This window comes from Choloepus didactylus, chromosome 6 (genome assembly GCF_015220235.1).
Source record: "Choloepus didactylus isolate mChoDid1 chromosome 6, mChoDid1.pri, whole genome shotgun sequence".
Classification (NCBI taxonomy): domain Eukaryota; kingdom Metazoa; phylum Chordata; class Mammalia; order Pilosa; family Megalonychidae; genus Choloepus; species Choloepus didactylus.
The window spans coordinates 120,684,941-120,745,888 of record NC_051312.1 but is presented as its reverse complement, the minus strand read 5'-3'; the positions used below and the strand labels follow the sequence as shown (position 1 = coordinate 120,745,888).

The following is a 60,948-nucleotide window of genomic DNA, read 5'->3' as shown; positions in this document are numbered from 1 at the left end:
CTGAGAGGTCAGAAGGAGATGAGAAGATGGGAGAGAGGGAGCTGCGGGGGCAACACAGGGAGAAAAACAAAAGGAGGAAAACACACAGAGTGCCAACTTGCAGGACAATGCTTTTTTTTACTCTCTTCCTTCCACCCCCCCAACTCCCCACCCCCACCAAGGAAGAAACTAGAAGCCAGAACTGGGGAGGCAATTAGCTGACTACAAGGTTGTTTCCTGGCAATGAAGCTAGAAGTACTGGGCAGCAGTTTCACAATCTATGGTTATTTCCCCCCACCCCCTGTAAGAAGGAAATGCTCGGTTACTTTCATTTTGGAGCCTGTTGATGTCGTCAGGGCAGTAGGAGGGGACGGAGGCTATTATCCATGGCAGGTGAGTCGGGGTCCTTTTCTAACTAGGGGCCAGGACTTGGGTCTTAGAAAACACCTTATTTATTGCCCTGTGATACAGAAATAACAAAAAGGAAGCGAGCTAACAGTTTGCAAGCTGGATTCTTTCTTTATTAGCTTTGGATAACTTGAATCTGGGAGTCAATGCCTTAGCGACACTGGAGTAGAATACGTTCACCAAATAAGTCAGAGCCAAGAAGAAGTTTTTCCTTTCTTTCAGCTTCTGGTAAGCAAAGAGAGAAAGAATAAGGACAAACTGAGTAAGTTATATTCCTGTGAGACACCACTGAACATTTCTAAATGGACTCTAAAATCTTCTCTCCTCCCCCTTGAGTACAGATTTTGGTCACAGGATCAAATCTGAGAGTCTTTAAATCCCCACTCCCTTTGCCTGTCCTAAATTGAATTACACTCTGGCCTTTTTAAACTAACTCAATTTTTTCCCTTTTCACTCTAGCCTTGTTGCTAACTAGCCTAGCTGCATATTTGTGGGATTGCTATCACAGACTTTTACCTGGTTTTTCTGTCTCCAATATTTAACCCTCTCAATCAGGTTACGCTTTCTTACACACAGAAACTGTAAAAGCAAAGGACATAGAGTTATTAGCATTTTATGGGTTAGTATTTAAGCATGTCATCACTGCTTTGGCTACACTCTCCTCACTTGAAAAGGAAGTTTTCACTGCATCAGTGATTCTTAAGCTTGGAGTTTATCTGATTTATCTGTAGTACTTTTGTCAAAAAGACAAATCAGAATTGAGTTTGCAGATTACAGCATTTTATTGGGGACACCAAAAGTTTTGCTGTAGCATGGAAGTCTGATCACATATAAGAACGGAAATAGCTTCAGTCTTCTAGGGATGGCAAATGACTTTTATAGCCATATAAAGGAATTTTATGTTTGACTCCTATTGATTGAACAGGAGTGTGTCCATCTTAAGGGGTGGGTTTAGGACAGGTTGGCTTTATTTTGTATTGGGTCACATGTAATGAACTAGGGACTTGATTGGCTATCTGTGTTGGCCACCTTGGTGAGGATTTCAAATTTTAAAAGACATCTAAAGGAAACTCAACAGGGAGTTCAAAGAAGAAATAGGGCACAGACATTTTGTCTCTTAAGTGTCCCCAGGGCTTTCTATATACAATTTTATCACTTTAAAAAAGATTTAGATTACTCCCTCCTCGTCTGATCTGGAGTTGCACAATTGTGAGTAGACTGTAGGTTTACATACATTTTTAAAGTTCTGGAGATAATTCCAATGCAGCTGTCCTGATATAAGGTTGTCTGCAGATCAACATTACAGGGAAAGATGGTCAGTTAGTTATGTTACAGTTCTCACATTCTAGGTATCTATTAATGTAATTTTCTCACTCAGGAACATGCAATGGCTCCCTGTTACCTTTTATAATTTAATTGTTTTTATATGCTAGAGCAGTTGTAGGTTTATAGAAAGATCATGTAGAAGGTTCAGTTCCCATACAGCCACCCCGCATTCCCAGTTTTCCTTACTATTAACATTTTGTGCTAGTGTGATAACTTTGGACTGTCAGGAGAGACACCTAAAGAGATGTCAACCCACTCCAATACAGGTGTTGGGGTTGTCAGCAAAAGTGTGACTCACCCGGGGCTCTGATGGAAAGACGTTTCGCTCACATACAGAAGAGACAGAGCAACGTCAGTTTACCAGTGGGCATCGGTTTCCCCTAGCTAGGGGGTCTGAATCCATGGCCTTGGCAGGAAGGTCTTCTGTGAAGCACCCCTCTCTTGTGTTTGTGTGCTGCTGAGCCCTGCTCCCTCCGGGCCAGGGAGAGGCCAGGGACAGCCATACCCACAGAACTGGACGCCATACCCACCAGGGTCAGACTGTCTCCAGTGAACATTTACATATGCTCAGGGCAATACGGGAAGAATGTATCAGCAGCCCCCTCATCGGCTAGGGGTTTGTGTTTTATCCCGCCAGACTGACACACCTGTCCTGCACACAGGATGTATTTGTGGGTCCCAGGGAAAGGTGACAAGTTTTGCTAGGATTGCCCACAAGGACAGTTACAACTGACAGATCACTATTATTAATTATAGTCCATAGTTTGCATTAGGATTCACTCTTTGTGTTGTACTGTTCTATGTTGCTGTTTGTTTGTTTCTGGTAATATATATACAACCTAAAATTTCCGATTTTAACAGCTTTCAAATATGCAATTTGGTGATGCTAATAACACACATTCACAATATTGTGCTGTCACCTTTTGAAAAAATTGTCTGAAAGTTTTAGACAGACTTTCCTACCTTACAAAGTGTGTTTACCCATTTATCTATTAATCCTTATAAAGCATAATTTCAGCTTCATATATAAATTTTTATTTATAGTATTTTCCCATTTGTTCTTCCTTGCTATTGTGTTGTTTCTTTATTCCGTTGATTCTCCCTGTAGTATAATTATTTTCAGGATTTATGTCCCGTTTCCTGACATTTATTTTATGCTTCTACAATGCAAGGATTGATGTGTTTTTTTTTTTTTTTTCTTGTCATCTCTGTAGTACTAAAACAACATTCTGCTGGGGAGTGGTAGGTTAAATTTACACCAATGGCTGCCTCTTTAGCCAAGCCAGCTGACCTCGCTGGTTATTGGGTTAGAATCAGAGGCTCATCAAATAACCGATTTCATAAATTTAAAGACAGGACAAAGACAAATAAAATTGCTCAATAAGTATAAGCAACTGAGTTGAGCTGGCCATTGTTAACCAAGGCTCCTCGGGAATAATATCCTAGAATGTTGTTAAATTATATATAAACTAGGGAAATAGTAACTATCCCATTGGATTGTTGTGACGGCCATGTCCTTTTTTTTTTTAATTCAGTTTTATTGAGATACATTCAGATACCATACAATCATCCATGGTGTACAATCAACTGTTCACAGCACCATCATATAGTTGTGCATTCATCACCCCAATCTATTTTTGAACATTTTCCTTATACCAGAAAGAATCAGAATATGAACAAAAAATTAAAATGAAAAAGAACACCCAAATCATCCCCCCCATCCCACCCTATTTTTCATTTAGTTTTTGTCCCCATTTTTCTACTCATCCATCCATACACTGGATAAAGGCAGTCTGATCCACAAGGTTTTCACAATCACACTGTCACCCCTTGTAATCTACACTGTTACACAATTGTCTTCAAGAGTCAAGGCTACTGGGTTGGAGTTTGGTAGTTGGGCCATGTCCTTTTGTAAAGTCTTGCAGATAATAATAATGATGGTGGTGGGGAACATCGCTTTATATGTATTTCATTTTTGATTAAGACAAATGTATAGGAGGGGTTAGCTATTATTAAGTTAATTGATATTAAGTTTGTTCATGTTTTTAATGCCCATATATCTTTCTCATACTAATTGTACAATAAACATTTACTGAAACAGTAATTGAAGAGAGCATGAACAATGAAGCTGGTGCTTCTAGGCCAAAGTTCTTTCTCAATGTCCTGGCACATTTTCTTTAGAAAACATCATTTTTTGTCAAAGCTATCCACACACCTAGATGGACCAATAACTACCTTTATAGAGTTAATTAAGAATTTATGAGATACCCTCTCTTCCCATACACCTCTTGCCCAAATCATATCTGTAGCCTTAAGAGGAAAGAATTATTACTTTGGCTTACATATTCCCCTATAAAATTCGCATTATCCTTGGAAGTAATACATTAACCTGGTGTCAGATTAATCTATCATATTGGAAGATTACTCATCAGTTTATTTTCATTCTGAGCATTGATTGAGAACATAATCTTAAAGGATTAGAATGCCCATGGGTATTCATTATATCATTCATTCATATATCCCACAAATATTAAGTACATCAACCATTTTAAGCACAAAGAAATAAGTATTGGATGTGGATACAACAAAACAGGTTCAAACACATAGTGCTTTTACCAAGGAAATGAAATACAAATGTGAGGAAAGATCTCACAGTCTAGTGGGAGAGGAATTTACATTCTAGGTAAGGGGGTCACTTTGCCTCAGATCACACATTCCAGGTGTGGGGCATCGATACTGTGGGCTGTGGGCAGAAGAAAACCAAATGATAATAGTGGATGAGTGGGTGGTGAGTATTAGTCCCAACGCCATGGAGGGGAGATGAAAGGCTACCAAAGAAAGTCTTCACTAGTGATAAATCATTAAACACAACCAAGAATCAACATGATGGGGCAAGGGCCTCTGCAGCTACAATGAACGAGGTATATAATTTACAGGGGAGATGGTGAAATAATCAGAAGGTTTTTTTTTTTCCAAAAGTATTTTACATTATAGGGAGCTGTCTTTAAAGAAGAAACAAAACTCCTTAAGCTGTGACCACAGTTGAAGGAATCTTTGCATTTCTGACAGAAAACAACCAGAATGAAAATCCACTTAAGGCTTTGGAACACATGGGAAAACAACTCGTTACTGGCCTTGTTGAAGAGTTGATGAAAAAAAAGTATCTGAAATTGGAGAAAGAAGAGGAAAAAAAATTTTATGATGCCAAACCTGAAGACAAGGCTCGGGTCTTTGTGGATTCTGTCCGAAAGAGAGGCCGTGAGACAGGAAAAAAGTTGGTCCAATCCTTCCTTAATAGAGAAAATGAGTCTAGCGATTCAGAAGGTAAGACTGGATTCACTCACATGAGTTGCGTATTTTCCATCAACTTCAGGCTGCCTTAAGTGTTCTCCATGATCCTCCCATCCTTCTACTACCAAAGCGTCCTTTTCACTAAACCTATCATGCCCTTTTAGAGGCCACCTTGTCTTTTGTGAGAGATGTTCATATTTCAGATTACCTAAGAAGTCAAGTCCTTGTGTTCATAGCAAGAACTAATTGAGACAGTTTGCAGCGAGGGATCTTTAAACCTGATTCAAGGTTCTCTTATGTTGGAAATGACATGACTTTGTGTATGTTTCTTAACCTCCTCAGCATCTGTGACATGGGGACAAATGCCAGTACCTTCCTCATAAGGCTTTTTAAGACTTGGAGGCACACACTGACTACTACCCCCGCCCCGCTCCACAAGATTTAACTCTAATCCACAACTCTCCTCTGAGCTCCAAGCTCACTTAGTTTTAGCTGCTTATTCAACATTTCTACTTGAATGTCGACTGGCACCATGAAATGAACATTTTTAACATTAAACAAAAATTTGATTTCCCACATCAAATCTGTTCCACTTCTATCCTTTTTCTATCTTAGTAAACAGGGCTATCATCTACTACATTTCTCAAACCAAGAGCACAACTGTTTTCTTCATCAGTGAATTATAGCTTTTAGCAGGGTCCCAGGCACATAGCAGGTACTTAATCAGTACAGGATGAATAGACAAATGAAGAAAATGCATGCAATAAATATTAGCTATCATAATTATGGTGTGGGTACTAAGATTCCTGTGCTTATCCATTTCTGTGAGCTACAAAAAATACGATAACAAAAACTCCTATAAAGTATAAAAATTTTTATTATCCTTTAAAACTTTTGGCCCAGATTGAATTATGAACATTACTAGCACCTAAATGTTCTAAGGCCCAAGTTCACCAGTGACAGACTCGATTTGCTACAAAGTTGAACCTGAAATCCTTGGCCCTGTAATACTAGAGTATATCATTAATAATGATAGTGAGCACAAGGCAACATGAACTGCAGAGACCTCACTATATCGAATAAGCTATTTCAATAGTGTTTCCCCATGAAGGGGGGACATTCCCACATTAGGAAGCATCTTCTAGTCTGACTGACATCCAAGACTGTGAACAAGTCTGCGTTCTTTTTGATATTTAAACTGGTCCTTTTGCAGGTTTATTGCCTGCACCTAAATACTGGGATGGGTTAGCAACAATCTGGATTAAAAAAAAAAAAATCAGTGATAATACTGGAAATAGGGAAGAAAACTGAAGTAATGAAGCCTTCAGAATGATGTTAGCAACCCCAGGAATTACAGTTAGCACCAAACTCTAAGCTGAAATAACCTAGTCAGGCAGGAGGCAGGTGTGTCTTCTCAGGAGAGCTCCAGTGGCTCCTTGGTTCTATCTGCACTAGGGGCCTGTGAACCCCGTGGGTATCCTAGCCCAGCATGCCAGGAAGCTGGGTGGGCCTGGGCTATTAGAACACAGAAAGGCCCAGGACAGACCTTGGGACACAGATGCAATTCTGAGGACTCCTAACATAGCACTGAGGGAATGGAGTAGGGGACAGGAAGATTCCAAGCTATTTCTTTGTTTTATTTAACAAACTTGTATATACACACACTAAGCATCAGACACTCTTGTCATTTAGAGAGAGAGCCATCCAGTTCCTACCTGCCAAGAGAGAGGGCTCAGTCCAATCCTGTGCCAGTTCTTTCCTGATTTTATCAGTTTAAATGGTTTCCTGAGCATTTCATGAGCTACCACGGGGACTCGGAAATTAACTTTTTTATCCGAACTTCCTAATTTCCTCATTTGTTTCTGCTGCACTGCCAGGGTAATGGGGATTCCCTTTGGGCAGCGGTCTGTACTTTAGAATTGACTGTGCTGTAATGAAGGGATCATGTTTCATGTTAATTTTTCTATTAGGTGTAAGATAGAAACCCTGCCACATCTGTGTCTATGCCTGGGCACCTAATGGCCATTAAGAATATGATGTTTGTTAATATGGAGAGTTCTCCAAACCTGTAAATAAACCAGAAACCGAGAAGAACTTTGATGAGGAAACATGCTCTCTGACCGGGGAACATTCCAGGACCAGGCAGAATTCCTACTGGCAGAATCTTCTGGATTGGGAAGGGAAAGCATGTGCAACTGTTTAATCTATACAAAGTTAGAAATGATCTGAAATTTTGGTGGCCTTGAAGACTCCTATAACTTGCTGTCTCTCCAGAGCTTGGGCCCATACTTTATCTAAAAACATTATTAAAAAACTAATGGCAAAGAAAAAGAGTGAAATATTTGAAATGAGAAAAAAATATGTAAGATCAAACCAGAGAATTTCCTTGTTGGCTCGTGTAACTGAACATGAAAGTTTATTCTTTTCCTGGGCAGAAAGCTCATGATATCACAGTGTGGTAAACTTCTCTTCTAATTTCTGATCATGAGTTCCTCTTCCTTCCTTCTCCAGGGCAGGCTCTGGACTTGCCCAGTTTCTTGCACAATCTCAGTCAAATGGGGCCAAGCAGTGTGTGATAATATTGTTTCTTGAAGGGATAGGTCAGGATGACTCAGAACCAAACTTCTTCAACAGGGCTGAGCTATTTCTTCACATTCTCAAACATGGGTTGAAAAATTTACTTTCTTATTCAGCACATAGGATGCAAGGATATCCAGAAGGAGTCAGAATCTCTAGCAAAACAGTAAAATAAAAGTGTCCCTTTGACCCTGGGTATAGCACCGTGGCTACCATACATGATTTCTCCTTTAAATTTGGTGAGGAATAATCGAAGCTCAGTTCTTTTGGAAAGGTTAACAATTCAGACTGAGATTTTTGAAAAGAATAATACCTGATGGTACAGGATTCAGGATTCCAGGAAGTATTGGTGTTATTGGTGAGTGTGAGGGTCTCTGTGTGTTGTCTGGGTTGGCAGGGGACTCCCACTCCCTATGGGATGTTGCGCTATTCAACTTGTGGCTACCAGATGCTGAAATGATAACATTAAATATAATCATCTGTTTCTTTTTACTTTTCATAATGCAGATATTAGAAACTTTAAAATTGCATATTTGCTCAGATTATATTTCTAATGAACAGCCTTCTGAGAAATACTTCCTCAACATAGTCTTGCTCAGAAACGTACAAAGTCCACATGAATTAGTGCAAACCCTTGAGTGAGACCACAATAAAATCATACTGTGTTTGCTGAATAGGGAAAGACAAACCTGGTCACAGTTAATCCCAAATCATCCAGGTGTTTTTGCCAGAATTATCAGAACTATTATTGCATTTTGGGGGCGGATCACCTTTCTCTACCAAGGACTTTTGTTTTCTTCCCTAAGCCACAATACATGTCTTCTGACTAGAGGTTAGATACAGTTGTAAACCCTCATGTTAAAAATCTTCTTCCCAGTATTTCCTTTCTCTTTCAATCATGTTAGGTGATAATTGGGCCACAGAGACAGATGTCACAATTTATATGATGTGATATATCCTGTGGTTCTTCCAGAAATCGAGGCTGGACCAGCTGAGTCAGAAGAATCCACAGATACCCTCAAGCCTTGTCCTCCTGAAGAATTCCTGAGAGTGTGCAAAGAAAGGGCTGGAGAGGTACTGAGCTCTGCGCATGAAATAAAGAGAAAAACAATTGTTTTAACTAAACACAAACTTTCTTGAAGCATTAGTTGGGGGTGGGGGTGGAGGTGGTAACCATCTTCAGAGATGCTTTAAGAGAAGGAGGCGATCACATGGCCTCACCCATAGTCCAATGCTCTTTCAACCCCATGATAAAATGCAGATACCCCACTCTGTTCATTTATTTGTTCTCGTATCAGTTTGGGATTTATGACAATTTTAGTTGTAGTCATGGAACCAAATTTTTATTAGATGCCATGGCAGACTAATAAATTGTTTGTGTTCTAGTTAAAAAGAAGGCTAGATATGAAAATTTTTAACCATAATTTAAGCATGCAAAATTTCATAAATTGATATGTTAAAAGGATTGTGCCAAGAAGATGGTGGAGCAAGGACAGGCAGAATTTACTCCTCCGCCAAATGCACCTAGAGAAAGGGCAGGAATTATCCAAAGCAGTAGTTCTGGGGCTCTGGAGACCAGGGAAGGACGATTGCAGCATATAAGGAAGGGCTGGACAAAAAACAGGGAAACTATGACTGAGAAATTGTGGTGAGTGATCTCAGCCACGGCACCTGGTGCCCCTCCTCCCTCCTGAGTCCCACAGCAGCTGTGGGACAGCTTGGGTCTCTCCAGCTGGTGAGACTCAGCTCAGTCTTACTCCAGTTGAGGGTCAGCAAAATTAACCCTCTTGGTCCCACAGCCTAGAGCCTTTTCATGCAGGAGCTGAGAAGCTTGTGGCTCCATCAGTTCTACAAACTGAGAGACTGCAGCGAAGGTCTAATCTCTATTGTGGTTCCCAATACCCATCCTCCACCCCTGAGGCCAGCAGATGGGTGAAGTCCTAGGCAGCAAAGTTAACCCTCTCAATATCACAGCCCAGAGTCTTTCCACACAGAAACTCAAGAGCCCTCAGCTCAAATGGTTGCACAAACTGAGAGACTGTGGCGAGGAACTGATTTGCCACAGGGTGCCAAGCACCAGTCCCCCACTCCCAAAGCTGGCAGGTCCAGGTGTATCTGGCTCTTATCTGACTGGCTGCAGCAGGCTGAGAGAGAGGGAGGCCCTCCCCTCAGGAAAAATGTGTGTGTGTGTGTGTGTGTGTGTGTGTGTGTGTGTGTGTGTGTGTGACTGCCTGTTCCAGCTGCCAGCTGGAGGGGGTGACCCTCTGGGTCTCGCAGTTTTGAACCTTTCTACACGGGAGCCCAGGGCACTCGTACCCCCATTATCTCCACAAACAGAGAAGCTGCAGGGAATGACTGCGCTCCAAGGCAGCCCCCAGCACCCTTCCCCCACCCCTGAGTCGACAGCGCTGAGCACATCTTGGTCTTGCCTGCTGGTTGCAGTGGTCTGGGAGAGACAGGGTGGTCCTTCCCTTGGGAAAAGAGGGGGACATGGAAGAGTTTTGACCCAACTGTTGGCTGGTGAAATAAGACAGCAGGGGCCCACAGCCATGGTCCTTTCTGGACAGGTGCCCACAACACCATGTGGCCTTTAGCCCCACTCACTGTAGAAACAGAGGGGTCAGAGAGGTTTAAAAAATAATTTAACCTTGTAGGGCTGTAGGGAATAGGTCACCAAAGAGTGCAATCTATTGGCAAGCCTGGGAAAGTGCAGTCTGAGATGCTACTTTCCTGACCCCTTCTCTAGGGCCCCTTTGTAAGGGTCTGCACCCCCTGCATGGGATGGTGGCCCTGGTTTGGACGTGAAATCTGGTGATCCAAGTGCCAGTGGAAACTGTTGTGCCAAACGCAAACCAAATCAACAACAAAATCTTAGATGAGAGGGAAACCAACTTTTAGAATAATCTTATCAAAATAATCAGATGCCCAGAACCCAGCAAAAAATTACAAGGCATGTTAAGAAACCAGAAGATATGGCCAAACCAAATGAACAAATTAAAAAGTCTGAGGAAATACAGAATTTGGAACAACTAATCAAAGATGGTCAAACAAATCTCCTAAATAATTTCAATGATATGGTTAAAGACATAAAGGATATTAAGAAGACATTAAGAGAGTGTAAAGAATTTGAAAGATTATGTAGAAAAACAGAAGATCTTATGAAATGAAATATACTGTACATGAAATTAAAAATATGCTAGAGAAACCCTAATACCAAAACCTGCTAAAGATACTACTCAAAAAGAAAACTACAGAACAATCTCTCTATTGAACATAGAGAAATATAAAATATTATAAAAATATAATAGTTCATATTTTTACATTTACAATAGCAGCTAAAAGAATTAATATCTAGAATAAACTTAACTAAGGATGTAAAGAACCTATATGCAAAAAACTACAAAACGTTGTTAAAAGAAATCAAAGACCTAAATAAATGGAAAGACAACCCTTGTTCATGGATTGATAGGCTAAATGTTTTAAGATGTTAATTATATTCAAATGAATCGACAGATTCAGTAAATCAACAGATTTCAAAATTCCAACAGCCTATCTGCAGAAATGGAAAAGCTAAATATCAAATTTATTTGGAAGGTTAATGGGCCTTTAGCAGCCAAAAACATCTTGAAAAAGAAGAATGAGGTAGGAGGACTCATGCTTCTGGATTTAAAGTATATTATAAAGCCAAAGTGGTCAAAATAGCATGGTACTTGCATAAAGATAGATGAATTGATCAATGGAATAAAATTGAGAGTTCAGAAATAGACCCTTAGATGTATGATCAATTGGTTTTTGACAAGGCTCCCAAATCCACTCAATTGGGACAGGACAGTCTCTTCAATAATGGTGTTGGGAGAACTGGATATCCATATTCAAAAGAATGAAAGAGGACCCCTACCTCACACCCTATACAAAAATTAATTCAAAATGGATCAAAGACCTGAATACAAGAGCCTGTACCGTAAAATTCCTAGAAGAAAATACAGGGAAACGTCTTCAAGATCCAGTGATAGGAGGTAGTTTCCTAAACCTTACACCCAAAGCACAAGAAATGAAAGATAAAATAGATAAATGGAACTTTCTCAAAATTGAATACTTTTTTGTGCTTCAAAGGACTTTGTCAAAAAGGTAAAAAGGCTATTAGGGAAATGCAAGTCAAAACCATAATGAGATGTCATTTCACATCTAGTAGAATGGCAGCTATTTAAAAAACAAACAAACAGAAAACTGCAAGTGTTGGAGAGGATGTGGAGAAATAGGAACACTTATTCTCTGCTGGTGGGAGTGTAAAATGGTACAGGCACTGTGGAGGACGGTTTGGCAGTTCCTCAGGAAGCTAGGTATAGAGATGCCTTCACAACCCACCTGGTAATCTCACTATTCAGGATAAACCCAGAAGATTTGAAAGCAGGGACACAAACAGACATTTGCACACCAGTGTTCACAGTGGCATTATTTACAATTGCCAAAAGATGGAAACAACCCAAGTGTCCATCAGCAGATGAACGGATAAACAAAATGTGGTATATACGTATGATGGAATGTTATTAAACAGTAAGAAGCAAGGAAGTTGTGAAGCATGTGACAACACTGATGAATCTTGAAGACATTATGTCGAGTGAAATAAGTCAGACACAAAAGGACAAATATTATATGATGCCACTAATGTGAACTATTTACTATATGTAAACTCATAGACATAAAATCTGGAATATAGGTTACCAGTGGATAGAATGATGCTAGAGAATGGGGAGCAGTAGCTTAAGATGTGCAGAATGTTTAACTAGGTTGAACTTAAACCTTTGGAAATGGATAGAGGGGGCGGTAGCACATTATTGTGAGTATAATTAATAGTGCTGAATTCTGAGTGAATGTGGTTGAAGGAGGGAGTTTAGAGTCATGTCTGTCACTGGAAGGAAAGCCAGAGGTGAAAACATGGGAATGTATAACACGGTGAATCTTCTTGGGGACGATGATGTGATTAACAGTACAAACATAAAACAAGTCTTCTTATGAACTAGAACAAATGTATGACACTACTACAAAGAGTTAATCATGGAGGGGTATTTGGGAGTAAATGTACCTACTGCAAACTAAGGACTATAATTAACAGTAATATCTTAATATTCTCTCATCAACAGAAACAAATGTACCACATTAATTCTACAGATCAACAATTGGGGGGGGAGAGATATGGGATATTTTGGGTTTTCTTTTATATTTTTATTTTATCTTCTTATTTTTAGAGTAATGAAAATGTTCTAAAATTTATTGTGGTGATGATTGCACAACCACGTGATGATACTGTGAGCCATTGATGACTTGCAGACTTTGGATGGATTATATGGTGTGTGAATATAGCTCACTAAATGGTCTTTAAAAAAAGTAGTGCCAAAATAGTGATGTATTCATTTTTGGCTGGTGTAAATGGGGAATGTCTCTAGTTAATTTTTATAAAATTTGCTCTGACCCTTGAATTCCAAGAATATCTGACTAGGTGGAGAAAAGGTAGAGAAGGGGATGAAAGGAATTATTTTAGCTCCACTAGATCTCTGAGTAACCACCCCAGATATCTCCTGATTCCTGCTCCAGGATTTGAAAAATATTTCCTTTCCCATTCCCACTTCTTTCTATTGTCAACTCCATCCATTACAAAGAGAGAGGAAGGTAGTGTCTTCTGGTAGAGGTTTGGGGAGTGGAAACAATATGAGCTCTTAATAAAGCAACATTGATTAGTTGGTGGAAGTTTTAAAGAGTCTCGGAAAAGTCCAACTCACTGCATGTGCATTTCCTGCAGATCTATCCAATAAAGGAGAGGAAGGACCGCACTCGCCTGGCTCTCATCATATGTAATACAGAGTTTGACCACCTCTCTCTGAGAAATGGAGCTGACCGTGACATCACTGGGATGAAGGAGCTGCTTGAGGGCCTGGGCTACAGTGTGGATGTGGAAGAAAAACTCACAGCCAGGGTAAAGTCTCCAAACACACCCACACATTCATTACTCATAGTCCTAAAAACAAGCAGGTTTATACTTTCAGGCAAACACTAAAGTGTTTGTTAAAACAACCACAAGTCACATGTGTGTGTGTGTGTGTGTGTGTTTATAAAATGAAGGTATTCGAAAGTTGAAATCTAGAGTTTCTTTTGAAGTCCAAATATCGTTAAGTCCATGAAATTGGGCAGAAAGTGATTATCATATGAACTCACACAATTCTTAGTTAGTTCTGGAGTGGGATGACTAAGATTGAGCCCCGAGCAGATAATTCTAGAGTAATGAATGTTTAGCAGGAGAGCATCCATCAAATACTGAGTCCCAACTGTACCAAGAGCTATTCCTGGCACTGGGGGTAGGTTCCTAAATGAGGTAGGAAGTTCCCGGCTCATATTGATCAGATGTTCTAGTGGGGAAGAAAATCAATCAAAATATACATGAAACAGATAACTTCAAAGAGGGTTAAGTTAGAAGGAAACCTGAAAGGAAAGAAATGGGAAAAAGGAAAAGTAATAATAAACACAGGAGAGAATTGGTGAGTAAAAGGTGACATTTGATTGGGTGCTCAAGAAAGGCTTCTTTGAGGAGATAACATATTAGCTGAGACTTGACTGTCAACAAAGAGGCAGCTATGGAACGATATGAATGAAGTATGTTCCAAGCTGGAGAACTAACTGCAAGCGAAATACCTGAACTGAGTATGAATCTTACACGAGAGGCACATAGAGAGGTCCAGTGTGACTACAGAAGGAGCATGGTGAAAGTAGGGAGGACAGATAAGCTAGAAGTTTGGATTTTATTCTAGCATAGTGAGAATGGCTTCAGAAGGAAAGTGGTTTGATGCATTTATGATGCCATGTTTTAGTGAGGTAATGAGATAAAAAATATGTGTTAAGAGGACAGCAGGAGCAGAAAATTGGAACCCACTGCCCTGTTATAGAAATAGAAACAGAACAACTATCATCATTAAGTAACTGTAAGGTGAAGGCACTGGTCTAGGAACTTTGCACGTATTTTTGTATTGCTCATGGTAAATCCAGAGGGTTAGATGAATTTTACTGTGTTTGCTATTAAAGTAGGCCACTGTGGTCTTTTAAGGACATGGAGTCAGTGCTGCGGGCATTTGCTGCCCGTCCTGAGCACAGGACCTCGGACAGCACGTTCTTGGTGCTCATGTCTCATGGCACCCTGGAGGGAATCTGCGGGACCATGCACAGTGATGACAATCCAGATGTGCTAACTTACGACACCATCTACCAGATATTCAATAACCGCAACTGCCTCAGTCTAAAGGACAAACCCAAGGTCATCATTGTCCAGGCCTGCAGAGGTGGTGAGTTTTGAGGTGGAAAATCCACAGGTCACAAAGGTGTTTGCAGATTACAAAGGGTGTTCTATATCTAGGGGAAAAAATCTTCAGAGCAAATTAATGAAATTGAATTGTTAGGAATCTCCATGAAGAGGACTGGCATCATGACAATGTATCTGCTCAGTTGAAAAGTCTCTACACAGCTTAATATATGGTAAGGGGTGAAGGAAAACACCCAAATCCCTAAATCAAAGTTAATAAAAAAGAGTAAAATATTGGAGAGGAGTTATTTTAACAAAACCTTTTAACTGTAAATGTTTTACAGATGTTTTGATATTCTCTGGCTAGAGAAGACTTTCAATTGAAAGTGGGGCCGTTATGTAATAGTAGAGTTCTTTTTTTTCTCATATGTTATTGAAAGGGAAATAAGTAGGGTGATAAGAGAAGTTGAGGGAATTGCAGTCAAAATTTTCTGTTTTTTGTTTGTTTGCTTACTTGCTTGTTTTTGTCTTCCAAGTGCCTCCTGGCTATTAGAAATTATTTTTGCCAAAAAAAAAAAAAACAGGCAGAAATAATATAGTTACACACTATTAACTGTGTGGTAACTATGCTATAAAATTATGCAGATAAGTTTTACCCCTTTACTTTTCTTGGGAAGTGGGTTGTTCCAGTTTTGCAATACTGTCACATTTATCGACACATTGCTCAATGACACTGGACGAGGAGGCAGGGTGGTGTGTGTGCAGGGTAGGTTTGTTTGTGTGAAATTAGTTAGAATAACTGTTAGAAAAGAATGAGGTGGACAACTGTGAAAGTGATCTAGAAACACAGCAATGTACAGAAAGTTGATGTCTCTACAGCAAACCGCGGGGAATTGTGGGTCAGAGACTCTCCAGCAGCCTCAGCAGACAGCGTTTCACGGTTATCTGAGAATGTGGAGGAAGATGCTGTTTACAAGACTCATGTGGAGAAGGACTTCATTACTTTTTGCTCCTCCACCCCACGTACGTGTCTTTCAATGATGGAGTTTTGTAGGCCTGAGGCCACTGCAGAATATTCTAGAAAATCAAGATAGTTCCCATGCAGGAATGATCTGAGAGAAATTTTGACTGTTGTCAATATATTTTATATTTCCTTACTTGTGCTGTGAGGACAGAACTTCTTAAATGGATCTATTTGGCTATTCTGCCTTATTATATTGTGAAAAGCAGCGTGGTGTAATTTGTAAACAACCTTGTAGGCAGCCTCCAGTTTTTTCTCAAGCCTCTTTTAGAAGGCAAGTGAATGAATTAAAGGCATATAAAAGAAAGTCAGCCCCAAGAATCACAGTGCAATCGCCTGCAATTGACAAGCACCTCCTGTAGCTCAACCTCTGCCAGCTAATGTTTTCCTGTCTGTCTGTGAGAAAATAAGTTAATATTGGGTTATAAAAATTTCCCATAAACATGTCAAGAGAATTCCTAAGTTATTCTGGAAAAAAAAATATATATATAAGGGAAAAGAAGGCCACAGCCCAAAGCTTACCACTCTATATCTTCATAGATAACATGTCCTGGAGAGACATAACAAAGGGTTCTCTCTTCATCACGCAACTCATCACGTGCTTTCAAAAATATTCTTGGCGGTGTCACCTAGAGGAGGTATTTCGGAAGGTAAGCTTCTCTTTCCTTTTCTACTCATTCATTTATTATTCAGGAAGATTATATATATATATATTTTTGAACTTTCAAGAGAGAATGCCAGTCTTTGTCAGGCAAACAAAAATAGAGTGGTGCCTGCTTGTGTCATCTGGGTGTTTAAGATCTGGGTTAGAAAAAAAAGACATCAACAAACCACAGCTGGAGATAGAACAAAATAACACAAAATAAAAGTTGGCGTGCTTTGGGCAATGAGTTCTTAAAATTCAGAGAAGGAAGAGAGCATTTTGAAGCAATTTTTGTTGCTTAATGTATGAAATAAATATGTTGAGTGGCTTCCTGGGCAACAGTCTCCCTCCTGGTGACTCAGGTGTAAACAAGATAGAAGTGAGATAGGCTACCTGGGGCTTTCACTCTTGTGAGGGGAAAAGGACACTAAAGTAGGCTGACATACAGATCTGCAATTGCACATTGTACTAGGATTCTTGAAGGAAAAAACCTAGGACATGCGAGAGGCAATAGAGGAGGAGACATTCTGTGAATGGAATGGTCCTGAAGGGAAGACTTGATAGTTCATCCTCACCTTGGGATTCTCCTTATTTCCCTGCCTCCCTGATTCACTTTTCTCCATAGCTCTTAACACCACCCACTCAGTATATGTTATTTCTTTGTGTGTTCCTTTTTTACCTGTATTTATTCATTAGAATGCAAGCTTCATGAAGGCAGGGATTTCCTCAACACCTTGATGTGCCTGGTGCATAGCAGACATTCAGTTAATAATCGTCGAGTATGTAAATGCATGACTGAGTGAATACATATCCTTCTCCCTTCCCGCCTTCCTTATAGAAAGAAAGTGATTGATATTAAGAACACAGGAAAGTGTGGTTGCTTTTAAGTTCAAATCTGTAGAGAACAGTTTTACTCCTGTGAGTGAGACAGATAGATTGACTCTAGTGGGGTTGGAGAAGATTTCATCATAACAGTCAGGTTTTCTGTGAATAGGAAGCTGAGGATTAAGTCCTGCTGCATGAATAGGAATTAAACTTTTCTTTCAACAGAATACCTGAGAAAAGACTAGAAATGGTAGATCTGAGCTAATTGGATCTCACTGCTCAGCACATGGCAGAGGACTTCAGAGTTCCGCTTGGTGGCATGGGGCTGATGGAGGATGTGAAACTTGCTTAGTGCTCGGGCCTAAAAGGGTGAAATCCTGGGATCTGAGCCTCAGAGGACTGAGATGTCAGACCTGGTGGGGTTTGAAGGCACGAGGTCTCCAAGATCCCGTTCTCATGCATAGATCCCAAGGAATAATTAGTCATCAGAATCTATAGATCAAAAGCAGAAGATAAGGGAAACGGGGTTGAAAGGCCTTGGATCCTGCCATGAGGTGTTTAATTTGAGGTGAAGATCACAGACTGACATGGGATATCTCTTCTAAGAGGCAGGGCAGCCATGGCAGGGAGTTAGAACGTCCATGGGCATGGTTCAGTCAACCCTAGGACACCCTCCATTCCCAGCACTTTCTGGCTTATGGTGCAAAATGTTTTCTGTCAGTGCATAAGAGGCATGTCCCTTTCTTTGTTTCCTAGGTGCAAAAATCATTCGAAAACCCAAGTGTTAAAGCCCAGATGCCTACCATTGAACGACAATCCATGTCTAGATATTTCTACCTCTTTCCTGGCAATTAAAAATTGTAAGTATCAACAATTATTGTTGATTGGTGAAATAAATAGGAGTGTAATATGATGATAAGGTCCAATAACCAACAATAACTGATGGCTTGGATGGTCAACTTCTTGATACAGCTTGGTGATTGTTTGCTACTTTTTTAATGTTCATTATACTTTTGTGCCTTCTAATTCTCCCACTCCCATCTCCACAATCAGTCAATCAATCATTCAGGAAGTAAGCAAAACTAGGCAGCCAGGGATAAACAATAAAGGACACATAGTAGCAATCATTAAAATAGAAATGTACTTCCACTATTACATTCTCGTCAGACCCTGAAAACACAGAAGAGCTGACTGTGCAGAAATCAGAACTCTGACCCTCGCAGTATACAGGTAACAAATTGCTGTCATTGAGCCAACATTACCAGACATTTTAAAATATATAAATATATCCTGGTTTGTGTTGGTGCAGGCTCTGGTTGTCAGCCTGTTCTCACAGTGTAGATCACAGACCATTCAGAGCCTCCTCTCAGACATTAAATTCTTTTCAGGAATTCCTTCAAGCACCCATGGTAACATTTAAAGAATTTGTTTTTGTCAAAATTCTTTAGAATTAGTATATTGACTTTAGAATTAACAATTCTTTTATTCACTCATAACAGTTTTATATCACACTGTATTATAAGAATAATATTAATCTCTCTCAGAAACATACTTAAAATTATATTCTATAGTAAAGTTTACCTCAGTATTGCAAATATTTACCCACACCTTTACTTTCCCCTGATTTTTGACACCTCAGTTGCACAGCTGCATAGGTAATTCAGCAGAACAGCTTTTGGTGCCTAATTAGTCCAATAGGAACACATTTGGATGGTGAATTCTTTAATTGTCTAGTATTTGTTAAGTACTTATTGCATGCCATTTTTTGTTCCAGGCATTTAGAATATTCTCCTGAACAAAGCAAATGGAGTCTTTGCTCTCAGAAAGCTTGTTCTCTAGTGAATGGAGACTTCTTTTATATACATAAACAAGTAAATATGGTATATGTTAGAAAGTGAGAAGAGCTACAAAGAGAAATGAAGGAAAAAGAAACCCAAATTTATGGATCTTGCATTTCTATAGATAGATATTCAGGAAACGTGTTTTTAAAATGGCAAAATTAGAACAAAAACTTTGATGAAGTGAGAGAGTGAACCTTGTGGTTCTCTGCAGGAGAGGTATTCTAGCACAGGGAATGGCAAGCACAAATGTCCTGAGGCTGAAATGCGTTTGGCATGTTTAGAGAACAAGAAGGAAACCGTATGAGTGGAGGAGAATGAGCGTGGGGAGAGTGGCAGGAGACAATTCTGAAAAGGGCCTTGGTGATCACTTGGTAAATCTTTAAAAATTTGTATTCTCAGTGAGATAGGAAATCACCAGAATGCTTTTGACAGAGAAGTGACATAATCTAACTTAGAGTTTACAGAGATTACCCTGAGTACAATTTGGTGTATAGGCTTTAGGAGTCATGGGTGGAAGCGGGAAAATCAGGGAAGTGGCAAAAGTGCACAGAAGAGAATGGAAGAAGAATCACAATGAGGGGATGGGTTTAAGGCTGCACAGGAGAACTATCTTGACCTGCTGTTCTCTCTCTCTTCTGCAGGAAATCACAGGCGGTCCAGCCCCCCTTCTTTTTTAATCAACTTCAAGAAGAACCTTTGCTGAGATAGCATGCTTATTTAAATTTTTTTATTTCAATAAAAAATGAAAAGAAATTAACTGTATTTTGGGTTCTCTAATCAATAACAGAATATCAGTTGAAGTGGAGGTTGCCTGGAAATGAGGTAGAAGAAGCTAACAGAATTTTCCAGCTTTGTGCCTCATACAATATCTGCACTTTACTGAGTGAAGACAAGCAGCCATGACTCCATCCCAGCAACAGGGGAGAAAAGACGGTGCCCATTCGGAGACTGGAACCCTAAATTGGTTACCTGTTTGTATACTCATCAAATTCTGGGTTTGAGATGGTCCAGAATTTATTACTTAACCTATGTCCTAAGCTGAACTCATTTTTTCTTCACTAATCTCTCATGATATTAGCAATTTATTTCCATTTTTCTTTCTTCCTACCATAAGTTAATTTATTTTCTTATAGATAATGATTTTCTCTCCAGATTTCTGTACAATTCCACACTTCAGGAAAATTTTATTCTTTAGCAATCACTTGGATATTATCTAAAGTAAACTGGATTTCTGGTTCAAGTTGGTGTTACCACACTCTGTTTGTAAGGAAAATGAAAATGTAATTAGGCAAAGGGCAGCAAAGAGGATGGGGAGTGTCAGCAATGGAAGAGAGAAAAATTTAAATTTCAGAAAAAGTGAATGGGAATTTTGGCAAGATAGTCATCTGAGCTACTGTGTAAAGAGATGTTCTGGTACACAAACATTGAATGAGGAATAAATATTTTAGTGCATAGCTTAACTGGATTAAAAAATTAAGAAGGCCTGTCCTGATCAAGATGGCAGAGAGTGATGCTTCAATTCTCCATCCTCCCAAAGAAGCTTTGAATAATGAGCAAGAGCTGGAATATCACAGAGAACCATCTACAAAACAGGCCTGAGTTTTCTTTTCCTCAGTCAGCTGATTGTAGGGAACTCTCCAGATTGCCATAGGCATGGCCCGTGAGAGACAGGGTAATGTGGCAGAAGTGGGAAACTGGGCAACTACTTCAATTAACTTACTTATGCCTTCAGGGCCTGCTTGAGCCCAATTTTGTATCTAGCACTTCCATTTGATGGAGGAGTGTGTCTGTGCATGACTAAATTTATGGTTTGATGAGTCAGATAACACTGAGTTTATGATGGACAACTCAGGTATCATGGTAACTTGGTGGCCCATAGTTAAGTGATCTGTCACTACCAAGGCCCAGTAGTGGGCCAAAAGCTGCTTCTCAAAAGGGGAGTATTTATCCTATGCAAAGATGCAGAGCTTGTCTCCAAAATCCTGAGTCTGCACTGTGATTCACCTACAGGGGCCTGTCAAGAGCTCCAAACACTGTCTCTGTCTTCCAATGCATCTCTATTTTCAAGCACCATTGGATCTGCTGGATCATATGGCCCAAGTGGCAGATCAGCTTGTGTTGTACCCTGGACATGTTGCAGAACCTTCTCTTGCTTTGGCCGCCACTCAAAACCATCAGCTTTTCCAGTCACTCAGTGAATGGGCTGGAGTAGCACTCCCAAAGGAGGTATATGCTGCCTGCAAAATCCAAAGAGCTCCTACAAGGCATCGTGCCGCTTTTTTGATTATAGGAGGGACCAGATTCACGTTAGAAGGGATACATTGACATGCCCCAAACCACCAGATGCCTAGAAATTTTGCAGAGGTTGAGGACCCCAAATTTTTGTTGTATTTATTTTCCACCCTCTGAAATACAAATATCTTACCAATAAGAAAAGTGTAGTTGCTTCTTTTTGCTCATTAGTTTCAGCATAATGTTATTAACATAATGGACCAGTGTGATGTTTTGTAGAATAGAAAATTGATCAAGGTCCCTTCAGACTCGATTATGACATAGGGTTGGAGAGTTGATATAACCCTGATGAAGGACAGTGAATGTGTATTACAGGACTAGCCAGCTGTAAGCAAATTCTTTCTGGTGTTCTTTAGCAGGTATTCTTTCCAGATAAATAGCTGGATACCAGCTACTAGGGGAGGTGTTAATTTGCTCAAGCAATTATACCGTATCTGGAACAGCAGCTGCAATTGGAGTCACCACTTGGTTAAGTTTACAATAATCCACTGTCGTTCTTCAAGATCCACCTGTTTTTTTATACAGGACAAATAAGTAAGTTGGATAAGGATGAGGTGAGAACCACCGCCTCTGCTACCTTCAAATCCTTAATTGTGGCACTAAACTTTGCACTTCTTCCAGGAATGTAGTATTATTTCTGGTTTATTTTGTTTTCCAAGTAGAGGCAGCTCTAATGTCTTCCATTTGGCCTTTTACCATATTAGTCCTCATTCTACAGTAAAGAGAACCAACAAGGTGATTCTCCCAGTATATCTATTTCAATTATGCATTCTGGAATGGGGAAAACCACAGGATTGGTTCAGGGACCTACTGAACCCACTGACAGATGGACCTGACTAAAACTTCATTGCTCCCCTGATCTCCATAAGCCCCTACTCTCCACTATTGTGACTGGTGCACCACAGTGACATTTTGGATCTCCTGGATCTAGCATCAGTTTAGAGCTAGTGTCCACTAATTCCCCCAATGCCTTTTTATTGCCTTTTCCCCCGCACACAGTCACCCTGTGAAAAGGCCATAGGTTGTTTTGGAGAAGACTAGGAGAAAAATTAACAGTATACATTTCTGGTAGAATAGTGGGGGTCCTTCTTCAAGGGGACCCAGCCTCCCCTACATTCAAGGGTTTCTGGGTCTGTAAACTGTACTAAGTCTGAGAATTTGAAGCCCTCACCTCATACTTTTCTTCCTCTATTTGCTCCAGTGTATTTAGGAGCAACCACTTGCACAATACTTGTAAGTTTGACCCAAACAGTCAAATGTTTAAAAAACATGGTCACTCTGAACTTTGCACAAATATTTGATTAGAAGTATCCGGTGGTGTTATTTTGCAGAGTTCTATTGCCACATCACACCATGGACTCTAAGTCCCTTTTTTACCACTGGAAATAGTGTCATTAATGCTTTTAAATAGAATCAAGTCAAGGAACCAATTCCCCAAACCCCAGAGCTATGTTTAGGATTCTGTTCCTCTAGAATCACTTCTGGTCCCAAAATGTGTTTTAGTTAGGGTTCTCCAGAGAAACAGAACAAACAGGATTTTGCCTCTCTATGTATTTGTAGAGACAAACCTCATTTTACTGCTGCATTTCATTGTGCTTCAGAGATACTGCATTTTTTACAAATTGAAGGTTTGTAGCAACCCTGTCGCAAACAAGTCTATTGGCAACATTTTTTCCAACAACATGAGCTCACTGGGTCTGTCTGTCACAATTTGGTAATTCTCACAATATTATCATGCTTGTTATGGTGATCTGTGATCAGTGATCTTTAATGTTATTATTGTAATTGTTTTGGGGGTGCCACAAACCACTCACATATAAGAAGGCAAACTTAATAAATGTTGAGTGTATGCTGACTGCCCCACTGACCGACGATTCCCCCATCTCTCTCCCTCTCCTCGGGCCTCCCTCTTCCCTGATACACAATAGTACTGAAATTATGCAATTTAATAACCCTATAATGGCCTCTAAATGTTCAACAGAAAGGAAGAATCACATGTCTCTCACTTTAAATCGAAAGCTAGAAATGATTAAGCTTAGTGAGGAAGGCATGTCGAAAGCCAAGACAGGCTGAAAGCTAGGCTTCTTGCACAAAACAGCCAACTTGTGAATGCAAATGAAAACTTCTTGAAGGAAATTAAAAGTGCTTCTCCAGTGAACACACAAATGTTAAGAAAGCAAAGCAGCATTGATGCTGATATGGAGAAAGTTTTAGTGTTCTGGGTAGAAGATAAAACAAGCCACAACCTTCCCTTAAGTCAAAGCCTAATCCAGAGCTAGTCCCCAACTCTTCCAATTCTATGAAGAGGTGAGGAAGTTGCAGAAGTAAATTTTAAAGCTGGCAGAAGTAGGTTCATGAAGTTTAAGGAAACAAGCTGTCTCCATACCATAAAAGTACACAGTGAAGCAGTAAGGGTTGTAAAATCTACAGCAGGTTATCCAGAAGATCTAGCTGAAATAATTGATGACAGTGACTACACTAAACAACAGAGTTTTCAGTGCAAATGAAGAAGCCTTATTGGAGAAAGCTGCCATCCAGGATTTTCATAGTGAGAGAGCAGAAGTCAATATCTGGCATCAAAATTTCAAAGGTGGCAGGCTGACTCTTTGTTAGGGGCTAATGTACCTGGTGACTTTCAGTTGAAGCCAGTGCTCATTTTCTGTTCAGAAAATCCTAAGTCCCTTTCTTAAGAATTATGCTAAATCTACTCTGCCTGTGCTCTATAAATGGAAAAAGAAAGCCTGGATGACAGCACATCTGTTTACAACATGGTTTACTGAACATTTTAAGCCCACTGTTGAGAGCTGCTTATTGAAAAAAAAATCCTTTCAAAATATTACTCTCATTGACAATGCACCTGGTCACCCAAGAGCTCTGATGGAGATGTGTAATGAGATGAACATTGTTTCATGCCTGCTAACACAGAATCCATTCTGGAGCCCATGGATCAAGGAGTCATTTCATCTCTCAAGGCTTATTATTTATGAAATACATTTCATAAGGCTACAGCTGCCATAGATAGTTATTTCTCTAATGGATCTGTGTGAAGGAAATCGAAAACTTTCTGGAAAGGATTCACCAGTTGTGATTCATAGGAGAAAATAAAACCATAAACATGAACAGGAGTTTGGAAGAAGTTGACTCCAACCCTTCTGGATGACTTTGAGGAGTTTAAGACTTCAGTGGAGGAAGTAACTGCACATGTGGTAGAAATAGTAAGAGAACTAGAATTATAAGTGGAGCTTGAAGATGTGACTGAATTGCTGCAATCTCACAGTAAAACTTTCATGGATGAGGTATTATGGATGAGCAAAGATAGTGGTTTCTTGAGATGAAATCTACTCCTGGTGAAGATGCTATGAAAACTGTTGAAATTATATCAAAGAATTTAGATTCTGATACATACTGGCAAAGCATTGGAGGGTTTGCAATGATTGACTTCAATTTCAGAAATTCTTCTGTGGGTAAAATCCTATGAAACAGCATCACATGCTACTGAGAAATCTTTCATGAAAATAAGAGTCAATCAATGTGGCAAACTTCATTGTTGTCTTATTTTAAGAAATTGCCGCAGGTACCCCAACCTTCAGCAACCACCAGCCTGATCAGTCAGCAGCCATCAACCTCAAGGCAAGACCCTCCACCAGCAAAAAGATTATGACCCACTGAAGACTAGAGGATAGTTGGCAGTTTTTAGCAATAAAGTATTTTTAATGAAGGCTTATACATTGTTTCCTGGACATAATGCTATTGCACACTTAATAGACTATATTATAAATATAACTTTTATATGCACTGGGAAATCAATCAATTTGTGTGACTCACTTTTTTGCAGTGACTGGAATGGAACCCACAACATCTCTGAGGTGTGATTATATATTGTGCCAGTTTGAATGTATTATGTCCCCCAGAAAAAGCCATATTCTTTGATGCAATCATGTGGGGCAGACATATTAGTGGGGATTAAGTTGGAACTTTTATATAAGGTTGTTTGCATGGAAATGTGCCCCACCCAACTGTAGGTGATAATTCTGATGAGATATTTCCATGGAGGTGTGGCCCCACCCATTCAGGGTGGGCCTTGATCAGTGGAGCCATATAGATGAGCTGACAAACAAGGAACACAGTGCAGCTGGGAGTTTTGTTTTGAAGAGCAGCTGCAGCCAAGAGGGACACTTTGAAGAAAGCACAGGAGATGCAGATGAGAGACAGTTTGAGGACGGCTGCTGAAAGCAGACTCTTGCTCCAGAGAAGCTGAGAGAGGACAAATAGCCCAAGTGTAACTAACAGTGACATTTTTGAGGAACTGCAGCCTAGAGAGGAACATCCTGGAGAAAGCCATTTGGAAACCAGAACTTTGGAGGAGACGCCAGCCACATGCCTTCCCAGCTAACAGAAGTTTTCCGGACCCCATTGGCCATCCTCCAGTGAAATAATTTGGGATATTGAGCTCAAGGAGAAGGAAAAGCTGGCCCAACATATCACTTGGACAAAAAAGTATAATCAAAGAGTGTAATATATGTATATATATATCTCACCAAAAATAATATGAATTATTTTCATTGGTTTTTAACATTTAAAGTTACTATTAGGGAAAAACACCAAAGACTTGGATGTGGATACTGAAGTGAATGAAAAACTTAATAACTTTGACAGCTATCTTTAAAAAGATAGCTTAAATATATTATAAGTGGAGGTAAGAAATAAAAGCGGAAAGTCTATGAGAGCAACTGTCATCAACTAATAGTGAAGAATTCAGCTTCTGAGGAACAATGATGGAAGAAGAAATGGAGAATTAAATGTATTATTTAATGTTTCAAAGTTAATCAAGAAAATAATTGAAAATAATAATGTAATCAAATATTAAGTAGAATGCAACGGAGGTGAGGCAGTGTCAGTGAGCTATATCTCATTTTATTTATGAGCTAGTCAATGCTATTGTCTATATTCAGCATATCAGGAAACAGAGGGATAAAATAGGCATGCTATTTAGCATTCTGAAGATTTCTGTCGGAAAAGAAAAACAGATTTTTAAGGGAAATTACATCTAGGATTTGCAGTGAAGGTGGGGAAGGCTGTACTGGAGTTTTGTTTTTTTTTTTCCATAAAATTTTCTGTACTATTGGATTACTATATCCTTTTGTATATATTAATTTGATAAAACATTTAAGATTATAGTGCATCAATACTTTTAATGCAATACAGCCATTCAAAAATGAGATAGTTCTTCATGTGTTGATGTTTTAAAATGTTTGTCAAACATTAAGTGGGAAAAAAAGCCAATTATAGATAATACGATTATACCATACTGATCTGGTAAGGAAAAATCTATATGTAGATATGTACCTGTCAGTTATCTATTACTGAGTAACAAACCACTCCCAAACACAGTGGCTTGAAACAATAAGCATCTACTGTTGTTCACAAATTGACCAGTCAGCCAGGTGTTTCTTGTAACTGCTGGGATTACTCATGTGTCCAATATCATCTGCAGGTAGGGTGGGCATCTCTACTGATTTTGGCTGGTTTCTCTCCTATATTTGGGGACTGTCTGGCTAAGGGTTGCCCTAGGGTGACCTTGACCAAGATAGCTGGGCTATCCTTCATGTGATGTCTCTTATTCTCCAGCAGTCAGTCCAGGCTCATTAACATGGAGGTGCAAGTGTCCAAGAAGTATTAGAAGTGCACAGTGCTTCTGGAATTCTAGGCTCAAACTTCACAGTGTCTTTTCTACTACATTCTGTTGGCCAAAATCAAGTTATGAGTCTAGTCCAGAGTTAGGGCAAAGGGCATGCATACAAGGAGGCCAAAACAATCAGCCTTGTATTATGTATTTTAAAAAAGCACAAAAATTTCACAAAGATATGAGCTACACATGTAATTGTGGTTATTTGGTAATGTGAAAAGAGAAGCTGGATGATCCTTTTTCTATTTTGCAAACTTTTCTATTGCTTAAATTTAATGGGAAAAATATTTCTATTAATTAAAAAATCATTTTAAGTTAAAAAAAATGGTCCCTTGTGCATTTACCAAACATAAATACATACATGAATCTCATTGGTAAGCTATATTCAGAATGGACAAATAACTGGATCAGGAGAGAGAACAGAAAAGAGATTATTTACCTGAGCTATGAAAACAGTGATAGGAATATCACTGCGTGGCACTTCTCAGTTAGCTCTCACTCCACTCAAGTCCTCCAAGTTTACACTTCCAGATCTGGGCCTGCATCATGGACATCAGGCCTCCATGCCATTTAGAGTTCGAGTGTGGCACAGTGTCAAATAGTTCAACTTGATTTATTGATTGTTTTAAGAGTAGACAGGAAAGCAGAGACTTGTGTTTGCATGTGTATTTTCATTCTGGTAACTTTGTTGTACCAAAGAGAAAAGATAAGATTTGCTTCCTATTTCCCACAGGAAAGAAGCTACATACGCGAGCAGGAGTCAGACTCTGTTCTAGCAAAGGACAAGAGAATTTGAGAAGCTGTTTTCTGTTCGGAAGTGATTGACACGTTATTCCAGTGAGAGGAAAAAAAAGGAACACTGTGCACATCTGCTTTCACTTTCAGATCCTTTCTGCCAGAGAGCCAGAGTAGCAATGGCTGGTGAGTAGCTCAGGTTTTCTGTTATTTATGCCTGTATTTGGGGGAGAAAACAGCTCTGGGGAAAGAAGAAAGAGGCATGGAGTGAGGACTCATCACACACAACAGTTTTACTCTGGGGATGGTGGGAAGTATGGGGGTTAGGAGACAGTAATGAGATAAGCATGCTGACAGAGTATCTTAGCTAATGTATTACACCTTCTGGAAAGAAAGGAAAATACAAAAAAATGGACCTATGTTCTTAAACATTTCCTGGGATTTCAGGTTTTTCTTCTGACTCAGACTGACCCAAAATTCTCACCCATCTTATAAGTGTTCTAAAAAGTTCAAACTCTGATCTTTCAGAGACTTGTCCACATGAGAAGCCACATAGTTGAACAAAGTAACTCTCATGTCGTCTAGTTTTTTGTCCTCTGCATGACCTTTAATTTATAACAGCAAGCTAACCAGTTATATTATGTGCTCTCAACCACTATGTACAGAGCCATTCGAACAATGAGAACAAAAATGCATTATTTTATAGGCATAATATGTTTATATTTTACAGACATTGAATATAATGTATTGTTCAAATTAGCTATTGATAAAAGTGACAGGAAGTGAGGAGACGGTGGGTGATACAAAGACTGAACTGAGTTAGTTTTCATTAAGGTCCTTAGTAAAGTCACTTTTCTCCGAAGCTCATTCCCTATCTGTAGAAAAGGAGAGGGTTGAACAAGATTCTAACTGAGGTCTTTGGACCAGCAGCTTTGGCATCATCTGTGAGATTGATAGATACGAAAATTCATGGGCCCCACCCTAACCCAACAAATCAGAATTTCTAGGAACGGGGCTTAAGAACCTTGGCTTAGCAAGCTTTCCAGGTGATTGTTACAGACATTAAAATTTGAGAACCACTAGACGTGAATGAGTACTATCCATATCTGAGATCCTATTATTCTCACAGCTAAGGCACCACTGAAAGAGGATCCACTCAAAATGGTGAAGTTGATAAGCAGGAACAAGCTTGACAGCATTTTTGATGACTTTATGAAAGAGTATGTGTTGAAAGGAGCAAACTCACACAAATTGCAGGAAGGCCTGGGCCTCGTCCTGACCAGGACTGACGATCTGCTTGAGGACATCCATGAGCACACAGAAGAGGCTGGAAAAATGATTGTGCACCGCGTCTTCAACAACTACAAAAGAGAGCAGAGTTTAAGAGAGTAGCTTGGGTCAAAGGGCTAGAAGTTTTCTCTACTGTCCTTATGAATTTCCAGTTTCTTTCTTTCTCCTGTTTGCAAGTGGAGAATAAACTGTCCATGTCTCCAGGGTATTCCTTACTATTTATTCTTTTCAGTCTTGCAAAATATCATGACCTACCCCACTTCCCATTCCAGCATTCCCAATCACTTTACACTGCTGCACATTTTCTTTTTTCATTAGCAGTTATCACCCTCAATCATTCCATAAAATTTACCTCATCATTATGTTATTATGTCTCCTTTGCTTTAATGTCAGTTCCTTGAGGAAAGGATCTTGGTCTGCTTTGTTCATGACTATATATCCTGAAATTAGAGAAATGCCTACTAGCACATGATTGCTACTTAGTAAATATTTGTTTAATGAATGAATGTTGCAGGAGCTGTATTTAATTCAGTGATAGTCCTTAGCTAGTTTGTGTTCCTGACTGTACAATAAAGACTCTGAAGTCATTCCAACATACAGAACATCCAATAGGGGAAAATTTACCACCTGATGCTGAGCTGTGACTTTGCCTCAGGGAGAAATCTAGGGGAGCCTAGGGGAGTCTGCTAGTTAAGGGAGAATAAGGGCATTTGAGAGTTAGTGGAGTATAAATGTTTCTTTTTCTCTAAAGCGTTGGTTGATACACTTTAATTTAAAGGGCCAGAGAGCTTTGCAGGCCATGTGGTCTCTGTCACAATAACTAGAATCTGCCTTTTTACAGTGAAAGCAGCCACGGACAATGTGTAAATGGATGAGTGTGAGTGTATTTTATAAAAGCTTTATTTACAAAAACAGGCAGCAGGCTGAGCTAGGGCTGTAGGCCACGGTTTGCCAACCCCTGCTCTACAATATAATATATAAATGAGTATACTCCCTTATTCTTGGAAGATCCCTTTGGAATTCTACTTTTGTTCAAGACTATCTAACTTGTAAAGATAGAGATAAACTTTCATTCCTTAGAATGAAAAATGCCCTTCCAAAGAAGCCTTGGTTAAAATTTTGGGAAATGTTATAAGCAGTAAGATAATTAACTCTTCTGTTTCATGGAAGCCCTTGACTCCTTCACTTGGCAGCAGGCTACAGTCCTCCAAAACAAACTTGGAACTTAAGGGATGGGCCACATCTTAAAGGTTCATGCTGAACATGATTATTCATTTACTTGTCAGTGCAAGGGGCATCTTGAAATATGTAGGTTCTGGAAACCTAGCTTTGCTAACAAATCTATTTTTCATATTATTTCAGAATTTCATCCTGAAAACAAGGATGATGAATCCAAGAACTCGACATCATCATCCTCTTGTACAGATAACTGCCAACCAAACCCCAGATCGTAGTGAAATCTCTTAGATCCCTGTTGTTGTTCAAAGGTATTCTCAGTAAGACCTAGGAAACCTGTGTTCTCAGTCAACTTTGGCTTGTGGAAATGGCCTTCAGAGTAGGACATTAATCTTTAATCTTTAGTTCGTTCCACCTCAGAATCTGAAGATGGAAGTGAAGACAATGAACATGAGGAAGATGCTGTCTCCGTCCAGGCACTGGCCCTCCCTTCCGCAGGTAACTATTCCAAATCCAAGTCTCCCTGGGAAGCCCCAGGGATCACCTTGGGGGGAGGCAGCTGTGCAGCGGATCCGTGTTGTAGTGGAAAGAACAATGGATGAAGATTCAGGAAATCTGTGTTCTCTCTTACCTCTGCCTCTATGAAAGTCTCCCAAAAGTAAAGTTGGCACGAATATCCCTGCCCTTCGATTCTCATAAGAATCCTGAAAAAAAAAAGTAAAGATGATGAAGCTGAGGAGAATGCTGGGTTGGCCCAGGCATTAGTTCCACCTCTGATATAATAGTCATTCATGGACACATAAAGACATAATTGAGCTAAGGCAAATAGAGAGAGACTCTATGGTATAGTAGAAAGAGAACAAGTGTGAGAGCCAAGAAATGTAGACACTGAGACATCAATGCCACTGCCTAACCATGTACTCTGGTGGAAATCTCCCCACTTTCCAGAGGCTCATATTTTTAAATGGGAGTTAAATTTAAGAGGATTTGTAAGACATCACAGACATAAGAAACTACCAGTGCACAAAACAGGACAAGACTGCGGTTAAGTGAGGTGCATATGAAAAAAACAAAAAGGTTTGAAACTAAGTATGAGTCACACATACAATATGGCCACTAAATAAACTGATGAATTTTTGTGTCACTGAATAATAGCATCTAGAAAGGGGTGTAAACAAGGTAGATTGTGTAGTATTTTGAATATCATATTCCAGAAGTTAAGGACAAATTTATGAAGGAATAAAAACCTTGTGATCATTATCCACAGTTGTATTCATTCAGCACATATAATTGAAAACCTGCTGCACATTTGTCTAGTTGATGACTTTATATTAGTAAACAGGATAGATAAAGATCCTGCTCTCATAGGGTTTCCAGTGTAGTCAGTATAGTACAGTACAGTTTCCAATAGATATGTAAAAATATGTAAAAAAAAAAAAAAGTAGTATAATTTCAGAGAATGTATTAGAGAAAAGAGGATTAGGACATGGAGGGAGCTGGGAGAGGGGGGTAAGGGGATGGCGTGTGATCCATGATGGTCAGCTATGACAGCTGTTGAGATGATCTTTGAGTACACAGCTGTATAATGGCAAGAGAGCCAGGCCAAACTCAAAGGCAAAAACAATCCATAGAAAGGGAAAAGCAAGAACAAGGGCCCTGGGTCAGGAATGATGTTGCCATTCAAGAGGGTCATAAAGAATGCCAAATTGACTGGAGAGTAGGAAATTAGGGGGAGCATGGTAGGAGGAGCTATCAGAGAGTCATTTGGAGACCAGACTTCAAAGAATCTTTTAGCCAGTGGGAAAGAACTTGGATTTTATTTGTAATAGTAATAGCAAACTTTTGGAAGTTTTTAGGCAAAGGAGCAACAGCTATACATGTATGGAATAAGAAAAACCAGTTGAAGGTTTTTTAAATAGTTCATTCAAGCAATAATGGTTTTTTTGGGAAGTGGTTGTAGCAAAGGAGACAATGAGAAGTGGTTAAATTTGGGATCTGTTTTGGAGGTAGAGTCAGTGGAAACTTATTGATAGATTGAGTGTAGGAGCTGAAAGAAAGGAATGAATCAGGCTTGGCAACTGGTACATGGTGGTGCCATTGACTGAGATGGAAGAAACCTTGTGATGGGCAGGGGTAACAGATTCATGGAGTGGACACATATCAAGAGTTCTATTTGTATACATTAAGTCTTTTGAAACATCCAATGGTAGATGTTGAGGAGGTGAGTGAATGTTCAAGTTACGAGCTCACAGAGACAGGGCTGAAAATAAATTTGGGGATTCATTAGCATATAGATAGAATCTAAAATGATAGGACTGGAAAAGGTTACCTGGTGAGAGGTTGTTGATAGAGGATAAAAGCAGGCCCAGTATAGAGCAAACCACCTTTTGGAGGTATGGCCGAAGAAGAAAAACCAGTAAAGAAGACAGACAGTGATTTAGGAAAAAGATCTAAAAAATGAAGTGTCACAAAAGAATAGAGAACATTTTTAAAGAAAGAGGGTACATTCAAATATGTTAAATTCTGAGAAAGAAGTAACAGATCAGTGATAGTTTTGATAAAAAGAATTTCATTCAAGTAGTAAGGATTAAAACCAGATTGGATTGCATACAGGAAAAAATAAGAAGTAAAAAAATGACCATAGTGAGAAGAGATAATGCCATTAAGGGACTGTGTTGAGAAATGAAACAAAGAAATGGGACAATTGTTGGAGAGGACCCTGGGTCAAGGGAAAGTCTTTCAAAAGATGGCTGATATTAAAGAATGTTTATATGCCAATGGGGATAATACAGTAGAAAGGAGAAACTGATGATGCATGTGTCAGAGCTGCGTAAATGCCAGAGTTAAAGTTTTGTGAGTGAAAGCAGATGGAATTCACAGCACACAAAGAGGTGTTGAGCTTAGAGAAGAGAAGGCCATGTCTTCCACTGTAGTAGAGGGAAAGGTAGAGATGTAGATAAATTGAGGATTTGGTGGTTAAAAAAAGGAAATAAGTCTTAAACAACAATCCAGCAAAAGAGGTATATCATGGAGATATTGTGGGTTTGGTTCCAGAACCACTGCAATAAAGTAAATATCACAATAAAGGAAGTCACATGAATTTCCTGATTTCCCAGTGCATACAAAAGTTATATTTGCATGAATCATGAATGTTCTTAATGGCATCTAGAATGGTGAATCCTTTCCAGAGGTTTTCAATTGACCTTTCCCAGATCCATCAGAGGAATCACTATCAATGGCAGCTACGGCCTTACAAAGTGTATTTCTTAAATAATAAGACTTGAAAGTTGAAATGATTCCTTGATCCATGGGTTGCAGAATGGATGTTTCATGTTAACAGGCATGAAACAGCATTCATCTTGTACATCCATCAGAGCTCTTGGGTGGCCATGTGCATTATCAATGAACAGTAATATTTTGGAAGGAATCCAGATCTTCTGGATAACTTGTTGCAGCTTCTACATCAGCACTTGTAACTTCACCTTGTACTTTTATGTTATGGAGAAAGCTTGTTCCCTTAAACCCCGTGAACCAACCTCTGCTAGCTAGAAATTTTACTTCTGCAGCTTCCTCACCTCTCTCTTTCTTCATAGACTTGGGAGAGTTGGGGCTTGCTCTGGATTAGGCTTTGACTTAAGGGAATGTTGTGGCTTGTTTTATCTTCTATCCAGATAGATAAAATTTTCTCCATATCAGCATTAAGTCTGCTTCACTTTATTATCATTCATGTGTTCATTTTTAATTTCCTTCAAGAACTTTTTGTCTGCATTCATAACTTGGCTAACTGTTTGGTGCCAGAGGCCTAGTCTTCAGCCATCTTGGCTTTCAACATGCCTTCCTCACTAAGCTAAATAATTTCTGGTTTTTGATTTAAAGTGAGAAATGTGTGAATTCTTCCTTTCCATTGAACATGTAGAGACCATTATAAGATTATAAATTGGCCTAATTTCAATATTGTTGTGTCTCAGGGAAGAGGGAGGCCCAAGGGTAGAGAGAGTGAAGCAGTCAGAACATATTCAACGTTTATTGATTAAGTTTGCCATTTCATATGGGTGTGTTTCCCGGTACCCCAAAACAATTACAATAGTAACATCAAAGATCACTGATCACAGAGTCCCATAACAGATATAATAATAATGAAAAGTTTTGAAATATTGTGAGAATTACCAAAATGTGTCAGAGAGACACAAATTGAGCACACACTCTTGGAAAAAAATGGCGCCGATAGACTTGCTTGAGGCAGAGTTGCCACATACCTTCAATTTGTAAAAACTACAATATCTGTGAAGTGCAATGAAACCAAGTGCAATAAAACAAGGATGCCTATATTGGAAGGAACTGAAAGTTTGTTTCCTTAAGGGAAAACAATGAACCAGAGGTTATCTGATAGCTGTTTTTAAAGATTTGAAGATATCTATTCATCAACAATAATTTATCAAATTTTAATCTGTGCCAGATATTATGCTAGACACTGGTAAGAAGAAAGGCATGCTCCCTGTCTAATTAAGTTTAGAGTACAGTGGGGAGACAGAATCACAATTAAGGTACAATAAAATAATTCCTTTTATGGAACATTTACTTAAAACAATGAAAACACAGAGAAAGACATATTGGGTCATGGAAGAATTTATGGGTTTTCATGAGAAACATACTTTACGATACACAGAACTATCCAAAATGCCTTAGAATGCCATAAGCTACCTGTCAGTGGTGGTATTTCACAGTAGTATAAATAGAGTAGGAATATTATAAATGGAGTACAAATATTTGAAGAATAACTTGACTAAGGCAGATACACATCTTAGATTCTGCATTTATGTGACTCTAATGGGTGGGATCTGGATGATTAGTCAATGTTGTGATCAATAAAAAGCACAGAAATTTTTAGTTGAGTCAGGAAGAAGCAGAAGAGAAGGGGGGATAGTTGAGATTTTTGTTTTAGTCATGTTAAATATGAAATGATGGGAATTGACCGTAGGACTCCGAAGATAATCTCTTTTTCCTAAACAGCTCTCCAATGTTCTACTATATATTTTTTGTCTTATATTAAGCTTTTCTGTGGGATGGCAGTAAGATTTCCCAAGCATGAAAGCATATCCAAAAGATCTGCCTGATTGCAAGATGGTAGATGTTACTGCTTAATGAATTATTTTTCTTTTGTAGAACCTCTGCATATCCAAGCCACCAAACCCCATGGTATATCAAAGCTTTGTCCTCCTGATCTTTTCCATAAACTCAGGATAAAAATGGCAAAAGAGGTGATACACTTTGGAATATGGAGAGACAAGATTGCCCATTCAAACAAGAGATTGGAAACTCATTGGAAATTTTTAGTTCTTGTTACAAAAACCTTAAGATCAGGCCAAAGGTCGTAAGATGTTATATAATCAAAGTTTCCTCACTTTAGAGTCACTGTGCCTTCCATCCCATTCTGGAACACACTCTAAACTCCTCTCCACCACCCAACCCAAACCAAGTTCCTAGAAAAAATACTCAGACCTCGTCCATGTTTTGTCTGGTGTCTGTCCTTTTCCCTCATGAGTACATATTCCCCTTCCAGTAGATTACCAGAAGTCCCCCATAATTTTAAGAGCTAATTTTTATGGATTTTGGAGACAAAAGGGAGGAGGCTCAGGGCAACGTACTCTGTCTCTCTCAATTGCAGATTTATCCAGTGCTGGAGAAGGAGGGCCGAACACGCCTGGCCCTCATCATCTGCAACAAAGAATTTGACTATCTTCCTCAACGAGAGGGGGACGAATTTGACATTTTGGGAATGGAAGACCTGCTTGAAAGCCTTGGATACACAGTGATTGTATACGAGAATCTCACAGCTAAGGTAATGGCCCTTGATAGCAGGACAATCTTCCTTCCCTCTTAAACAGTTTTGAATCTCGTTCTTTGGCAGTTGAACAAATCAAAATGTATGATGATACAGGAATTTTATTTGCTCCAGAATAGGATCTCCTGGATTCCAGCCTCTTGCAATGCACAATACCATAGCAGAGATTTAGAACAGCTCTACACACCAGTATTTCATTAAAAATCTACAAATGTCGGGTCTTTCTGAAGTTATCAATGTGGGGTTATCTATAACTTGATGGTCTGGTTGAGATACAAGCTCGTGACCTTGACATTGCCTGAGACCTATAGAATGTGTTCATGAGATTTTTATAATTCCAGTATCTTGTGTATACAGTGTAAAGCCAGGTGTGTAATAGAAAAGAAATTGCACGTTCATACACACATAAAGAAAAAGCTGTGATTCTGGCTTTGCTAAAAATATCCAGGGTGACTTTAGATAAACCATTTTGGACCTAATATGATAAACAAATTTGTTTGGTGTTTCTAAATTTTTGTTAATAGGACTCTCTCTCTTACTTTAATGAAAACTTTTAGGAATCATAATATGTAAAACAGACAAAAGCAAAGCAGTCCTATTCAAGATTTATCATCTCATGTGCCCCACATTTTATTTCCTCTCCCAGAATCTTCAGAAATCTAAGGTTCTGTTGAAAAAACTAGACTAGATGCTATATTAAAACCCTTCTGGCCTTAATACTCTATAAATTTGAATTCTTTTTTTATGTCAGAAAATTAATTCTTTCATAGTTCTAGCCAATCCAAATCACTTGTCTCCTTAGTGCCTGCTCCTTTTTGTGAGTACCATGTATTATTATTTTATATTTATTTATTTATTTTTTTTCTTTATTAGAAAAGTTGTGGGTTTACAGAACTAACATGCATAAAATATGGGATTCCCACACACTACACCACCAACAAAACCTTGCATTGGTGTGGAATATTTGTTACAATTGATGATAGCATATTTTAATAATTGTACTATTAACTAAAGTCCATGGTTTAAATTAGGGTTCACTGTTTGGGTAGTTCCATAGTTTTTTTTTTAGATTATTTTTCTGTTAGCAGCCATATATTATTTGAGTATAAACTATGGAGAGTGACTCTGGATTCTTTCAGGATATGGAAACTAAGCTAAGATACTTTGCTGCCCGCCCAGAGCACCGATTCTCAGACAGCACATTCCTGGTGTTTCTGTCACATGGCATCCTGGATGGAATCTGTGGGACGAAGCACAGAGATCAAGAGCCAGATATTCTGAATGATGACACCATCTTCTGAATCTTCAACAACTACAACTGCTATAGCTTGAAAGACAAGCCCAAGATCATCATCGTGCAGGCCTGCCGAGGCAGTAAGTTTGAGTTGGGGACTGACCGAGGGAATGACTACATGGTTTTTTAGCAGCTTGGTGTCTAGCTTTCATTTTCCCAAGGACGGATGAGGGAACCAAACTTTGCATTCTACTCTTAGGTCCAGTCCAGAAAGACATTGTATTCAGGCTGTACCCTATTTTAAGAAACAGTCAGTAGCCTGGAATAATGAGAAGTGCCCCAACCATTTGGGATTAAGTTATCAAGTGGCTCTCCAAACTAAAGTGGATTCTGTATTGTTCCCAGTCAGTGCAGGTAGCCTCCATTTTTGAGAAATGTCACTTTCAGAAGTCTGAAATTAAGGTATAATGACAAAAGAGACAGGGAGTGTGTGTGTGTGTGTGTGTGTGTGTGTGTGTGTGTGTGTGTGTGTGTATAAAATCTATCGTAAGACACAGAAGTCATGGTAAGCTGGTGGGTGTCTCTGATAGCAGGCTCTGGGTTTGTCTGGATGACTGACACGGGAGAAGCCTCTGCAGCCAGGCGTGACCCGGTCTTGCCATGTTCCATCTCATGTGACGCTGTTACGAGGGCCCATGTGGAGAAGGACTTCATTGCTTTCAAAGCATCAACCCCACATGAGTGACTTCCGGGACAGAGATTCCTAAATCTCCTTTGCATTTCTAGGTAACAGGCTTGGCAATGTTCATATCATCACTGATGAGAACATTTCTTCTCTAATTAATTGGATATTTCAGGTGGAGGAGAGATTTGAAATATTGAGGTTTCCATAGTTAGAATGCTATAAATGCTAATTTGAGAAGAATCTCAAAGTAAAGAGAATTTTGGTGAGATTCCAGATTTAAAGCTATCTAACTGAATAAATAAGATGCTTCTTCTCTCTTCTTTCCCTTCTTCTTCTCCTTCTCCTGCCCCCATTATCCCCCCACCCCACCTCTTCCACCTCCTCCTTCCCCTGCTCCTTCTTCAATATACCCTGGCACAGGAATGCATCAGTTCTCATGATTTTGGTTCATTTGGTCATATCCTAGCAATTAAATGAGCCAGCCAGTAAAATGGTGGTACTTGCCCCATACAACCTAGTTGCCTTTGGGTCCATCATGTGAATCTAGTCTTGGGATATTAGTTAACATTTAAATACATGCCTTCAGGATAATGCAATCAATGAATGAAGACTCTTCTTTGGCAGGAAAATTATGTAGGTAGCAATAGAAGATATTCTTGATTGTTAATGGCCAAACCTGCTTAAAATCTCTTTTACAGGTGTCAGTGATATTGTTTTATCAATGAATTAGAAAGAAAGGCCAATTTTAGAAAACTTAGTTTATATAATTCACAGTTATAAGTTGGCTTAAACAACAGTTCTAGTGTAGTGACTGCAAACTTTAATGTGCATAGTAATCACTTGGAGATTTGTAAAATGTTGATTTTGATTCAGTAATAAGTGGGGGGGCACTGAGATTCTGCATTTCTAGAAAGCTTATTAGGGATGCCTTTGCTGCTGGCCCATGGCCACATTTGAGTAGCAAGGGATTAGAGGAACCTCTGAGGCTATCCTGGGGAATAAGAAAAAGGCCATAGAGACTGCACTCCAGTTCCCCTATTCCCCCCAGGTTCACCAAACAACACCCTGTCCACAACTAGGTAGCTCCACTTTTGTTTGATGTAGGTATTGGAGTTTTAATAAGATTTTATTTGTAAGAAGAGTTATATACTTTTAGCTTTTAAAAGATATTAAAAAGGCATATGTCTTGATAAGTACTTTGAAAGATTGCTTAACTTAATTGAAGAAATTAAGTCTAAAATGCAGTATACTTGCATGCATTTATTGTACATGTAATTATTCAGTGTCCATTATGTGCTGGGACTGGGCTAGGTTCAAGGCATCTGATACATGATTAAAGCAGGCATGATGGTCACTGAACCTTATGGAAGTTATAGTCAGGCCAGGAAGACAGAGATTCATATCACATAAATAAATAATGGTTGCCAACAGTGATAAGTGCTCTAAAGAAAAACTTGTGCTGACATTTGAAAGATGAAAGAGTTAATCAGGTTGACAGTAATTGAGAAACATTTCAGACAGAGAAAGCAGTATGCACGGAGGACCTGGGAAAGAAAGGAGTTTGGAAAAACAGGGTCAGTATGGCTGGAGTGCAGAGCAGGGGACACTGTCAGGAAGGAGGCTGGAGGGGGACATAGGGGTGGCATAATTCAAGGCCTCATAGTATCCTTTATGTTAAGAGTATAGGGATTTTTGGTGGAATTTAAGCAATAAAATTGTAAGGTTTTCATTGTTAATGATCACTTGACTCTCTTAGTTTGCCAGGATGCCGTGACAAATACCACAAAGTAGTTTGGCTTAAACAACAGGATTTTTTGTCTCCTGTTTTCAAAGGCTAGAACCCCAAAATCAAGGTATCAGCTAGGCAATGCTTTCTCCCCAACATGTGTAGCATTCTGGTTCTAGCTTGCCACAATCCTTATAGTTCTTTGGCTTGCATTTCCACCTCCCCTCACATGGCTCTCTCTCCTTGTGTCTGCGCTTCTTGTTTCCTCGGACTTCCAGCTTCTTACTGTATTGGCCTTTTCTGACTTACATATCTGAATTTCTTCTGCTTATGAAGGACTCCAGTAATACAGATGAAGGCCTACCCTAATTCAGTTGAGCCACACCTTAACTAAAAATAACAGCTTCAGAAGGTCTTATATACATGAGTTCACACACAGGAATGCAGATTAAGATTAAGAACATTTCTTTCCTTGGATTACACAGTTTTACCTACCACAATGGGGGAGTGGATTAGAGAGGCTCAAGAGCAGATCGGGGAGATAAGACAAAATGCTATTTAAAAGCTGAAAACATAAGGATATTTTGTGAGTTTGTATATATTATGTCCCCCAGAAGAAGCCATGGTCTTTAATGCAGTCTTGTGGGGGCAGATGTATTTAGTGATGATTAGGTTGGAACCTATTGATTGAGTGTTTCCATAGACATGTGAATCAATCAACTGTGGGCAAGACCTTTGATTGGATTATTTCCATGGTGATATGGACCCCGCCCATTCAGGGTGGGTTTTGATTTAATCACTGGAGTCCTATAAAAGAGCTCACAAAGAGAAGGACTCAGAGAAGCTGAGAGTGACATTTTGGAGACAGCCACTGAAAGTAGACTTTTGCTTGTCCAGAGTTTGCCTAAGAGAAACTAAGAGAATACTCCCAGGCGTTGAGAGAGAAACGTCCTGGGAGAAAGCCATTTTGAAAACAGAACTCCGGAGCAGACACCAGCCATGTGCCTGTGCCTTCCCAGCTGACAGAGGTTTTCCGGATGCTATCAGTGTTCTTCAGTGAATGTACCCTGTTGTAGATGCCTTTGTTTGGACAGTTTTATGGCCTTAGGACTATAACTTTGTAACCAAATAAAGCCCCTTTATAAAAGCCAAAAAAAAAAATGCTATGGTAATATTCCAGGCCATGAGTGATGACAATAGAATCGGGATGGAGCAAGTTGTTTGATCCAAGAAATAATTAGTGTATCTAATTCTTACCCACTGGTGGATTAATGGATATGGCATTCGGACAAGAAGGGATGATACAGGTAACTCAAGTGGGCAAGTGGATAATCATGGTACATTCATTAAAACAAGGAACCTGGAAAGAAAGTTTGAATTTGTGATGGGATATTTCAAGATTAGGTGAAGTGTAGAAAATTGCACAGTTGCATATTTCAGCAGGGAGATCTGCATTAGACATAAAATTTTGGGAGACACTGGCTAAAGATTATCTTTAATATATCTTAAAAATGGATGAAACTGTTGAAAAACAGGAAAGAGTGAGAAGAGGTCTTAGAGCTGAGGCTTGAAGAACCCAAGCTTTAAGTTTAAAGGTCAGCAAGAGAAGGATTAGTCAGCAAAGTAGACTCAGAAGGCATGGACGGAAAGCAATAAAAAAATAAAGGAGTATGTGTTGAAAAAGTTTCCAATGAGAACGAGAGGTCAGGGAAAGGTAAGAACTGAGAAATGACCATTGGATTTAGGGACGTGGAGGTCATGGGCCACTTTGTGTAAAGACTTTTGGTGAGCTGGGGTGGGAGGCAGGTGAGCCAGACAGAAGGGGATGAGGAATGAGCAGGTTAGAAGGAAATGGAGGCATTGAATATTGACAAATTTGAGAAGTTTGAATATAAAAAGGAGGGAGAAATAGGAAGATAGCTGCAGGTAAAATGGCAGTTAGGGGGAAATTATCCTTTTTAAATGAAAGGAGAGACTTGATCACATTTAATGGTAACAAGAGCATATTTAAATGGTAAACAGAAGTAACCATCCAAAAGATTTTCAAACAACATGGTAGTAACTGCAAACGATTATAGTATGAAACAAGTATGGATGAAGAGGAGGCTCAGAGTCAAGGAACATCAAGGGTTGGGCTCTTTTTTTATTGTGTCATCTGTGCTTAAAGGACCTATAATCTTTTCTGTTACTTGCAATTATAGGGGCCATAACTTTGGTCTTGCTCCTGAGACAGTAAAGGGATTTATGATTGAATGCCCTGATGATTTTCTCTGGATCAGCTGTGGAAACCTGAGATCGGGCCTGATCTGGCTTGACCTCTATCTTTCAAAGCCTCAGAAGCAGACTTTGTCCCAAAAGTATAGCTCTAGGAATCTTCCACACGTGTACAGATGCCACATCCCTGAATATTTTAATTGCTTTTATTTGCAGATAATGTTTCTTGGAGACTCAGCCCAAATGGCTCTCTCTTTATTTCCCAACTTATACACTGCTTTAAGGAATGTTCCTGGTATTGCCATTTGGAAGACATTTTTCGAAAGGTAGGGTTCTTCTTGTTTATTCAATTTTATGCCCCTGAAAATTTTGTAGAACCATTTGCAAACCTGTTTAGGGAATACTAAAGCTTGTAAATCATCTTGCTACTTCTTCCTTTATTCTGACTCCTTTTAAAGAAGAAGCATTCTAAAATATACCTTAGAACCAGTATGTGTTTTCTGATAGCCCTGCTTATTTAGGATACTAATTCATTAGTCTATGTAACTGTATACCATGAAAAGCTAAAATTTCTTCTGTTTACACTAACTTGGCCACAGCCTTAATATACACGATGCATTTTCTCCCTTCTGAGATGAGTCCAATTTGCCTTTTAGAAGATCTTTAAAGTCTTTCTTTACTACTTTAGGTTCAACGTTCATTTGAAACCCCAGGTGAACAGACCCAGATGCCCACTATTGAAAGACTATCCATGACAAGATATTTCTACCTCTTCCCTGGGAATTAAAACTCACGAGAGGCATCTCAGGTAAACGAATCCAAAATATTAATTTGGGGGCTCCCTGCTGAGGGTCTATGCACAAAGTCTGATAGCCTGGAGAACAAAGATAGTATGTCAGATGCCCAATAGTTAATGAGGCTGATATTACCTGCCTTAGTCTCAATTGCTCTTTGTGAGACCCTGGTTTTACTTAACTTTGGCTATAGTCTAATGGCTGCTTAAAAAGTGATAAGCCCAGTGGTGACCAGTTAGAAAACCCTTCAGTCCTAACTTCTTTCAAGGATCTTCTCAATGAGTGGAAAATATTCGCTTCTGAGGCTTGCATAAAAATCTGATCACCTGCAATCGTTAGAAATATTATGCACAGCTGGTTTTTGGCCTCCTCACCAAAAAGTCGGTTCTGCTGAGTCACATGCTTCTGTCTTCTGTTGAGTCTTGCTGTATTGCCAACTGGCTAATTGCCTTCTTTTTTGTGAAGGTATTTCTCATAGTGGAGGTTAGTTCTATTTATACTTTATCTGCAATAGCCTAAGTACTCTTGTTCTTTCTTCTCTACTTTTTTTCTGGGAAAATGGAGGCATTCGGGTCTGCTATAAATCTATTTCCATATGGTCATTTTTTGATCAGGAATATTTTATATGTAACTTCCCAACTCCCCACCCTTGACAAACACCTTTCTCATGTTCAATATTCTATGAGGCATAAATATTACATATTACTTAACTTTTGCCTTACTTTTAGATATTGTTTTAGGTATTTTTTTTTCTACACAGTATGATGAATGTTTTTGTCTATATATCAGAATTATTTTCTCGGAACGTATTTCTAAAAGTAGAATTACCAGGTCCAAGCATAAATACTTTTACAACTTTTGATAAACTGTTGTCAAATTTTACATCAAATTATATGTATACAAGAGATCTAAGGTAATGACTGATAGGCTTAGTGATGCCTTTTAAAAACTGTTACTAAATTAATAGATGAACAATTGTCAAATTCATTGGCATACCTTTTGTTACTGTGAAGTTGGGATGTTAAATAGGTTTACTAATCACTTTGATTTGCTTTAACTCCCATTTTACCTAGGAAACTATAAAAGAAAACAGGGCAACTGAGGCAGGTTGACCATGCCAAAGATTCCTTGCGGCGCTGATAGAAACCTCTGCTCCTACTAGAAAAGAGGGACTATAATAAAGCAAGACAAACGGATGCCAGCAAGTCTGCTAATCTTCACCAGGTAGTCCCTGCTTGTGTAGATTGCTGATTATGACCCAAAGACACCCTGCTCCAGACAAACTCAGCTTCCCTTGCAACTCACATCTCCCTCTCTCTCTCCATCCCCTGGCATCTCCCTTTGTCCCAAGGAGGTATCTAAGCTGCCACCCTGAACCCAGCCCCTTTTTTTACTGCTCCACATGCATGCTACTTTAGCCCAATAAACTTCTGTACTTTGTTTTCAGAGTCGGGGCATTTTGTTTTCAGCATAGCATTACTAACATCATTGGACTTTTCATCATCCTTATTAGCTAGTATTTTTGTTCTGTGAATTATTACCTCATATTATTTTTCTATTTTCTTTTAAGTCTTTTTGAGTGTGTTTCTTATCCATTTGCATAAGTCCTCTAGCTCATGGTCAGATGTTTGCAAGCATTTTTTAGTTGGTTGTTTGATACTTAATTTTGCACGTGTTATTTGACATGTAGAACATTCAAATTTTCAGTAATGAAATTACATTTCCTTCTGTGTTTGCTTCTATATATACATATTTTTTAAGCTTAAATAGTGTACTACTACTCCAACTGTAACAATTTCATGTGTCTCTCAGCTTGGCTAGGTTATGGCATCCAGTTGTTTGGTCAAGCAAACATTGGCCTGATTGTTACTGTAAGGGTATTTCATAAATGAATTTAAATTACTAGTCAGTTGATAGCATCTGTGGCTGATTACATCTACAATCAACAAAGGAGATTGCCTTCAGCAGTGAAAGAAGTCTTCTTATTCAATATGTGGAGGTCTTAAAGTGAAAATTGAGGATTACAGCAGTCACAAAGAAGTATTTCTATCTCGACTTCAGCCAGCCAGCTTCTCCTAGGGAATTCAACTGCACCTTCATCGAGTTTCCAACTTGGGGCCTGCCCTTTGGACTTGTCAATCCCCATGGTTGTGTGAGCCAATTCCTATAATAAATTTTTTAATATTTACATGTGTGTATATATATATATGTATATATTTACACACACACACACACACACACACATACATATATCTCTTGTTGATCCTGTTTCTCTGGAAAACCCTGACTAATATACCACCTATACTTTGTTATAATGGTATTAAGACCTTTTTTTAATCCTTCCTTAATTATAACTTACTTCGTAAATTTGCAGAATGAGGATCTTAGACTGAGTGGTTTGTTTGTTTTTTTTTAGTGAATTACCAATTGTCAAAGATATATTAATTGAATCATGCTTCTTTTTCTGACTAATTGTAACATTGTCTTTAATATTAATTTAGAATATGCTATATGTGATTTGTTTTTGGAGGATATAAAATAAAGATACTGGACTTTGGTATGTACTTTAGGGAAACTTTGACTGCAAAGAAACAAAAATCTTGATGTAAGGATACAATGGATAATTTGATATTCCTCAATATTAGAAAATAAAAGATAGGAAATAAAAGACAGCCAGGCCTCATAAGATCTGGTCTAGAAAATAGAAATTCAGAAAATCTTTCTCTTTAGCATCTCCAGTGTAGCATGAGTCTTATTTTAATACCTACATTTATGTCTTAATTATTGTGACACTTTTAATAAGTTGTTTAACTTCTATGATACCAGTTTCTAGGTATGACGTGGGTGTATTAATGCCTGATTTATACTGCGCACATGTGATATCATTTGTATGAAATACCTCTCTATTGCCTATCACATAATAGGCAATTGTTGATGGTAGAGATCATTCTTATTACAGTGCATTGATTTATCTCTTAGGGATTGTGATGGTTGGGTTCATGTGTCAACTTGGCTAGGTGGCCTAGCTGTCTGGTCAAGCGGGCACTGGCCTGACGATTGCTGTGAGGCTATTTGAGGCTGGTTGGTTTGTCGGATCATCAGTCAATTGACTGCAGCTGACTGATGACTCATCAAGGGGCGTGCTTCCACAGGGAGAGAATGTAATTGGCTGGATTTGGTCCGGGTGATCAGTTGGAGGCTTATAAGCCGGAGGGTTAGAGAACCTTCACTTCTTCTTCAGCTGCTCAGTGAAGCTTTTCCTGGGGGGCTCGTCGAAGTTGCCAGTTCGTTTCCTGAGGAGTTCGTCAAAGTTGTCGGTTCGTTTCCCGAGGAGTTCGTCGGACGTCTTCCTTGGAGTTGACAGCTTGTTGACGGCTCTGCAGAATTTGGACTCGTGCGCTCCCGCAGTTGCGTGAGTCACTTTTACAATTTGATAACAAGAGACATCTTTCATTGATTCTGTTTCCAAGGAGAACCCTAACTAATACAGGGATTATGCCACATCTCACTGCTAATTATTGTTCTTTTATAACTTTCATTAGATCTCCCTTGTTTATACTTACCTTACTTATTCTCATACTATACATGCTTCCAGGTGAATTTTAAAATGATGTTATGTTTTCTGATAATTAAAATGGGGTTGTAATGGAATTTATATACATACATTTGATTATCTAGGGCTATGCCTGATGCATCCATTAAGCCATATATTCTTTTATATCTTTAAAAGAATGGTTTCTATTCTCATTCATATAACTTCCTCAAACTTCTGGAGAAAAATATTCCTAGGCATATTGTATTTGTTACTATTTTGAATGAGAATTTTTTTCCTTCATAGTTTCCAGCTGATTGCTTTATGTAAGGAAGAGAAAATGAGAGATTCTATAAATTCTTAAATAAATACAAACTTGCTTTCAGAAACTTTACCGAACATTCATTGATCTGGAGAAATTTTCATTTGGTTTTCTTTTGAAATTCTACATATAAATTCTATCATCTGCAAGTCATAGATATACTTCCTATTTATCAATATTCACAGCTTTCATTTCATATTCAATGAAATTTTATATTTACTTCTATATCTGTAGAGAAAATAGCCGACTAAATAATGATAGTCAGTATGCCGGTTTGAATGTATTATGTCCCCCAGAACCCCATGTTCTTTGATGCAGTCTTGTGGGGGCAGATGAATTAGTGTTGATTAGGTTGGAATCTTTGGATTAGGTTGTTTCCATGGAGATGTGACCCACCCAACTGTGGGTAATACCTGTGATTAGATTATTTCCATCGAGAGGTGCACCCCCCATTCAGCATGGGTCTTAATTAAATCACTGGAGCCCTATAAAACTCAGACAGAAGGAGCTCAGTGTTCCAGCTTAGAGACATTTTGAAGACGGTGGCTTAAAGTTGACCCTGACATTTTAGAGATTGCCATTTTGAAATGCAACCTGGGAGCAAGCAAATGCCAGCCACGTGCCTTCCCAGCTAACAGAGGTTTCCCAGACGCCAATGGCCTTTCTCCAGTGAAGATACCTGGTTGTTGATGCCTTATGTTAGACACTTTATGACCTTAAGACTATAACTTTGTAACCAAATAAACCCCTTTTACAGAAGCCAATCCATTTCTGGTGTTTTGCAAAACAGCAGCATTAGCAAACTGGAAGAGTCAGCATCAATTTTTATTTTAATGGAAATGCCTCCAGCATTTAATCATTAAATAAAATGTTTACTGTTGATTTAAGCTACATTTTTATAATAATAAAATGTGTATTTACATTGTTATTTTTTATACGGTTTGTTTCCCTCTCAGGGATGAGTGTTTCTTTGGACCCTAGTATGATCTTTTTTGTTTGAACTACTGTTATGACTATATTAATAGGTTTCCTAATATCAAGCAGTGATTACATTCTTGGGACGAAATCTTAAGTTATGGAGGATTATTCATTTACTATCCATTTGAAATAAATTTGCTAATATTTGATTTAAAACTACCATATTTATAGTTATAGATGGGATTCTCTTTTCTTCTCATTTATTTCAAATTTGTGCATAGGGTATTTTAGTAATATCTTTCAACAAACTATGAATAGTATAGTTTTTGAACCCTTGAATATCTGAAAAAAAATTCTATTTGATTTCACCTAGAAATTCACCTACAAACTCATATGAAGGTTAGTCTGAAATTATTCCTTAATAGTAACATTTAAAAAATTATCTAAGTATTCATAAAATAAAAAATAATACTTCTGTATGTCTGTAATCTGCAAGTGTGTATTCATTATTTAAGCTTTCAATGTGTAGATGAAGCTCAATTTATACAGGCATTATAAAAGCTTTAATTTGTTTTAATCTTGAGGATAACAATAATTATGTAAAATATCCAATTATGTCAGAAAGTTACAAAAAGGAAAGTGAAAATCACCTGTGCTCCACAAGATAATTTGTGTTCTCTCTTGCTCCTATCTTATCTCTTTCTCCTTCCCTCTCTATGTACCCACACTCACAGATGTATTTAGAATCATGCTGAACAAGTTACTTTGTGACCTTTTAAATTTTTTCGTTAAAGTAATCACCTAGGATTAAAGTGAGTAACAGAGGTGAAGCATCAGTGATGTAAACTGCATAAGCGTCACCATCTGGGAGAAGGCAGGCTAGGTCTGATATTAGGGCTCCGTGGCACACCTGCCCCAGGCTTTCCTTTTCTAAGGCTCCTCAATGAGTGACTTTCACCCATAGGTCATTCCTTGTTTCATGATGGCTGCCAGACCTATGGACATTGCTATCATTAATAGCACCTTCCACCGAGCAAATAGGATGAAGAGTTGAAGAAGCACATGTCTCCTTCAGGGAACCATTTTTGCTCATAAGTTGTTGACCAGAATTTATTCACAGGGCAACTCTTAGCTACGATGGAGGCTAAGAAATGAACTTCCATTGCAGGTTGCCATGTGCCTAGCTAAAATGTGAGTATTCTGACAGGAAAGGGAAAAGAAGATTTTTGGTCTCGACTAGCCGTCTCTGCCATACATTGTTTCCATATTCAATGGCTTCCTAATATTCCATTAAATGAGTGTAATAGAAAGTACTTTGCTAATTTAGGTAATTTCTAAATTTGTTGTAAGTAATGATACAATAAAAATTTTCCTTGTAAATTTATCTTCAAATTCTTTATGATAATTTTACTGGAATAAACTGCAAACTAAGATGGCAGGATCAAAAATCACTGGAATTTAAATGTTCTGTACAAAGAGCTGCTCAGAAAATTGTACCAATGTTTGCTCCCCACAAATAGAATGTGATATGGACCATTTTCCTATATTCTTTACTAAATGATGTGTAATCAAACTTTTTAATGTCAGACCAAAATAAAAAAGTGTTAAACATTGATTAGACCCTCTAGAATAATAAATTGTTGGGATTTGAGGAATTTATTCCATTTATCTTCAAGTCTACCTAATTGAAAAGAAAATCTTCTTGATGAGATTTTTCATGCTCCAGAATGGATTTCCAACAATGAAACTTAAAATTTTCACTTATATTCAAAGCACTGGATGACAATCTTGCACTGGCAAGGAGATATGCTGATGACATGTCGAAACTTTTCTGACTCTTGAGTTACACAATGATGTGCTGTAAGTCATGTCTGCCTCTGAGGGTTTTTAAAATCTGTCATCTAGGACATGATAGCTATAATGTTGCCTTGTAAGAGACTTTGAAATGTATTCAAGATCTGATTTATTGTAGAACATAAACCTAATTATTATTTCAATGTTATTCTACTGCTCCAGGGTTCAGAAATAGAACAGATCAATTCATGACCCCATTACCGCAAGACAAAAATTTGAAAAAGAAAAGCCTTGTGCATAAAACAAGTGTTAGTTGTATCTCTTAACTACTCTTCGTTTTGTGAAGTTTAAAGCTAATGATGTGCTATTATGCATATTTAAATATTTTATTTTCTGTTCATCTGTTTTCAGAATATAAGCCTACGTAAGGGATAAATTTAGATAAAACACATTGACTACAGTTGGTTTTTGTGGCTGATAGACGATCATGTTCCTCTCCCTTCCTCTGAGTTCTAAACCATCTAAAAAGTGAAAGTAATATTCAGATAGATAGAAGTCAAAATTGCTTCTTTACTGCATATTAAATTGATGCCCTAATAGGATTTTGCATACCTTCCTGTTGTCTGAAAATAAAGTACCAAAATATAATGGCAGCCTCTTCCCTGTTTCAGGGACAGATTCTGATGTGTTGGAATTATTTCATGGGGGAGAAGAGAATGAATGCTTTCTAAGGCTGTGCTGCTCCAAAAAGAAAGGTGAGGAGGAGGGCAAATGGAGTACTTTCACAAATTAGAGAAATTAATTGACTTTCCTTTGTGAGGGGTAAACAGAAGGACAGAAATAAGGGCAGAAGTTCCCTTCTTAGTGTTGTTCTTCCGGTTTAGTGGAATACCTCCTTTGTAGAACAAGACAGAAATTCAGGAAGAACAAGACAAGAACGAGATGTTTTAGCTGACATCATCCTTCTCTTTTCTAGCTGTCTCTTACTCCTTCAGTTTATAGTTAAAATATCTCTTTCTATTAGAAGTTTCCCTGGTCATGCGGATAAGACAATGCTGCTTCACCTAAATCCATGAATTGTTGGCTGCTGCCATTTAGAAAAAAGTAAATGAGGAAAAATAACTAGGAAAATTTAAAGGATTGAAAATTGTATGAAAAAGAAGAAAAAAAGGTATGGAATTCTACAAATAAGTTTGTTAATTAATTATCTAATGGTATTTAAACAAATTTTGTATTTTATAGCATTAAAAGAAAATACAAAGCAAAAAAGTAAAGCTTTTGTTATACACAAAAATTTAAAATATAAACATCTACAGCAAGATTTTTTGTTTACAGTGGATAAAAAAGAAAAGCCAATTTTTCCCTCATCCCTTTTCAAACAATATAAGCCACATTTACAGTATATTTTATCCTAGTCATTACTGATTTATAAAAATAGCAATTTTTGGCCCTGGACCATTGCCAGACATTTTTGTTTGGATTTTTACCTGGATGTGGTTAGGCAGTCAGGTGTCCAGTTGGGAGGTCACTACATCAAAGAAAATAGAAAAGTGTAATGGTTGGTTAACAAGGTAAAATTAGGACTGAAGAATCCAGGCATAACACAAAAGCAAAGTGCTAGTAATAAGAGTATATGGGAACTCTGTTATTTTCTGCATGATTTTCTGTAAAACTACAATTTTTCTAATAATAATAAAGAAACCAGGCAGACAGTCATGGTGAAAGCTGTTATAGCACATCTTAGGTGAGTAAGAGGGAGTTGTGAGGGGCAGGCTAGAACCTAGAGACCACACAAGACATCATCTTCTCCACCACTGGCGTTGTTAACTGTCTTCTCAGGGATATGACCTAACCGATTATCTTTTATTAGTCAGAACTCTGTTTAATACAACCAAAGAAAAATTTTGCTCATGTATTAATATAGATAAAAGGTAGACATTAAAAGAAAACTTTACATTCTATTTTTCTTCCCACTTCAGTCATGTTCAGTTACACACATTTACTAGCAGAAACCAGGCACCAAACACTGCAAGGAGTCAGAGACACAAGAAGAGATGAATTGTGGTCCTTGACTTCAGGCACAGACAGACGATCTAGTGGGGTAGTCCTCTCATGTGTGGATCACTGAACTCTTCAAAGTAAGCCTTTAGGACAGAGGGGTGCATGGAGAACAGAAAGGAAAAGCAACTAACCCAGAAATGGACCATTAAGAATGACCCTTGGAGTTGAGTTTTAAATAATCAATGAACAAAAATAGTAAGATGAAGACAGGGAAGACAGGAGAATTTCAGGCAGAAAAACCGACAGCATCGGCATGGATGAAATGTCATATGTTGTGTTAATGGGAACTATATCTCTTCCATCTTACCGGTTCCGAAAATGTAAGCTGTCACTATATTCTGTTTGTCTGGGACCCAGTCTGTGCTTTCCCTGGGAAGGAAGGATAGATTTTGTGTTTAGGGCCCTTTCCATATACATAGACCCTTGTCTCCATATGGTCTTCTTTTTACATGGTATATGTTTGGCCTTCTTGCTGTTTGCCACTGTCCCACCCCACTCTAAGAACTAATGCTTGTGCTGTTAAACCTTCCCCACTCTGGCCCTTTTTTTTCCTGCAGTTTCTAGTTTCTACTCTCCCTTCGCCCTCCCTACCCAATCTCTGTAGACTGAGATCTTTCCTGACAGGTCCTATTGTTTCCATGGGACACTTCTAACTTATTAATCTCCACCAACTCAACTTCTGGCATATTTGCTTGCTACACCTCCTTCCAGTTGAAACCACTCTCTCGTGGTCTATGTTCTTCCCAGGCTCAACTTTTGACTATTCACATTCGCAAGCACGTAAGTATAAAAGAATTTTAGAAAATGCCAGATTGTAACTAAAGTGTGTACCCTCAAAACAAATAACCAAGCTCAAATGGGAAACCAAGCTCATTAATGCAATCCCAAATCTGATTTCTAAGCATTAGAATCTTATTTTTTAAAGACCCTTTCACATTAAAATATTTGTAGTAAGATCAGAATCATATTTAGCATTAGCTTTACAGTTTGGGCAATAAGATGAGCTTCTAAAACAGAGCCCTCCGATAGAAAAAGCATCATGGACTGTTCAATCTTAAAGTCTTACCGTACTATACTCCTTCAAACTTGTATTACTGAGTCAATTCTGACTCCTTACTTCTTGACTATGTTTAGCCAGGAGGAGAAGAAGGCCCTTCCTAGAGCTCCCATTATCCTGGGCTCAGAAATGATTTGTTTCTTCACTAGATTCCTATTTCACAGATGAAACTATGTAGACTTAAGGCTTTGGAGCATACTCTACCCCAAACAGAAATGTTGTCAATAACTTCCATAAACAACAGTTTACTTATAATTTATTGTTTCTTGATAATTACCTTTAGAAGTTGTGCTGTCCAACCCCAAATAAATATTTAAGGAATTCCTTCTAATCAAAACAGTACACTGTCTCTGATAGAAATTTTGGTCTATTTTATTATATTCTAGTGTTATTTAATATCTCAGTAGTTATTTAATGCCCCTTCAATTCCCCCCTTCTCATAGTTGCATGACTGGCCCACCTTTATCAGGTTGTGAATTTCAGGAAACTTGGGGACTTAAGTTCTAATATATCCTCAGTCTTGAGATGCCAAGGGCCATCTCTTGGAATATGTCTAAGCATATGTTTAACTTCATTTGTTAGTGGTGATAATGGAGAAAGCAGGCTTTGCTATCACTGCCTCTTGTAAATTCTGCCAGGAAAATACAGAAAAATAAGAAAAAACTCATTTGTTGAAGTTGATTCATTCTTATCTTTTGGTTTTCAGTGAAAATGTTGCTTCTTCTCAGACTCCTGCCCTGAGCACTCAACTTTAAGTAGGTCTTTGCCCAGGTCACTCTTGAGATGGTAGCCCAGAGTTTGCTCCAGAGAAGCTAAGGGAGGAAAAAAATACCCTGAGAGATGTTTCCTGACACTTAAGAGATGCTTGGAGATGCAGACAGAAGGATGTTTGGAGATGCTAAGCTTAAAGAAACCCAGAAACATTTTGGAGAATACCACTTATTACAGTCTGAAATTGCATTGTTCAATTATGTACTTATTTGTTTATTGCCTATCCTCTCACTAAAATGTAAATTTTTTCATGCAAGAAACCTTTCTCTTTAGTATGCTATTGACCCTCAAGTGCATGGAACAGTGTCAACTAAAAACTACTTGCTTGGGCATTGTGCTGGTTTACATCTATTATGTCCCCCACAAAAGCCGTGTTCTTTAATGCAATCTTGTAGAAGCAGACTTATTCGTCTTTTGATTAGGGTGGAGCCTTTTGATTGACTGTTTCCATGGAAATATGACTCATCCAACTGTGGGTGAGAATTTTGATTAATTATTTCCATGGATGTGTGGACCCTACCCATTCAGGGTGGGTCTTGATTAGTTCACCGGGTTACTTAAGAGAGCTCAAGAGCCAATACAGATGCTGACACTCAGAGATGCTTGAAGATGCAGACAGAAGGACATTTCAAGATGCTAAGCTAAGAGATGAACCCCAGAGTTTGCCCCAGAGAAGCTAAGAGAGGACCCCCAGATGCATAGAGAGAAATGCCCTGGGAGGGCATTTTTATTTCACTTTCTTAAGAGTATCCTAGGAAAAAGAAGCAAAGAGACACAGGAGCTGAGAGAGAGGAGTGAACACAGAAGTCCAGAGACATTTTTGAGAAAGCCATTTTGAAACACAACCCAGGAGCACAGGACCAGCAGATGCCAGCCATGTGCCTTCCCAGCTGACAGAGGTGTTCTGGATGCCATCAGCCATACTTCAGTGAAGGATCCTCTTGTTGATACCTTAGTATGAACACTTTTATGGCTTTAGAACTGTAAATTTGTAAACTAATAAATCCCCTTTATAAAAGCCAACCCATTTGTGGTATTTTGCATAATGGTAGCTTTAGCAAACTGGAACAGGCATTAATCTCAAAGAAATTAAAATCTAAATTCACCCAAAAATCTGTTCATGAACATTCATAGCAGCTTTACTCATAATAGTCAAAAACTGTAAAAAACCCAAATATCATTCCCCAGCTTCCAGTTTCTCCATATTCTTGCCAACACTTGATTTTGTTTTATTATTTAACTATTTTATTTATTTTTGCCATCCTACAGGGTGTTGTGGCATCACAATATGGTTTTGATTTACATTTCCATAATGACTAATTATATAAAACATCTTTTCATGTGCTTATTGACCAGCTGTGTATTTTCTTCAGAGAAATGTCTATTCAAGTCCTTTGCTTATCTTTTGATCAGGTTGTCACTTTTACTATTGATTTGTGAGAGTACTTTTTGTATTCTGTATACTGGACTCTTATCAAATATATGATATTACAATATTTTTTCCAATTCTATGAGTTGTCTTTTCACTTTCTTGAGAGTATCCTTTGATTCAAAAAAGTTTTTAATTTTGGTGGAGTTTAATTTTTCTGTTTTTTTTGTTAATTATGTTTTTGTTGTCATATTTTAAGGAACCATTGCCTAATCTGAGAGCACAGAGATTTATACCTATGTTTCTTTCTAAGAGTTTTAGAGTTTTACTTCTTATATTCAAGTCTTTAATCAATTTTGAGATAATTTTTGTATATGATGTGAGGTAATTGTCAAAATGAATTCTTTTTCATGGAAACCCAGTTGTTCCAGCACCATCTGCTGAAAAGCCTACTCCTTCTCCATTCTTGACACCCTTGTCAAAAATCAATTGACTGTAGATGTCTGGGTCTATTTCTGGACTCTTACTTCTACTATATTGATCTATATTTCTATCCTTATGCCCGTACCATACTGTTTTGATTACTGTAGCTTTGTACTAAGTTTCAAAATTGTGCAGTATATGAGAGGGCAGGGCCAAATGGCAGTATAGGGAGGTGTGGAATTTAGTTAATCTTCTAGGGCATCTAGTAAACAGCCAGGAACTATCTGGAACAACTATTTGGGGGACTTCTGTGACCAGATATACATCGTGCACCAGCCTGGAATGGGTGGAAAGGCTGAGATCACAGCACAGAATGTAAGTAAAGTCCCACACTGTGGAGGCTGGTGGCCCTTCTCCACTGGCATGGCAGACTGTTTTGGAGTCTCTCCCTGGTGGGGAAAAGAAGCACTCTCTATAGGAGCAAGGAACAGAGAGCTCAACCAAGCTCCAATTGCAGATTTGATTAACAAATTCGGACTGCTGAATACAAGCATTGAGCACAGATAAATACATGAAAGAAACTTGGATGTCTCTCCCTGGCAGAGAGGAGGTGGGGCTGATGAGAAAAACAGAGGCTTTTGGAGTTGGCTGAACTCAGAATACTGGAAAAGAGCTGTGCCCCAAGAAAAGAGGCAAGAAAAGAGGGGGACTGGGGACCAGCTCTGAAAAGGACACACAGTCTTATTGAGCTTCCCTTGTATGTGATGGATCACTTTTCTCCTGCTGTTAATATCTGAGAAATAAAATTCCATTTAAAATTATTAATTTTTGCCTCCTTCCAACTGTAAAAATTATAAACTAGAAACATTATATCATTTAAAAAGTTGGTACAGCCTATGCTAGCACAAATCAATTAACTATTGTAATAATTATTATTAATTTGATGTGGATTTATTTCACATTTCCCCAATATTATGAAACATGAAGAGTCAGTTACTATCTACCAACTAGAAGACCATAGTTCCAAAGAGAGTGCAAAAGTTATACATTCGTCCATCTCTGGAGAAGGAACACTCATTCATTGCTGGTGGCAATCTAAAATGGTACGGCCATCATGGAAGACAGCTAGGTGGTCCCTTAGAAAGCTAAGTATAGAACTACAAGATGACTTGGCAATCTCACTACTACGTATAATTCCAAAGGAATTGAAAACAGGGACTTGAACAGATATTTCCACTCTGATGTTCATAGTGGCATTATTCCCAATTGCCAAAAGATGGAAGAAACCCAAATGCCCATCAACTGATGAATGGGTAAATAAAATGTGTATACATACAATGGAATATTATCATTCAGCTGTGAAAAGAAATGAAGTCCTGACACATGCAACAGCATAGATGAACCTTGAAGACATCATGTTGAGTGAAATGAGCCAGATACAAAAAGACAAATATTGTATGATCTCACTGATTTGAAATAATCAGAATAAGCAAATTTATGGAGTCAGAATCTAGAATATAAGTTACCAGGGGATAGGGTAGGGATAGGGAATGGGAAGTTAAGGCTTAAAATGTACAGAGTTCCCATTTGGAATGATGGAAATGCTTTGGTAATGGATGGTGGTGATGGTAGCACAACATTGTGAATGTAATTGACAGCACTGAAATATGTATTGTAATATGATTAAAAGGAGAAATGTCAGAATGTATACATGATAACAGGATAATTAAAAAAATCCATGTAACTACACTTCACAGACATTGAACCCTAAGTTAAACCATGGACTATAGTTAATAGTACAATTATAAAAATGTGCTATCATCAGTTTTAACAAATGTTTCACACCAATGCAAGTTAATAATAATAGGGCGGTATATGGAAATCCTGTATATTTTTGCAAAATTGTTCTGTGAGCCCTGAACTTCTTTAATAAAGAAACAAAAAAGTAGGGCATACATTTTTTAAAGTAAAAATAGATAAAACAATTTAAATGCAGCAATTATCTCTGCTGCCTCTCAGTAAGCTTTTATTTTATTTCTTTGGAGACAGTGTAGTGTTTTATATTTGTATGAAATATATTCAAATAGCAGTTTGTTTTTTTTAAATAGGCATTTATTTCAAGTGTATTATGGTAAGTGCTGATTCTGTAATTATTGCTAATTGGAGAATTCCAACTCACCTGCGGTATGGAGCATCTCATGATTTTGTCATTATTCCCTTCTCCTTTGTGGAATAAAAAATATACTAAACTTAAATTACTCTTTCAAATACATAATACAGTAACCAAACTACTTTCTATGCTTTTCAGATGACAGAAAGTCAACAGTCCTCTGTGCCAGTTAGTCAGAATCATGTAAAGATAATTTGTGGTATTGAATGTTCTTTTCCTCACAAGAAAAGTTTTCACTTTGAGTATGAATTTACAATATACACTTAAATGTAAAATCACAATACAAATTTTTGTTGAGGAGGAGACAATTACTTAGAGGCTAATTACATGTTTATTTTCACAGACCCAATTATCTTTCCAATGTTATTGTTATGTTAATTGAAGGTAACATTGAAAGGAAAACTGGAAAATTATACTTATCCTCCCTCAAACTTCCTGGAGAATCAAATGAGAAGAGATAATCCTGAGAATAAATTTATCAGTAACTTACATAGTAAAGTGCTCCCCTTGAGATTTCTCAGAATAGGATAAATGTTTATGTCTGAAGTGGTTGAAGTGAATTGGTTTAAGGAAAGAATTTCTGAATTTTTCTCCTTTTTTCCTTGGGTTGGGCCAGCTTCACTTATATAACACAAGACCAGAAAATATGGCTATACCGAATTCAAAAGTAATTCCAATAGCCTCATATGAGGAAATACCTTCAATCATTTAGTCCCTAATACTTTTGCAGACATAAATATAGTAATAATTAAATAGCTCATTTTAATATTGATTACATTCATTCAGAGAACTGCATTAGACATGGGCTAAACAAAGATGAGTAATAAATGATACATCTCATCAAATAACTTCAAATTTAATTGAAACTAAGTACATAAACATACAAGAAATTTAATATAATGAGGACCCGATACTCCATGAAAGCAGGGTTTTGTTTTGTTTTGCTTTACTTCTTTATTTACTTCTATATTCCCAGTGTAGGCACTAAATACATATTTTTTGTTTAATGAATGAGGTGCCATAGTAGAAATAGTTAATTTTAAATATTTTGATTCCTAGAGTATTAGGCAAAATGCCACCCCTTATTTCATGCAATGAGATTTTACTCCCATATAAAATGTGGAGTCTGGTCAATAATAAGGCAAAAAGAGATGTACCTCTAGAATCATTATCATCACTGTACTTAAATAGGGACACTAAACATTAGAGATGACGAATGCAATGTGACTTGATTCTGTGGATTGTAGATAGTAACAGGAGTTTTTGAATATAGCATGCCATCCTTCTGCTTTTACCTTATCTCTTACTTAACTAGAGTCAGAGAGCCCTTTTTAAAATCTTATGTAGTTATCTTGTGTAACCACAGCTTCTCCTCTTTTGCTGATATCTTCTGACTATGGTGATGTTTCTCCCACCTTAAACTCCTACAGGACAATACATTCTATGGCTTGTTGAAAATTGTATTCTCCATTTTTAAGTGTTTTACTCACTTCTAAAATGGCTGTATTCTATTTCTTCTTCAACTGCTTTACAACTACCTCAAAGAAAATATTCTTGACAAGGTCACCAATTAGTCCTAAACCCAAAGTACAAATTTTATTTACTTGGCTTTGCTCAAACAAATTTCATGGCTGATTTCTCCCTCTTTCTATATTCTTTGAATTCTCTGGCAATTCTCGCATGGATTTCCCAAAGGCAAGCTCTTCTTCTGCAACACCCTTTATTAATTTAGTATTATTAAGTCCTCTTTTGTAGGCTTACTTGTTTTTCCTCATGTTTTACCTAGACAATCTATTCACTTCTAAGGATTTGGTGGACAATGGTATATGGATATGACTGCAAAATCTTTATTTCCTAAGCTCTAGACCCATAAATCCAATCCCTCATTCAACCTCTCCAGTGATGTACTGCAAATTCAACAAGTTTAAATGTGATGCAAACTATTCCTGCACAGCTAATTTGCTACCCATCTTGCTTTCTTTGTTGCAGCCAGCTGATCATCAAACAAACAAAAAACACAAGAAGCATTCCTTTTCTCTTCCCTATTTATTTCCATCCACATCAACTCAACCTGCAAACACTAAATCTCTCAAAATTGCCCATTTTTCTTTTTCCATTTTCAAAATTTTACATTAAGGCCAACACCATCTCTCACAAGGATTATCTCTCACAAGGATGATCTTTGTTATCTCTTTACTGAACTATATGTTCTTCCTGCTTTAAACCTTTCAATCTTTTTCCTCATGAGGAAATTTGTATTTCCAGACTGGATTACAAGGTCCATCATAGTTGAGCCCTGGCCTACTTGTCTTCCTTATACTCTGAATTCCAGCCACACCTAGTAACTCTTATCCCTTCAATGTTTGTAAATGTCCCACACCTCTTCATGGGATCACCACTTGATGTGTTTCTCCTCTCCTCCTTAGTTTGGATAATTCCCCATTAACATTTTGATCTTAATATCAATTTATTATTACCCGATCCTCTTGATTCACCTATAGGACATTTGGGCCCAGCACTTATGTGTCCTCCATTATAGCATTTACCACTCTGTATAAATGGTGTCTCTCTGTTAGGTTAAATAGTATCCCTCTATTAGACTAAAAGCATAATAAAGATAATGCCTATCCCTAGATTGATCATAAGTATAGTACCTAGAATAGAATATAGGCTCAAAAATTATTTGCTCAAACTATAAGTGACGTTGCTTGTCACCTAATGCCTTGGGTAAAAAAAAAAAAAAAAAAAAACCTTAGAGAAATTATCGGTATATAAAATATCTGCATGTTGAAGAGTTTTCCATCTCAAAAAAATTAAATAGTTCTAGATCATGTATCCAAAACATCCTTGCATTTTTGCTTTAAATGATCTCTTCTAAGGTAACTCTTAAACTCCACAGTTCCAGACTGTCTGTTTTATTTGCTAGTATAACTTCACACCCTTGGACAGGCCTAGCTCAGAGTCAACCTGCAACATAGACATGTTTCTGACAAAAAGTCATGACTTGTCTCAAGAATGTTGATGTGTGAATAGGCTGAAAACTCATAGGACTACATAAGAAAACCATGAAAATGGAGTCATTCATTACCAAAAAAGCATGCTAATAAAATAATACAGAACACAACTTTTTAAATTTCAGAACAGTGAATTAAAAATGAAAGAGATAAAATATTACTTTGTTATCAAATGGCTGTATTTAAAATGAAAATACATTGCTTGATTTTGCTTTTGAAAAAAATTATCTGTTCAATGGATGAAATTATTTTGGACAACTGAATGAGTTAAATATATCTTGTTTGCTCTAACTCATAGAGAATAAAATAAAATATTCTTATGTGCATATAGGTAATTATACAGGGATGAAAAAGTACAGCTATATTGATTTATTCATTAAACACAATTGAAAACCTTACCTCTTTGAGGTACTTTGATCTGTGCCTCAGATAAAACAACAAAGAAGATAGAGGTTATTCTCCTATTAGAATATAAAGTCCAGTTAGCAAGTGCTGGTTGGTAATCATTCTTATGAAACTCTTTGGTGCATATTAGTGAAATTTACTGTCCGTGGAAGAAAAAAGTATTTTTGCTTAAAGTCAACCTTGAAGCAGGGAAAATCCCTTGTTTACATCCCCCTCAAGAAAATATACAGAATAAAGTATTA

The 60,948-nt window shown here is 38.1% G+C and overlaps 2 protein-coding genes across 4 annotated transcripts; both read left to right on the top strand.

Moving 5' to 3' along the window:
• Window positions 1-218: 218 nt before the first annotated feature.
• Window positions 219-22,007, top strand: LOC119538356 (caspase-13-like). 3 transcript variants are annotated; one of them, XM_037841253.1, is made up of 9 exons: window positions 219-372; window positions 4,783-5,037; window positions 8,555-8,655; window positions 13,379-13,552; window positions 14,675-14,909; window positions 15,746-15,889; window positions 16,428-16,537; window positions 18,112-18,215; window positions 18,523-22,007. In XM_037841253.1, the coding sequence occupies exons 1-8, from the start codon at window positions 366-368 to the stop codon at window positions 18,208-18,210; spliced, it is 1,125 nt and encodes a 374-aa protein (XP_037697181.1). In that variant the 5' UTR covers window positions 219-365; the 3' UTR covers window positions 18,211-18,215; window positions 18,523-22,007. The 3 variants fall into 3 exon arrangements, with proteins under 3 accessions (XP_037697181.1, XP_037697180.1, XP_037697182.1); XM_037841252.1 differs by having other exon boundaries at window positions 220-372; window positions 19,838-19,958; XM_037841254.1 differs by having other exon boundaries at window positions 317-372; window positions 4,693-5,037; window positions 19,838-19,958.
• Window positions 22,008-27,000: 4,993 nt separating this feature from the next.
• On the top strand, window positions 27,001-44,310 carry LOC119537282 (inactive caspase-12-like). The gene is given in 11 exon segments (XM_037839788.1): window positions 27,001-28,095; window positions 29,039-29,287; window positions 30,654-30,686; window positions 30,781-30,873; window positions 36,041-36,081; window positions 36,083-36,214; window positions 37,357-37,591; window positions 38,042-38,188; window positions 42,293-42,402; window positions 42,765-42,884; window positions 43,944-44,310. Coding segments are annotated over 10 exon segments (1,146 nt in total). The 5' UTR covers window positions 27,001-28,088; the 3' UTR covers window positions 42,864-42,884; window positions 43,944-44,310.
• The last annotated feature ends 16,638 nt before the right edge of the window (window positions 44,311-60,948 follow it).

Bases quoted from the DNA above. Each gene is read 5' to 3' on its own strand.
- LOC119538356 (XM_037841253.1), top strand. The intron at 14,910-15,745 runs GTGAGTTTTGAG...ATGTCTCTACAG, and splicing joins TGTCCAGGCCTGCAGAGGTG to CAAACCGCGGGGAATTGTGG. The intron at 16,538-18,111 runs GTAAGCTTCTCT...TTTGTTTCCTAG, and splicing joins TAGAGGAGGTATTTCGGAAG to GTGCAAAAATCATTCGAAAA.